Source organism: Camelus dromedarius, chromosome 14 (genome assembly GCF_036321535.1).
Source record: "Camelus dromedarius isolate mCamDro1 chromosome 14, mCamDro1.pat, whole genome shotgun sequence".
NCBI lineage: Eukaryota > Metazoa > Chordata > Mammalia > Artiodactyla > Camelidae > Camelus > Camelus dromedarius.
The window spans coordinates 30,192,892-30,264,823 of NC_087449.1; the positions used below are offsets into that span (position 1 = coordinate 30,192,892).

The window sequence follows — 71,932 nt, forward strand, 5'->3', positions numbered from 1 at the left end:
TCAGATAGTGCCTGGAGAGAATAAACAGCCTCCACCGAGAAACCCTTACTGTGGCCGTCACCCAGTCCACAGCAGGCAAGGCCCTCTGTTTAGGAGGGTGGGAGAGGCACACCATTTTCTGTTGGGACCTCAGGCCTGCGAGGCTCCAGCCATGCACGTGGCTTCCTGTGGCAGTGGGGAAATGACTTTATGCCCAACTCTGTCTGTTGGGGACTCTACAAGGGAGGGTGACTCCCAGGAAGAAAACCCCGGGGTGGTGGACGGACGGCGTCAAAGAGTAAGACTTGGAGGTCTCCTGCCAGAAAGAGGGGAGGGCGGGAGAAAAGAGGGAAAGAGGAGGTGGTCGGGGTGGGGGCAGGCCGATTTGAGTTCAAGTCCTAGCTGTACCTCGTTTTTGCTGCAGGAGCCTTAAACGAGTCTCTGGGTTCATATGAACTTCACATGGCTCTTCTCTACGATGAAAGCAAATCCGGGCAATGTGGGAATGAAACAGCACAGTGAGAACACCTGGCACGGCGGCAGTGCCACCAGGGATGCCCAGCAAGAGGCAGGGAGGGTTCTGCTTGTGATGGCACCAGGGCTGGTGGAGAGGCGGGGTGTGTGAGGGTGCACGTGTCCGTGTGGGTGTCCCACAGTGGAGCTGGGGGAGGAGGGTCAGGAAAGGTCTGCCCCTTCCTGAGGTTTGGGAAGGCCTTACCTAACAACCTGTTGAAATCTCTTTATCCTAAACACCCCTGCTGTGGTTCTGCCCTTACCTCTCCCATCGGACATCAGCCGCAGCCTCTTAACTGGCCTCCCTGCCTCCGGTCTCACACGTGTGCAGCTTGTTTTCCTTCACCTTGTGATCAGAGCCATCCTTCTAAAAGGGAGATCTAGTGTCACTGCCTGGCTCCTCGCAGTGCTCAGCATAAATAACAAAGCCCGGGATGAGGATGTCTTCTGATTGCCCCCTGCAGGGCCCTCATCCTCCCTTGTCTGCCCAGCTCTGGGCCTCAAGACCCTGACCCATGCTGAGAGTGCCGGCCGGCCCCCCACGTTTATGCTTCCAGCTGGGGTCAGCCAGTGAAGCCCCAGGAGTTGGGAGGGGAGGAAGCGTGGCTCAGAGCACTGTCCTCTGTCTTCCTTCTGCTGGCCCCAGGGAGGGTCATGCCCCCTGCCACTGGTCTTCCCTGGACCCCGTCCTCTCTGGCCCCTGTAGACTTCAGGGCGGTTCTGGCTACTAGCCCGGGAGCACTGCAGTGTCCCTTAGCACTTTCCTGCCCCCTGACTGCACTCCGTGTAAAGCTTCTTACACTTTCCTTAAATCACTCAGGTGAGCGTGTCACCTCTTTCCTGCTGGAACCCACACCCTTCAAGGCCTTGTACAATGGGCCCTGGCTGGTCTCGCCCTGTGACCTACATGACCACTTCTCCCCCTTATCCACACCCACCAGCGTCTGTCTCACCCCAGTGTTTTCCCACACCTGGGGCTTCTGCCAGGATCACTTTGTTACTCTGTACCACTTCCTCCAAGAAGCCCTCCTTGATGCCCCCAGGCTCAGTTGGATCCTCTAGTCCCAGAGGTCCCTTTGTACTCCCCCTTCACAGCATGTATCCTGACGGTGCCATTGTCCACTTATTTGTCTTTCTTTCCCACCAGACTGTGAACCCCTGGAAGCCAGGAGCCAGATCTTGCCCGGGGAGAGTGAGATTGTACAGCAGAGCGGTTAAGGGCACAGACTCTGCAGCCGTCCTGCCTGGGTTCATTTCCAGCTCTCCACTTCACAGCTGAGCCTTAAGTACACCCCTTACCCTTGGAACGGTTACCTCCAAGTGGGGATACAGAAATATCTCCCTTTAGAGTTGTTGTGAGGATTACGTCAGTTAATATATGTAAAACTAAGTATTTTTATAATTTTATATATTAACTAAGTATATATAAAACTAAGTGTTAATATTAACTAATATTTGTAATACTTAGTTTTATATTTATTAAGTTGGTTCACATACAGAAATTAATATATGGGATTATTAACTAGTTTGGTTAATAATTGGTACCCAGAAAATGTTAAGTGTTAGGATCACTTGGTGACACAAAGTGCATGCTCCCTAGAGAACGAATGGATTCCGTGGGACAGGTGTATCATTGCACAATTCGGTACTTTCCTGATTAATTTTTACAACAGGCTTGGGAGGAAGAGAGGCTAGAAATTCTATCTCCACTTTACAGATAAGGACACTGAACTCGAAGGGACTTGCCCAGGGATCCTCAACTGACACAGATCTGAGGGGCAGTGCAGCCTGGAAGCTGAGGCCCCCGGCTGGGCTGCTGCAGAGAGCGGGAAGTTCTGTGTGCTTCGCACCATCGGCTCTGCTCTGGGAGAAGGGCAGCTGCCGAGCGGGTAGAATCCAGGGGCTGTAGAGGCCTCAAGTTTGGTCACTTTCCCTGAAAATCTCTGAGTCACCTTTGGGATTTTCCAGGCTATCACCTACCTCCTACCTCCTGGAGGGTTTAAAAAAAAAAAAGCCCAATGTGTCGCAAGTTCTGAAGCCAGCTGCAAGCACAAGTCCTGTTGGCCCAGGCATCCATCCCTCCAGGAATATGGGGTGGAAAAGGAGAAGCCCTGGCAGTGAGACTCACAGGGAAATGGGCCTTCGGTGCTCCAGTGACTAGCGACGATAATTCACCTACGTTTCAGGAGAACCATCCACCCGTTGCATCTGGGAGGCGAACGGCTCTATAACAATGCTCCGCCTGCTGCCTTCGGCTTGGCTGCGCCTGTGTCTTTTGTCCTTGTCAGTGGGTGTTCTCATTCAGCTCCCGAACCCCAGACCCCAGCTCAGGGCCTGGCACACCACAGGAGCCCCAGAAGTGGCTGTGGGTTGACTGACTGAACGAAGGAGTGGATCTGGTCTTCTTGGCCTTCGTGACTCCATTTTATGGATAAGGGAACTGAGGTTCAGAGGCGATAAATGCTTCGACCAAGGTGACACGGTTAATAAAGGAAAAGACTGGCAAGTTGAGGCAGTTCCTCCAGGAGGTGTGATGGACAGCAGCCTAAGCACTCAGGACCAGCGTACCAGGGTTCATGTTCCCAGTCTGCCAGCTACCTGCTGCGTGATTTTGTTTAAGTTAACCAACCTCCTTGAGCCCCAGGGGGCTGTGTTGGTGAAAGGGGCACAGTAACAGTAACTTTTTTATTGAGTTTTGCGGGGATTAACAACGTGTGCAAAGGGACCAGCACGTTGGCGCAGAGAAAGAGCCCTGCAGGTGTCGATCACTGTCATTGTTCTTCTCTCCTTATTCTCCTTTTCATTGCTATTATTTCTTACTATTATGTAAAAAAAATACTACACCATTAGTTACTTTGATCATTGACTATATGCCTGGTATACAGCTGAACTGCCACAAATTCGTTTCTTTCCTTTCTAGGGGTGAGTCTGTGGTAGCCTCTACTATCACTGGCAGCCCCAGGACTGAATGTCTGCACGGGGTTCATGAAGCTGGAGTCTGGCACGTGTCAGGGGCCTGGACGAGGATGAAGAGAGCGGGGGTGATGACCTGGAAGTCCACTTGCTATAGGCAGGTAGGCAGAAAATACCACCCTCCTTCTAAGCAAGTGCAGAATCACTTCGCACCAGCCCCAGCTCCTAGACACTTTTCTGGCTCTGCTTGCATGAGCTCTTGCAGGGGCTTTCCAAGGTTTCTGGAAGCTTCTGGCTTCTCCCAAACACTCCCACACTCCAGCCCCCCTCCCAGCCCCTCCCTAGTGACTGACACAAGCTCTTTCGGTGCCTTCTGAGATATTTTCCCTCTGCCAAGACAGCTCAAGGACCAGCTACTTAAACAATACTTATTTATAATCCAACCAGGAGTCAGGTCATCTCTCCAACACGTTGAGACTGTTCTCAGGGGCCTCTGTTGTCTCATATTTATAAACCTGGGAGGCACTCATGGCGTATCCACAATGCAGAAGGGGAAGCTGAGGTTGAGAGAGGAAAGTGGGTTTGCCCCAAATCACTCGCTGGTTAGTGGCAGGGTTAGGGAGAGACCTGGACTTGGGGGCTCACTGTCGCCGAGGGCAAGAGGGATGGGAAACCAGCCTGGACTATCGCCTGCTACTGCCCTTTATCACCGGTGTCCTTAGCCAACACTCTGATGCCCAGCACCTCTGTTTTCTTACCTGTGAAATGGGCTTTTATTCCCCATTTTTTAATTGAAGTATAGTTGATCTATAATGTTTCAGGTGTACAGCAAAGTGATTCGGTTATATATCTATCTATATCTATCTATCTATATATCTATTATTTATCAGATTCTTTTCCATTTTAGGTTATTACAATATACTGAATATAGTTCCCTGTACTATACAGTAGGACCTTGTTGTTTATCTATTTTATATTCAGTAATGTGCATCTGTTAATCCTAAACCCCTAATTTATCTCTCCCTGCCACCTTTCTCCTTTGGTAACAATAAGTTTATTTTCTATGTCTGTGAGACTATTTCTGTTTTGTAAATAAGTTCATTTGTATCATTTAAAAAAATTTTCATATGTAAGTGATATCATATGATATCTGTCTTCCTCTGTCTGCCTGATAGGCATAATTATACCTTCCTCACAGGACTAGAGAAGATTCTGAAGGGGAAGGCCCCTAGCACAGCGCTTGAAGTACCCTGTCCCTCCAGCCCCCTCTTCCTTCCTGACATGAACAGGTGCTTTGGAATCAGACCATCTTGGGTTCAAATCCTGTGTGGACTTAGGGAAAGTATTAACTTTGGGGGTCTTGGGTTTGCTTATTTATAAAGTGGCAGCAAGGATGACCACATGGCGGGGTCTTTGAGGAATTCAAAGAGATGTTTGATGTAACATAGGAGGCCCTTCTAGACAACGCTTCTCTTTTTCCTTCCACTTTCCTCCTGGACTCCCTCCACAACCCCACGGGTTAGGGTCCCCGGCCCCAGGCTGCAGTGGCAGGAGGGTGTGTGTGGATTTCTGCATCCTCCTCCTCGGGGCGCGGGATTCTGGGGACAGCAGTGCTCACGCCCTACCAGCCCTCAGGCCACTTCAGGACAAGGGCCCCTTGGGTGGGAAGCGTCAAACCCAAAGAAGGTCACTGCAGCAGCAGCTTCCAAACGGGATATCAGAGCCCAGGACGTGTAAATAACCCTGAGGGGACAGCCCTTTGGCACCTCTTCCTGGTCAGGAGTAAACATGACGTTACTCAGGGAGACACTTAGGTTTCAAACCACTTCATATTTAATCAGCAATCATGTTCCCTTCCAAAAGCCATTCCAGGAAAAACATCAGTTGAATTCTTGACATGAAACAAAGCCTTCTGAAAACTTGCACACACAGCCCAGGCCTCCAGGGACCAACCCACGGCCCCATTTTGGGCCAGAGGTGGCGCTGGCCTAGGACACGGCGGCCCAAGCAGTGCGCATCTGTCTAGGAAATCCGTCCTGAGCAGCGGAGGTGGAAAGTTCAGGAACACAGAGGCGTATGTGGGCTGTGGGGACCCACACACCTGCGTTCAAATCCCCCGCCTCCCTTCCACTGCCTGTGTGAGCTTCACCCAGACACATAACCCCGGGAGCCTTGTGTTCTTAAATGTAAACCAGGAGGAGTTATGCCGACCTGAGAGGTTGTGTGGTGAGGTTTAAATCAAATACACCAATGGTTGCACCATATGAAACCGCCACCTTTGAAGGCCAAAAATGGTTGAATATTGGCAATTTCCTATGCTTCAAGCTACCATATAAAGTGCCTGGCCCATGTGAACGGCCCCTGAATTGGGTTAAACATTTGCACAGCGAGTCTTAAAATTTAGAAAGCATAAGAAGGGGGGCAGGAGCATAAGGAGTGCAGAAGATCGTGTGGAGCCCAGGAATCTGCATTCAGCAGGCTGGCCATCCTCACTCCGGGTGATGTGGACAAGTGCTTAGTGCTCAGCTGAACTAAGCTTCGAACAAAGAACCTGGAGAGAAGAGAGAGGATAGGATAGAAAAAAATGGCAATTTCTTCTCTCAACCTCTTGTCTTCTTCATTTTTTTTTTTTCTGGGTAGGTAGCAGGATTATCTTGGGTGTGTGTGTATGTGTGTGAAAGAGAGTGGGAGAGAGAGAGAGCTTGAGAATCCCTTCTTTTTTAATTTTTTTTAGTATTTAAAAAGTTTTTATTGAAGTGTAGTTGGTTTATAATTTTCTGTTTCAGGTGTCGGCAAAGTGATTCAGTTATACATATACATATGTGTAGATTCTTTTCCATAACAGGTTATTACAAGATATTGAATATGGTTCCCAGTGCTAAACAGTAGGTCCTTTTTAAAAAATTCATTTTATATGTAGTAGTTTGTACCTGCTAATCCCAAATTCCTAATTTATCCCTTACCCCCTTTCCCCTGTGGAAATCATACCTTTTTTTTTTCCCCCTATGTCTGAGTCCATTTCTGTTTTGTAAATAAGATCATTTGTATCATTTTCTTAGATTCCACAAATTAGTGGTATCATATGATATTTGTCTTTCTCTGTCTGACTTATTCACTTAGTATGATAATCTTTAGGTTCATCCATGTGGCTGCAAATGGCATTATTTCATTCTTTTTTTATGGCTGAGAATATCCCATTGTATATATGTATCACATCTTCTTTATCCAATCATCTGTTGATGGTTGCTTCCATGTCTCAGCTGTTGTAAGTAGTGCTGCTATGAACACTGTATTGCATGTATTTTTTCAAATTAGAGTTTTCTCCAGGAGTGAGTGTTGCAGAAAAAATGTTTTACAGCTCAGTGTTAAAGCTCAGTGTTACAGCTCAGTTGTGACAGCAACCTGGATCCAGGCGAGAGACCAAGCAACACTAGGAGAGCTGGAGAACTCAGGTTTATTACGCCAGCGGGCCCAGAGGAGTTAACACTCCAAGCTCTGGACCCCCATCTATAGGTTTACACAGGCTTTTATAGGCTGCCAGTTTTATACTTTGTGACATCATATGCAAATAAGGTATAACAAAAGTTGACTAATTAGGAACAAACTTTGTAGAAATGGACCAATCAGGAGTGAGAGAAATAACCAATCAGGAGTGAGCTCAGGGAACCAATAGAATTTTAGGAGTAAGTTCCACTTTACTAGGAGTAAGCTGTTTCAGAGGCGAAAAGTGAGGTAGAGCCTCTGGGAATGGGATGGTGCTGGCAGGAGAGTCGTGGCCCTGCCTGGGGGTCCTGCAGGTCTTTTTTCTGGGGCTTCCCACCTCATGGGATTACTGGATCATATGGTAAGTCTATTTTAGTGTTTAAAGGAAACTTCATACTGCTCTCCTTAGTGGCTGCATCAATTTACATTCCTGCCAACAATGTAGGAGAGTTCTCTTGAGAATCCCTTCTGATTACATTAAAACCCTAACTCTAATATTTGGGGCCTGTGTCCCCTTTTGAGTTAATCACTTATATCCTAAATCTTTGCACTATTTTGAGGTGAGTGGTTGGTCAACATGAGTTGTACCCTCAGTAACGACTTCTAATGTTCTAAAATTTTGGACACCGTTTCAGCTATTTTCAAAATGTCCCTAAAAGTTGGAGCAAGAGGAGTTAGCCACTTGAGAAATGCTAGCATCTGACTTGGAAGCCTGTTGTGAGTTCTGATCTCACCTCCTCCCATGCGGGTGAGGAAGACGGCACCTTCCAAGGCCGTGCGTTGTGAGTCGGGGGCAGAGGTGGGACTTGAGCTCAAGTCCTGGGGGGTTAAACGTTTGCTCTCCTGCGAATTCGTAACTGACTGTACCTTAGTCTCCTTATTGCTGTTGTGATTTCACAAACCCAGGCCAGCAGATTCTGGGTTGCATCGGTATGAACCTATGTGACTTGTCCTAAATGTTCCTTCCTGGTTCACTTGACACCACACACACCACGCTGCCAGGGAAAGCTGTCCTATTCATCCATCTGTTCATTCAGAACACATAAATCAGCCACACCGAGGATGCAGTGATGAGCACATTAGACACACGCCTTGTCCTCATAAATGCCTCAGCCTCGGTGTCCCCACTGTGCATGTTTGTAATAGCCGTTGGGCACATGCAGTGCAACTTTGAGGATGTGTAACAGAGAGGCCAGCTCCAGGTGAGGCTGGTAGGAGTTGCCTGCTCCTTGCTCTCTGATGGGAACCTGGTGGAGTCCAGGCTCTAAAAAAATCTATGCAGATTTTTATGAATTCCATACTGGTTCCAGACTGCATGCTGGTCTCTATGGCTTTAGCTACAGATCTGGAAGGAAGGATGGGGAGGGCAGGAAGAGTACCAATGCTCGAGGTGAAGTGACATTGGCAAGAGCCAGTGCCTCACAGTGTTTGGGAGAGTCCTCCTACTTCCCGTGGGGAGGCATTCCTTGGGTCCCCGTTTTCCTCACATGGAGGGGAGCTCAGAGACCCTCCCTGTGTTGCCTGGTCTTGAGCTGTGTCCACCCGACCTCTGCAAGACGGAGACAGCAGTCTCTGCCTCACAGGGGTCCCGAGAATTAACCAAAATGACATGAGCGGATGCCCAGCACCAGGTCTCATCTTGAAATGTGCAAGGAATGTTTCTTCCAGGAAATTTTCTCCACACAACTCAGGCGCTGCGAGGCACGGGCTGAGCTTCAGCTGGGGGTGTGGGACTCCTAGCTTGGAGCCCCCACCCCCACTACGCCCTGAGCGCTCCTCAGGGTCAGTGGTGGAAGATTCTGGAAGACCTCCATTTTATCAACTGCCCTCAAGACCTTGAATTTGAACTTCATTTGGGAGCTATTAGGGATGCACTCAAGCTCTTTGAGCTGGGAGTCACGTGACAAGGTTGCTCCGGGGTGATGAATGACCAGGGTAAACGTGGTGCTTGAGGATGTGATGAGAGCTGGAGGGCAAGAGTCTATTTTATTATGGTTACTCCGCAAATTCAGTTGCAGAGGGATGCTCCACTCCTGACCGGGGCAGGGAGAAGCGGGGAAGGACAGAGGGAGAGCGGTCATCTCCCCAACCAGAGCACGTGGTGCCTGCCTGTGTACTTTGAGCCTGGCTCTGATTTGGCCTCCGTGGCCCGTCTGCTGCCCCCACAGCATCTACCTCAGGATCTGCTTGCTGCAGGGCTGGCTGGTGATTACACCGCTCCACCCTTTGAAGAAGGCAAGGGCTTCAGCCGCCAAAGTTAAATTCAAAACCAAAGTGGCCGTCAAGCTGCCAGTCGTCCAGCAGGAATAAGGTCACAGTTGCTCTTCAGGCTAGAGACTCTCTGGCTATTAGCTCTAATTCTCCCAGCAACCTTGAAAAATAGGGACTATTATTCGTACTTTATAGAAAAGGAAGTTGCAGCTCTTAGGTTCCTTTAGACAACATACCAAGGAAACGCAGTTTACTAAGTGGAAGAAGCAGACTGAGCATGAAACCTAGTGCTTTCTTCCCAGCCACTTTTTACAGGTGATCCATTTTCCCAGATAGGGAAACTGAGGCTCAAAAGAGCTAGGTGAACTGACCAAGACTGTACAGCTAAGGAACAGCTAATTACAGAACGTTCACTGTGGCCCAGGCAGTGGACTGAGGGTCTAATATACACCATCTCATTTAATCTGTCTAACAGCTTGCCTTAGGTTGCAAACAAATGCCAGAACAGGTATTTATGATCAGGTCTACCTGCCGTCAGAGCTTTCAATTGCGCTTTAAGGAGACTGAAGGGGTGGAAAGAAATTCCAAGACTTCAGTGGAGGAAAGATAATGTTGGTTAAGAAGATACCTAATTAGAATTTATGGAATTGTACCAGGGAAGAACAAATCTGACTCCATATTAGATCTGTTCTTTTAGCTCTGACCCTGTGCTGTGTTTCCCGGGCTTAGTCACGCTGGTTCTGCACCTTTTGTAAAAGAATGTTGCCTAGAGCCTGAAACATACAAGACAGCCCATTCTCAAGGCTCTGATTTTTAAGAGTTTAACATTTTGCCATTCATATAGAGATAAAAAGTTGCAGAACAGAGAAGAACATTTGTCTTGTTGGAGGTTTACAGGAACATCATGACCTGACCTACATGGACAGCTGCTAGAACAAAGGATTCAGACACCAAGAAGTTTGCAATACCAACCACTCCCCCTCCCCTTTTTAGTATAAATGGAGCCTGAATGCTGATTTGGGGAAAATGGGTCTCCAGGACATCAGTCTGCCATCTTCTCGGTCTGCTGGCTTTCCGAGTACAGTCGTCATGCCTTGCCCCAACACCTTGTCTCCTGATTTATTGGCCTTTCGTGTGGCAAGCAGAACGAGTTTGGTCTCGGTAACAGGGTGAAGCTGCGATAAGCCACATCTTCCTCTGAATGCGATTCCTGGCTGTTCCTAAGCGATGGTTGCAAGCCTGGGCAAGGGGATCAGGAATGTTTGGCTTCACGTAATGGGCATTTGAGTGAAGGGCGCCAGTCACTCGCTGTGATCAATGAACATATGAAACCCCAAAGATACCCGGGATGGCTGAGATCAGATATATGAGTGCAGGCTGCCTCTCTGGGATCTTTCTTTACCAAGGAAATTGATGGAAGCTGTGCCAGGCCTAGCTCACAGCATTCCAGCCCAAAGGGTCAGCTGTCCAAACCCTGTAAGCGTCCCACATCCAGAGGTCAGGGGGCTGGGGAAGGGTTCTTATGACCTCTGACCTAGTCCTGGAGATGAGGTGCTATCTGCTCTGTAAATACCACAGACATTCCTGGGAGATGAAAGACAGTTCCACAGACAGCATCGTAAACCCCTCCAAGCTCCAGATATACACTGGTCATCCTCGCTAGCTCCCTCTTTAAACAACGTTGGAAAATACAGGTACTGCTGTGAAGAGTGGCGGGTGCTGGAAGGCAGCAGTTTTCTCAGAAGCACAGTTTATTTTCTCCATGGAACCCCGGGAGTGTCATTGCATTGTTGAGTTGGAATGATAATCATACAATTAATGAATTTTGGTGGAAATTTTTGGAGTTATATCGACTGCTTGCATGTCGACAGTCTCTTTTCTTTCTCCCAACAGCTCTGTGAGGAGTGCATTGTTCTTATCTCTGTTTTTACAAATGGGGTGACTGAGGCCCAGAGAAGGTAAGTTGTTTGTCCTCAGGCCTCAGCTGCTAAGTAATGGAGCAAAAAGTCTTGTGTCCAGGGCCCCTATCTCCAGCTCACATTTTTCTTACAATGTGACTTAGAGATCGCCTGGTTTAACCTCTGGCTGCCTCCACCACCCATGGGACAGGTGGATATCCCAACTTGGCTTGAACATCCAATGTGGCCCATTCCAGGATCGGACAGACATAATCTAGTGTTAAAAATAATAGTGGCCATTTATTGAGCCCCTACCATGCACCCAACTGTATACTAAATGCACATTACCTCTAATCCTCAGATCGACCTTACATGGTTTAAATCTGCGGGATCTGAATGTCACAGAACACAAGCAACTTGCCCAAGGTCACACAACCAGTAAATCGTGGAGCAAGGATTCAAACCGAAGTCCACCTTAGGTCAAACTCATGGCTCCACACTTTCTTCTTATACTGAATGGTGATCATCTCTAACGCCCATATAGATGTCTTAATTCTACCTTCTGTGGTTGCACAGGACAAGCTTGCTTGCTTTTTCACCCATTAGCCATCCTGACTGATGCTGGATGACATCTTTACTTTCTAAGTCTTGGCTCTTCCAGGTGTAGAATTCCCAGTTTCTCCAACTCTTCTTGATGGGATGTGGCTGTCAGGTGGTCCATGGCCCTGTCATCCACCTTGTCACATGAATCACAGGGTGACGGATCATCAGGCTAGAGGTGTACAGAAGTGGGCTCTGTTTCAGTTCCGAATTTGCTAGCTGTGTTTCATCACTTACCTCGTCTCTTCTTCACAAATACGACGTAATTCTCAGGATTGTTTTAAGAATACAGAATACGTAACTTGGGATGTGTGCTATTTCCTTAGAAAAAGGTAGATAAAGTTCTTGGATGTCCGAGGTAGTGTTATTTCTAACAGCCCAACAGCTAAAAGAAAACCCGTTCATAATAAAACAGAAACTAGTACTAACCTAGAGTCACAGCAAGGGAATGGGTAAGTAATAGTGGTACATTAGTTTCATGGAATGTCAGGCAGACGTTTAAATTTCTCTTGAAAAAAATGCCTATGATAAAATGCTAACTAAAACAAGCAAGATATGCCAATTACACATCAATAAAGCTGGAAAAAAAACCCAAACAAGATATAAAACCTTATCTCTAGTAAGATCCCAAGTCCGCAGGAAGACTGGAGTAAAATACATCCCAACACTAAGAATAATTGCGTCAACAATTGTCTTAAGACGATGGGCTTGTGGATTGCACGCGTGTGCGTGTGCGCATGCACTTCTTGATGTTTTTCTGTTTTCCATGTTTTCTGCAATGAGCATGGGTCACTTTGTAAATCAGCACAAAATACGGGGCTCAGAATGCAGCACGAAAACAACCCCTAACTAGGGCCTCACTGGACCTAAGACCAGTTAGTGCCTTTTCAAAACCCATTTGTTTTGTTTTGTTCTTTTTTTCCTGCTGTGCCAAAGTGCCATTTCAGCGTCTCTCCTCTGCTCACTCATCTCTTTTGGCGTCACTATCTTGATACGACTGACTCAAAGAGGAAGCCAATACAATAGACTAAAGCCAGCCTGTAGGAACCGCCCGGGCTCATGTTGCAAATAGGATGTGCTGAGATAGTCTTTCCAAAAAAAAAAAACAACAAAAAAACAAACCCAAACTAACACCCTCTTTAGCATCTCATGGAACAAATAGCATAGTGGGAAGGCTACTTCCAAGGTGGTCTTCTGGACTTGGCACCTGCTCCTGGAGGGTCAGCTGTCCTGGGCATGCTGGGCCAGACTGGGCAGGGCGAGTTGGCACATGAATGAGCCTGGTCTAAGATACCATCGGGTGACCTGGGCACAACTGAGTCTTATCGGGACAGCTCCGTAAGTTATGTCTTCTGGGCCTGATAATGTTATAACTGATGGCCTCTAAGAAAAGTGCTGCCTCCCACTTGCTGGGGAGGGCAGCAGGGGAAGGGTAAGGAAGAGGATGTTTTCTGGAGAGGCTTCAGTTGCCTGTTCAGAGTAGCAGCAGGATGCTGAGTCCTCTGTGAGCATTGGTGTGGCTGGTTCTGAAAATGGCAGAAGCGTCTCCTCTTTCCTCTCCTGCTGTTGGAGCAGCCAGCACTGGGGACTTCACTTTTCTCTGTTTATACAACGAAACTGCATGAGAAGGAATGGACGCAGACATTAGAGGGTGCATCCTCTTTGTTATTACCGCAGGGAAAGAGCCAAGGTCTTGCCAAGGTCGTCCAGGCAACAAGGCAGGATTAGAACCTCACAGTTCACTTTTGTCCATTAGAGCATATGAGGGAGAACTGGGAATTTACCCCACAATTCCTCCTCATGATACCCATGCTAATGATTTCTGCCATCTGGTCAGTGTCTGCTGTGTGCTGGGCATCAGGCAGTCATTTAGAAACATTCTATCTGTTATGGGCCGAATCGGGTTCTCCCCCATATTTATATTTTGATGTTCTGTACCCCAGTACCTCAGAAATGTGGCTGTATTTAGACATAGGGCCTTTCAAGAGATCATTCAATTAAATGGAGATCATGAGGGTGAACGTTAATCTCCCATGCCTGATGTCCTTATAAGAAGAGGAAATTAGCACACAGGGAAGACCATGTGAAGATGCAGGGAACAGGCCATCATCTGTAAATCAGGAGGAGAGGCCTCAGAGGAGACCAACTCTACTGGCACCTTAATCTTAAGCATCCAGCTTCCAGAACTGTGGGAAAATGAGTTTCTGTTGCTGAAGCCAGCCAGCCTGTGGCACTTTGTCATGGCAGCCCAAGATGACTAAAACTACACCATCCTAACCATGGCCCTGCCAGTAGGGAGCCTCAGTCCCAAGTGCCAGATGAGGACATTCAACCTCAGAGTAGAAAAAAAAATTGTCCAAGGCCACAGTTAATAAGAAAACTCGATTAGAACCCAGTCTCATTGAAACCTAGAGCTTGAGCATCTCTCTTAGAAGAAATGGGACCATTTCTGAGACAGTGTATTGCTAACTGTGCATGGTTGTTTAATGAACACAGCATCACGAGGCCTCATGATTACTTTGGCTGTGGTAAGTGGCAGTCCCTTATAGGAAATTCCAGGTGGAGTCTGGTCCTCCAGAAGGCCACTTCCTGGGGATGCTTTGCTCTTCAGTCCCAGGGGCCCACCTTTGGGCTGGAGCAGGGTCTCCCCGATCTGTCTCCCCATTGCAGGGCCTTGTGAGACAGCAGACTTGGAGCCAGGGCCCTGGGACTCCATTTCTCTCCATCTGCCAGTCTGGCGGGTGACCTTGGGCAAAGGACACCGTCTCTCTGGGCATTTGAGTCTGACCTTCACCCATTCTGATTGCTTTGACAAATTCTGCTACCAGCTTCTTGGTGGCATTTTAGGGTGTAAGCACTGATATTTTCCTATAGGCAACCTAATCCCATGGCCAATCACAGCCAGCTTTTATTAGACTTTCCACCTCCTGCTTTTTGCCTCCTGCTGCTGGCTCATACCTTAGATCTTGGCTCAGCTGTCACTTCCTCAGGGAAGCCTTCTCAGCCTGGACCAGCTTCCCTTGTTAGTAGCTAGGTTATCTCCGTAGTGGACACACAGTTTCCGGACGCATCCCTCCCAGAGCCAAAACCTCTGCCGGGCGTGTAGTGGACTCTTAACAGACACTGATGCACAAGTCCATATGCTCTTTTATTGCCCTGCCCTGGGCTTTCCCTTCATAGTATTGATCATAACTTTAAATGATATAGTTGATTGATGTCTGTCTCCCTGTCCCTGGCTCTAGGCTGAAACTCCATGAGGGCAAGATCTTTGCTTTGCTGGCCATTCCGTTCTCAGCCCCCAGCCATGCCTCAAATGGAGGAGGCACTGTAAGAATATTAGTCGCATAAAATTCAATGAAGGAGATTGAGAGGTCAGAGGGGTTTTGATTCATTCAAAAGACATGGTCCCCAAGTGACTTTTCAGGCTGTAGGAGAGCTCCCTCTACGCCATTCACTGCTTTAGTCCATTCAACAAACCTTTACCCATCCATCTCCTCTTGTGCTAGGCAATGCATTTACCAAAGCATTAAGAATTTTTCTCTTCTAGGGATTGCAATGAATCTGTAGATTGCCTTGAGTAGTATGGCCATTTTAACAATATTGACTCTTCCAATCCAAGAACACGGTATTTCTTTCCATCTGTTTGTGTTGTCTTCAGTTTCTTTCATCAGTGTCTTATAGTTTTCAGAGTAGAGGCTACTGGGTAGCACAGGAAACTGTAGTCAATTTCTTGTAATACCATATAATGGAAAAAATCTGAAAAGAAAATATTTGTGTATGTACACGTATAACTGAATTGCTTTGCTGTATGACTGAAACTAACATTGTAAATCAACTACACTTCCATAGAAAATAAAATTAACAACAACAGCAAAAGAGTGTCAGCCTCTGTGTGGTCCAGTCTGTTGGGGGGCAGGTGTTGACACTGGTCATAACCATTCAGTGTGACCAGTGCTGTCACTGGAGGCAGGAGCCAGGCTGGGGCAGGCACTCGGCCGGAGGTGACTGATCCAAGCCTCCAAGGGTCAAGGAGGGCAGAGAGGGGGCCGCTTAGGAGCCGAGGCCCTGAAGTCCGACTAAGCACACTTAAGGGGGGAGGAGAGGAAGGGCAAGTGAGGCAGAGGGAAAACTTGAGCGAAGACCTAGGGTGGAAAAGAAGGTGGCTGGCTGGGGGGAGAGCCAGCAGCGTGCATTCCTGGGGCTGTGCGGGGACGGGACGGGGAGGGGGGGGGCTGGGAGGGGAGGCAGGGCCGGGGCACGGGCCTCCACGGACCTGCTCGCATGCTCTCCCCAGACCTTTGCAAAAGGAGGAGGAGAGCAGGTTGTCATTCTTACCAAGCGAGGGCTCAGCTTTTGTCCCCAGTCCGGGGCCCAGCGCTCTTTGATCCCAGCCAGGCCATTGTTTCCCCAGCACTGGCCCCTCTGCTTCACAGGGGGAAAATGTGGTCTTTGTTCTCCTGAGACTTTTTCTCCAAGTCCTGGCCTGGTGGGGACAAGCCGGGAGGGGCTCCGGGTGAGGACACAGTCCCCACAGCTGAGGGACAAGGGCCGGCCCTGTCTCCTTTCCTCCGCCCTGCGTGGGTTGCTCTCAGCTCATGAAACCCTCTCGCTTGTACAAGTCACGCTGTGTTGGGGGTGGAGAGGGAATGCTGGGCACACAGTTCCAGCTTCTTTACTTGGAAAAATTGCCTTTGTGAACACGTTCAGCTGATCTTAATGTACATCCAGCGCCGCAAGTCATTTGGTGAAAACCTGGGTTTGAACCTTAGTTCAGCTATTTACAGGCTGTGTGAGGCATTTCCCTCAGAGTCTGCACCATCAGGAAAATGAAAATATATACTCTCCAGCATGGCCACGAGGGTTGTCTTTCGTTCACTGAATAGGTATCTGTTAAGCACCTGCTCCTCATCAGGCACCGTGGTCTGTGCGAAAGAAGCACTGGAAAACGAGGTAGACTTGACCACGCCGCTCTTGACGGTTACCAGAGAAGAAAGACACTCAACGGATGCATTTGTGAGTCCTGCAAGAAGAAAGGCAGACTGCCAGGGGAGCGTGCACTGGGATTTCCCTGATCCTTCGGTGGGGGGGGAGGTCAAGACAGGGGCCCTCGGAAAGGTGACGCTATTTGACGTGCATACAAGGAGTCTGGGACGCGGGAGGTGGTCACCAACGTTAGTTCCTGCCCCCTCTGCCTGGGGTCAAATCCCTTAGCAACACCTGCTGCGTTTGAGTGGGTTTGAGAAACTCCTCCTCCCCTCGAGGGAACTCAGCTGAAAAGACGTAGACTCTGGGAACTGCTTCCAGGGGCCTGGAAATTGATGAAGACGCCTACAAGGTAACGAGCACGAGAATTTTCTGCGTGCCTCCCTGAGGAGAGCTGGGGCTGTGGGCTCGGAGCTGAACTCTCGAACCAGCTCGCCTGGCTGGAGGGGACCGGGGAGAAGCTGGCAGACTGCAGTGCTTTGTGAGTGGAAAACAAATGGGTCTGTAACTTGATCGAGGCGGAGAGGGGAGGCTGGCAGAGCTGTGAGGATGAAGAATAGCTTCTCAGAGGAGTGTCAGGGGGAGGAGTGAGGGGATGTGCAGAGCGGAGCTGACTCTTGGAGTGGCCTCAAATCCGGGAGGGGAGGGAGAGGGTGGTGGTGTCACTTGGGGCATCCTTGGGCCGCAGGGCTCACCTGTCTGGGCACTTTCTGGAGGCCAGGGACATTTACGGAGAGTAAGAGGTAGTCCTTGCTGCAACCCCCCCTGGTGGGGAGTACTTCACCCCATTTTGCACATGAGAATGCTGGGGCTCAGAGAAGGGAGAACATGCCTGAGGCCCCACAGTGAGTAAGTGGTGAAGGCAGGGTTTGTAGCCAGTTCCGTAAGTGTTTCAGTCCTTACTTCTACTATATCACACTACCAGACAATTGTTTTGGACAATGTTTCCTTCTGAATTTTCAACGTGTAATAATGATAGTAAGAATTCCTTTCATGTAACATATTTTACAACGGACACACTTGCAAGGGCCACTTCCCAGGGTCATTATAGGGTCTCCCCTTTGAGGTGAAGTGTTATTATCCTCATACTTGAGATGAGGAAACAGAAGCTCAGCCAGGCGGGTGGGCCCTTTGATGCCACTCAGCCAGGCAGTCAGGGAGCCAGGGTAGATGCCAAATCCCGCGCCCTTTCCACCATTGTCTGGAGACCCAGGTGGGTTCCTCAGGTATCTGCTGATATCCGGACCGTCTCCTGATCCTTCAAGCGAAAAGCCCAAACACAGTTTGTTTTTCTAACAAGCTTCGAGCCTTCACTTTGTTTCTAACTGTTGATAAAGCCAGCAGCCCAAATCCCCTTTCCTGGGGTCCCTCCTCCTGAGAAAGGGATGCTTGGCCGTGTATATTTTTCACTGGGGTGCCCACAAAGAATGTTGCATGTAATATGAAACATGTGTCATTGCTGTTTGCTAGAGTGCCCCACCCTGTGCCCTTCCTGGCATGGTGGGAGCCCCTCGTGCAGCTGGGGGGTGTGGGGCACAGAGCTCTACACACAGAGAGAGGTTCCCCACGAGCTGGAGCTGCCCCTCCTGCAGACAGAGCCGGTACTGAGCTCTGTCAGCTCTCCTGTCTCACTTCCCCACTGGAGTCCTCGCCCCACCTTGTTTCCGTTCCTGGCGATGAGTGGTGGAGCCCAGATGCAAACTCAGATGTTCAAGCCGGAAACGTACATGGCATGTGCCCAATAGTATCTGTGCGGTAAATTACAGAGTGAATGGGGGATGAACCATTGTGTCTTCCGTCTCCACGCAGTCAGTGTGCTGTAATGTTGGAGGAAAGAATGAATGCTCTGATGTGTTTCTAAAGAACTCTGAAGCCAAAGGAGGAATATCACTCTCTCGTCCTTTCCCTTCTTTGAAGACAGGATTGTTGGGAGCACTGGTTCTTGAACTTGAGTGTGTGTTAGAGTCACCTGGAGGCCCGGGGAAGCCCAGCTTGCTAGCCCCACCCCTTGGGTGAATTGGCATTTTAACAAGTTCCCAGTTGACTGATGGTGCTAGTTCAGGCGAGTGCAAGTCCAGATGGTCCTTGTTCAAGCGGGGTGAGGACGAAGGGGGAGAGAAAAAACAAAAACAAAAACAGAAGAAAGAGAGTGACCATCTCACGGTGCAGTTGTCCAAAGACACGTTGAGGGCCTGGGATCAGTGTAGACTAGAGGCATCAGGACGGGCTCCTTGAACATATGGTTGTGAAGGATGGGCAGGATTTGAAAAGTAAAAGAAGGGCAGAGGCAGGCAGAGGCAGCACTGAGTGAAGAGCGTGGAGATGAGGAGGCCAGCCTGCAAAGGTATGGAAACAAAATCTACCTTCCGCATCAGGGTTGCCTGGAGCTTATACTCTACACACCCGCTGCTAACAGCCCAGGCACACAGCCCAAACAGCCTGGCGGGGCAGAGGTCCCCTCTCCATCTCCAGGGAGGAAACCAGCACAGGGGGTTATGGGAATTGCAAGAGGGAGGTCCCAGGGCCACAAGATATGGCCGTTTATTCCCTTACAAGGGGTAGACCTTTCCCCTGCTTTGAAAGCTCTTTGCTGCTGCTTTACCAGGGGTGAACAATGCAGTCTACTCCTTGGCAGGCATCGTGGTTTATCTCACCTGATTTTTTTCCTGTTCCAGTTTGCACTTAAAGATATCATCAACTCAGAAACCATTCTTGCCCTACTTAAGCCATTGAACAGTGGCTGTCTCCTCTTTCTGGTTCCTTGAAACCCATGAGGTTCACTCCAAAGCCCTGGGGAAGAAGAGGGAAGGAAGAACTACGGACTGAAAACTCACCATGTGTCAAGACCACTTCAGGCGCGTTTATATACGAGATCTCACTTAGTCCGTAGCACTGAGGGCTGAGGGCATGTACAGAGACTGACACTCACGCTGAGTGTGAAGCTCGGGTTCGAGATGAAGCCCCTAGCCTCAGCTCATGTTTTAGGTGGTGCAGCCAAGATCCGACCTCAGATCTGTTTGATTTCAAATGAGCTAAATAAACAATACTAGCTGGTTAAAAATAAAAGCTCAGAAACTGCAGCCTTACCTGAGGGTTAGTGTGCAGTGGGAAATTGTTTCTGAGACACCCTATACTCTTTCACAGTCTCATACTTATGCAGGTGCTGGCCTCCCTTCTGTAATTTCCAACCTCCTCTGTCCACAAGCTCCTCCGTTCATCTTTAAAAAAAAATTTTTTTTTAACTGAAGTAGAGGCAGTTTACAATGTTGTGTCAATTTCTGGTGTACAGAGGGTTTTAGTCATACATATACATACATATATTCCTTTTCATATTCTTTTTCATTATAGGTTACTGCAAGATATTGAATATAGTTCCCTGTGCTGTACAGTAAAAACTTGCTTATCTATTTTATATATAGTAGTTAAAATCTGCAAATCTTGAACTCCCAATTTATCCCTTCCACCCCTCCCCCTCTGGTAACCACAAGTTTGTTTTCTATGTCTGTGAGTCTGTTTCTATTTTGTAAATAAGTTCATTTGTGTCATTTTTTTCTTAAGATTCCAAATGTAAGTGATAACACATGGTATTTTTCTGTCTCTTTCTGGCTTATTTCACTTAGAATGATGATCTCCTAGTCCATCCATGTTGCTGCAAATGGCATTATTTTATTCTTTCTTATGTCTGAGTAGTATTACATCATATAAGTATACCACAGCTTCTTTATCCAGTCATCTGTCGATGGACATTTTGGTTATTTCCATGTCTTGGCTATTGTAAATAGTGCTGCTATAAGCATTGGGGTGCATGTATCTTTTTGAATTAGACTTTCCTCTGGATATATGCCCAGGGGTGGGATTGCTGGATCATATGGTAAGTCTATTTTTAGTTTTTTGAGGAATCTTCATACTGTTTTCCATAATGGCTGCTCCAAACTACATTCCCACCAACAATGTAGGAGGGTTCCCTTTTCTCTACACCCTTTCCAGCATTTATCGTTTGTGAACTCTTTAATGATGGCCATGCTGACTGGTGTGAGATGACACCTCATTGTAGTTTTGATTTGCATTTCTCTGATAATTAGTGATATTGAACATTTTTTCGTGTGCCCATTGGCCATTTGTATGTCTTCATTGGAGAATTGCTTGTTTAGGTCTTCTGCCCATTTTTGGATTGGGTTGTTTGTTTTGTTGTTATTAAGTTGTATGAGCTGTTTGTATATTCTAGAGATTAAGCCCTTGTCAGTTGTATCATTTGCAAATATTTTTTTCCCATTCCGTAGGTTGCCTTTTCATCTTGTTTATAGTTTCCTTTGCTGTGCAAAGGCTTGTAAGTTTAATTAGGTCCCATTTGTTTATTTTTGCTTTTATTTCTATTGCCTGGGTAGCCTACCTTAGGAGAACATTGCTACAATTTATGTCAGGGAATATTTTGCCTATGTTTTCTTCTAGGAGGTTTATAGTATCTTGTCTTACGTTTAAGCCTTTAAGCCATTTTGAGTTTATTTTTGTGTATGATGTGAGGGACTGTTCCAGCTTCATTGATTTATATGCTGCTGTCCAGCTTTCCCAACGCCACTTGCTAAAGAGATTGTCTTTTCACCATTGTATATTCCTGCCTCCTTTGTTGAAGATTAATTGACTGTAGGTGTGTGGGTTTATTTCTGGGCTCTCTATTCTGTTCCGTTGATCCATATGTCTGTTTTTATGCCAATACCACACTCTTTTGATTACTGTAGCTCTGTAGTATTATCTGAAGTCTAGGATGGTTATTCCTCCAGATTCATTCTTTTTCTTCAGTATTGCTTTGGCAATTCTGGGTCTTTTGTGGTTCCATATAAATTTTAGGATTATTTGTTCTTGTTCTGTGAAAAATGTCCTGGGTAATTTGATAGGGATGGCATTAACTCTGTAGGTTGCTTTGGTAGTATGTCCATTTTAACAATATTAATTCTTCCAATCTAAGAGCAGGGGATATCTTTCCATTTCTTTAAATCACCTTTAATTCTCTCAATCAATGTTTAGTAGTTCTCCATATATTAGTCTTTCAGTGCCTTTGTCAGGTTTATTCTTAAGTATTTTATTATTTTTTCATGCAATTTTAAAAAGGATGTTTTTCTTTCCTTTTCTGATATTTCATTGTTAGTGTAAAGAAATGCAACTAATCTGTATAAGTTAACCTTTTATCCTGCTACCTTGCTGAATTCTTTTATCAGTTCTAGTAGTTTTTATGTGGAGTCTTTGGGTTTCCTATATATGGTATCATGTCATCTGCATATAGTGACAATTTTACCTCTTCCCTTCCAATTTAGATCCCTTTTATTTCTTTTTTTTTTCTTTTGCCTGATTACTGTGGCTAGGGCCTCCAATACTATGTTAAATAGAAATGGTGAGAGTGTGCATCCTTGTCTTTTTTCCCATTTTAGTGGGAAGGCTTTCAGTTTTTCACCATTAAGTGTTGGCTGTGGGTTCTTCATAAACAATTTTTACCACATTGAGCTGTGTACCCTTTATATTCACTTTGGTGAGAGTTTTTATCATGAGTGGATGTTGAATTTTAACAAATGCTTTCTCTGCCTCTATTGAGATGATCATGTGATTTTTTTCCCTTTCTTTTATTAATGTGGTGAATCACACTGACTGATTTGCGTATGTTGAACCATCCTAGTGATCTGGGGATGAATCCAACTTAATGTATTCAACTTGGTGTATGATCCTTTTTATATGCTTTTGGATTTGGTTTTGTTGAGGATTTTTGCGTCTGTATTTTCAAAGATATCAACCTGTAATTTTCTTTTCTGGTAGTGTCTTTGTCTGATTTTGCTATCAGGGTGATGATGGCTTCATAGAATGACTTTGGGAGTATTGCCTCCTCTTCAGCCTTTGGAAGAGTTTGAGAAGGGTAGGTTTAAGTTTTTTGGTAGAATTCTCAAGGGAAGCTATTCAGTTCTGGACTTTTGTTTGTAGAGAGTTTTAAAATTATAGATTCTATTTCACTTCTAGTGACTGGTCTGTTCAAATTATCTATTTCTTCTGGACTCAGTTTTGGTGGGCTGTATGTTTCTAGAAACCTGTTCATTTCTTCTAGGTTGTCTGGTTTTGGCATGTAATAATTCGTAGTATTCTCTCTCTCTCTTTTTTGTATTTCTGTGGTATTGGTAATTATATCTCCTCTTTCATTTCTTATTTTGCTTATTTGAGTCCCTTCTCTTTCTTCTTGGTGAGCCTGGCCAGAGGTTTGTTGATTTTGTTTATCCTTTCAAAAAACCAGCTCTTGGTTTTACTGATTTTTTTCCTATTGTTTTTTGATCTCTATTTTATTTATTTCCTCTCTGATCTTTATTATTTCCTTCCTTCTGTTGACTTATGTTTTGTTTGTTCTTCTTTTTCTAATTCTTTCAGGTGGTAGTTTAGGTTGTTTATTTGAGATTTTTTTGGTTTTTGAGGAATGCCTGTATTGCTGTGAACTTCCCTCTTAGGACTGTTTTTGCTGCATCCGATAGAGTTTGTATGGTTCTGTTTTCATTGTCATTTTTCTTGAGGTATTTTCAAAATTTCCTCTTTGATTTCATCACTGATCTGTTGGTTTTTTAGTAGTATATTTTTCACTCTCTGTGTAATTGTTTTTTTCTCATTCTTTTTGTTTTTTCCTGTGGTTGTTTTCTAGTTTCATGTCATTGTGGTCAGAAAAGATGCTTGAAATAATTTCTATCCTTTTAAATTTGTTGAGGTTTGTTTTGTGTCCTACTATGTGGTATATTCTGGAGAATGTTCCACATGCCCCAGAAGCAAGGTTTTTTTTTTATGACTGTCTGTATTCTCAATGTCTAGCACAGCACTTGGCATACAGAAGACATGTCATGAGATTCTTGTTGAATAAATGAGTCAACAAATTAAAGAATGAATCCTGCCCTCAGATTCCCTTCACCACAGTTGATCTAGTAGTCTCACCTCCATCTTAGACCACAGGAGGTTCTGAGAGATGGAATGACATGACCAACATCCCATAGAGAGCCAGATGAAAGCCTAAAAAAACTAAACAAAACAACTACCACCCAAAGTTCCCTGTCCTTCAACTCTTTGCACTGATTAACTGCCCGGATCTTTTATTCAGAACTCATGTTGCTCTCTGATGATCAGCCCCGGAATTGTAGCTAAGATTGCTAGCTTCCTGCCCAATATCCATTATTTTCCTCTTACTTACTAATTTAAGTGAATTGATGGCTGTAAGATGTTCAATTAAAAAGGACATTTCCTAGCTTCTTTAGCAGCAAAGTTTGGTCCTGTGACCACGTTCTGGCTAATGAGATATAAGAAGTTTTGGGATGGGATATGGGGAAAATCTCCTTAAAAAGAAAAGGCGATATGGCAAATACAGTTTTTTTTTTAAATTTTCTTTTTTCCTTTTAGAATGTGACATGATGATAATAATAGAATTGCAGAAGCAATATTAGATCATGAAACAACTTTGAGGGTGGACGTATGCTTAGGATGGAGGAGCAGAAAGACAGAAGTCACTTGGATTCCTTTAAGCCAGAGAGCTCTGAGTTGCTTGCTTCTAGACCTCTTACATGAGAAAAAGATAGGCTTCTATTTTAAGTCACTCGTATCAGTTTCTGTTTATTTATGGGAAGGTGCAGGAAGGCAAATAAGGGTCATTAGTTCTGGGCCTGGTGGGCTAGGCTGTTTTCAGAAATAGAGTCTAGAAAGCCTCCAGAGGTGCCACCTGAACGGGTGGCCTGCAGCTCAGAGGGCAGTTTATGGCTGTGGGGTCCTGGTTCTCTCACCAGCTCCACCTCCCACGCAGCTCCACCCAGTAGGAAGAGGGTAGAACTTGGAGGCTGGGAACGGGGGTCTGAGTAACCTTGGGCTGATCTCAGCCTTGCACTTGGGGGCTTGAATGGACTCCAGAAATCCAGAGCCTATGTCAGAACTGAGGGTTGTGTGCCTAGCAGCCATTTCCACGCTGGTTCTTGTTGCACTGATTTTGTTGCTCGACATGGCAATTCCTTTTCCTTTCTCCTGACTTCTTTAGGTGAGAGGCATATGATCACCTTCCCGCCCCTCCCCTCATTATAAACTACAAGGGCATGTCTGGGAAACTTACCCATATTCTTATTTTAAAAAGAAGTCCAAGACAAACACTGATCTTCTCTTGCCTTTGGGCATTATTGAGTGAGGGTCTGAAGTTTGGAGCGGCAGGAGTCATCTTGACACCATTAAAAAATCACATGGAAACTGGTTTGTGGTCGTAACAGCTTCGAGACACTGTACTACTCAACCTGGGGTGCCCATATCTGGAGCTTTTGCTATAACCAATAATGTTATTGATTATCACTTTTTTCTTGCAGCCAAGAATAGGATATTTGCATTTCCTAACTTAAATAGAATCTGATGACTTTATTTGACAAATGTGGGGAATGAGGCTCAGAGAGGGAAAGCAACTTTCCCAAGGTCACACTATAGACACAACAGGGGCAACTTAGAATCCCGTGCTCCTATCTTCCTCTCTAATGATGGAAACAATTTTTTTCCATGCACCATACATGGGGCCACCTCAAGAGTAAAGTGAGATTCCACACTTGTTTGGAATACATGGAGACCATTTCCATGATTCTTTTCTTTCTTTCTAGATGGGGAGTAACAGACATGGGATCAAGTCCAATTCTACTACAATGAGTATAATCCCTCATGATGACAAAAAGATGAATTGTTTCTCCAATTTACAAAGCACTTGGTCATTTACATAGCATGTCAACATTTGCTGAAGTTTTTCACATCCGTAATGTCATCAGATTCTCATAGCACTGTGGGGTGGGCCAGACAGGGATTAATATTCCCATCTTACAGATGAGGACCCTGAGGGTCAGGGAGGCTTCCTGATCCACCTGCAGGAAACTAGGTCTTGAAAATGAGATGTGAGTAATGTCGGTGGTCTTTACTGTTGGCAGTGCCCTGGTTCCTTCTGTGGTCTAGGTTAAGACCCATAAGGACTCTCTGCAATGGAGGCCAAGTATTTATTCTCATTTTATAGATGAAGGAGTGGAGTCTTGGAGAGGTGGATGATGTGCTTAAGGTTATGGAGCCAGGTCATTTTGCCGACAAGCTATCATATGGCCATGATTCTGCAACCTTTTCTATTATGATTCCTAATACAAACATCTGACTTGTGATGAGTAAGGCAGATGTGGCCACCCTGTGTAAGTGGCATGTCACCTGGGCAAAGAGAAGCTGAGTGACTTGGCTGAGATGACTGTGCCTGTAGCAGAGACAGGAATCTGGGCTTCCTGACTCCTTGCCCACTGCTCCTCTCTCCCTTCCCAGCTCCACATCCTTACTAAAAAGGTGGTATCGGCTTATGTTACCTCTCTAAGGAATCGTATTTCCATTTGCCTCTCCTGGGAATACACCCGTCTTATCCACTGCTGTACCCTATTGCCTGGAACAGTGTCTGGCTCGATCAATATGTGTTGAATCAGCAAATGAATCTGTGAATTCCAAGCACATATTTATTGATGGTCAACCACCTGGTGGGCCTTGGGAGGAGCTGAGAGGGACAAGCTCAGCAGTCACAAAGCCCATGTTGGAGTCCGCCTTTTAGTTCTCATTGTCCCTGCTGCTTTGTATCCTCATGGGCCCAGTGTGACATCCCCGGCATGGTTAAGACCTGAGCCACTCTGGGCAGCCCAGTTTTAGCCCTAGTGGGGCTTAGAATAGGCACTGCTGTCAAGGTAGCCTAAAGGTCTATTCATTTACTTTATTTACTTATATGATCATTCATTCATTTCACCCATTCATTCACTCATGCAACCAACAGTCCTGGTCTTGAGTCCAGGGGATACTCAGACAGAGTTTCTGCCCATGAGTTGCTTAGTCTAGTAGGACCACAAGCAATGGGCAGATGTCAAAACCATGAGATAATTGGCAGCTATGGGGATAAACACAGGGCGCTCTAGAACTATAGAGGAGGGGCAGCTTATCCCCTGGGGTCCGTGGAATGTGTTGTGCACAGCTACAGCTGCTGTGCATTGAGAACTTTCTACACACCAAGTTCTGTGCTAAGCTCTTTTCATTCATTAACCCTGTGAACAATCCCGTGAAGAAGGTATTCTCACTCCCATTTTACAGAAGAGCAAACCGAGGCTCAGAGATGGGAGGTGACTTTCCCAAAGTCACACAGCTCATACGTGCTAGTGCTGTGGGGTTTGACTCAAATGCCTTGTCTCCTAACCACTCTTCCGCATGCCTGCTGTGTAGACCGCCTCCCTCCTTCTAGTGAGGTTACACTTGAGTTGGATTTGAAGGATGAGTATGAGTCAGCCAGGCAAATTGGCTCTGACAAGGCTGGTGGTTATTGGAATCACAGAGCGTGAGGTTGTGGTTTAGAGGATGGGCAAAGGCATTTCAGACAAAAAGGTACAGTGCAGCAAAGATACAGAGGTTGAAAGCAGCAGGTTGTGTCTAAGTGGAGAAAATGATTGGGAAGTGGACCAACACCCCCCCCCCCCCATCATTATGGAGAGTTTATACAGGCGATCTTCCTGCATATTGGAGCCAAGGATGGGTTACCCCATGGCCCCGACAATCCCACAGTAACTGTAACCTTTGGGTGACTGGTTGAGTCATTAAACATCATACAGGGAAGTCCTGCTGGAAAGAATTTTGTAGAGTTTTTCAGGGCGAAAAGCAGGAGTGTGGGCCTGCTCGGTGGCTGGAAGGGCTGGCTGCGCTGCTGTCGGGTGGGGGACCTATTTCTTTCTCTCCCTCCCCATTTTTCTTCTTGCTTTTTGCATGTCCTCGCTGAACATCTGCTGTGTGTCTAGCTAGGTGCCGTGGTAGGTACCTGCATGAGTCAGATCTGGTCGCTGCCCTTAGAGCATCTAGCCCGGGAGGGGAGACGGGACATACGGACAGACACACTAGCTAATGATCCCACAGGGGCATCTGTCACAGAGTGTTTTGAGTCTGATATACAGTCCTAGGAATCCGCATGTGGTCAGATGTGGGAAAGCAAAGATAGATACCACAGAACCTCCTTTTCCGAGAAGCCACCGTTAAGAGGAGTGAAACTCCAAAGACTGCATGTTCAGCTGGAAGCAGGTGCAAGGCACCACGAAACTCGGAGGGAGGGGGGAGAGCGAGGGGAACCACAGATGTGAGGTGACATCTGAGCCAGGCCTTCGCCCCAGCCTGGGGCAGTCACATTCACGTTTCCTGAGCATGCTCTTGGAGGAAATGAATGTATGATATTATCTCAGAATCCTTTCAGGCTCTGTGAAATCCATACCACAAGCTCTGTTTTTCTGTTGAGGGAACTGAGGCCCAGAGAGGTGAAGTAACTCACCCAAGGTCACACAGCTGGCAAGCGGCAGAGCTGGGGGGCGTGCCTGGATCTTTCAACTCATGTTATTTTTCAAGACACCCTGCTGCTTCTACAAATACCACGAGAGAGAGAGTGACAAGTGCCGTGTGCCCATGCGCCGTCCACTTCCAGCTCCTGACTGGACTCAGGCCCAGAAAGTGTCCCATTGTGTCACATCAGTTCTAGGCTGCGGCTGATCTGTGGGCTCGGCCTTAATCCAGGAGGAGGATTTAGTAACGCAGGTTGCCTGGCCTCTCAGTGGGAGAGCTGCTTAAGCCTCCAACGCCCCCTGTTCCAGCTCCATCCTTCCGTCACGCCGATTGGGGTATGGCGCAGAGCCTTGCTTGGAGTCTCTGAAATGTCAGGGGCAGCGGTCGCCCCAAAGCTTTCGCTGAAGATGCAGGGAGGTTCAGGGTGAGAAGGTGGGGAGCTGCCTTGTCCCAGGCAGTGAGGCCGGCAAAAGTGGGTGGGGGCTTGCTGAAGCCCTTGCAAGAAAAGGGAAGACAAGGCTGAGTTAGCACACTGGGCTGAACGTTTTGCATACACCTGCAAGGGAGCACTTGCTACCCAAAGGACGGAAAGTTTTCGCAGAAATCTCTGAAGGCCGGTCTCAATGATGCAGTCCCCTCCTTGTCAGTTTTCCTGCTAGGGAAGCAATCTCTTTCAAATGACGATGTTGGTGAAAGCATCCTGCTCAGCCCCACCAAGAGTCCCATTGCTCTCATTCTGCAGATGAGAGGAAAGTGGCCCAGAGAGGCCAAGCAGGCTCACAGCATTCGTCATTGGTGCGGCAGCGACGTTACTAGGTCTGGGACTCCAGGACAGCATCTGGGAAAAGGGGGACACTTCCAGGGAAGTGCAGGACCACTGAACCCTGAGGAGGAGGTTGGGGTTGGGGGTGCATGCTGGTACATGGTCCTGTTTGCTGAACGGATAAAATTCAGAAGAGCCAGGAGGGGAGCAGAGAGGCTTGTCTGCCCTGCGCTGGGCTCTGAAAGCAGGCTTGTCTCTGACGGACGGATGCCTGCCGCTCCCCTCTTTCCAGAGGAGTTAGTCAGATCCTAGCTCTGGAGGGCAAAGGCCATTCCTCTGAGAGAATGACCTCTTTCTCTCTCGAAGCTGCTTCTTTCACAACTGGGGCTCCCCCGGCCCCAGACTTTGAATGCTATTGCACCGAGAAATCAATGGTTCTCATGGCCAGAGAGAGACGCTTCTACACAGTTTAATTTGGCATAATTCTGTTTCCTCAATACGTTTCATTATGTGCATTGTTGTTGCTGCAAAAATTGGACACAAAAGTTTTTTATTACTGAAAAAAAAAGGTAATTTTTTTTTTCAAGTTCTTTATCATCTCTTGAGGCAGCTTCTCCCCCACATTCACACACTTTGGTGACAGGCAGAGCCTGGGGTTGCATTTCTCTTTCTCTGGTTTATGCTTTGGAGGGAGAGGGAAGCCTAAATTATATGGTATGATTCTAGATGCTGTGAAGGCCAGGCGGAGCCCAGGTCAGCGAGGAAAGGAGGACGGGTGCCGCTTGGACACGGAGATGCCCCCAGCCACCCTGAGCCAGGCTGTCTCTGGCCAAGGACCCTGGCACACAGGCTGTCCCCACCGGGCCCCCAGGAGCACTGGCCTCGGAGTTGGCTCATGTGGGACTCAGCTCCTGGCTCTGTCGCTTGCTGGCTGTGTGACATCAGACAAGGTGCTCCAGCTGCCCCTTCCTTTAGTCCAGTTTGCTTCCCAAACTGAAGTGGAAATATTCCTGGAAGGAGCGTCTCACTGTGCTGGGGGGAGGGGAGCAGCCACCCAGCCCAGAATTTCTTCATGAGGCACCAGTTTTATCAAAATGTTGGCCGTGTGTGTGTGTGTGTGTGTGTACAGCAACAATCATATAATAGTTAAATGAAAATAAATCCTGCTAGGTAGTAGGGGAGAGTCACATGCTCATGAATTTGAGGGCTGGACAGAGAACTTTGAAGATATTCAATGTTTGTCTTGACCAGCTTTTGTCTGCACATTGTCTCTTAGTTCTTACTCATTCTGTTTTTGGCCTGTTTAAAGAAAGACACTTCAGAGAAAAGTGTGACAGATGGCCATTCCTCCTACAGAAGAGACATCACGCACTTGGCCTAACAGCAGTGGTGTCACGATTACCTGAGAGCGTATGTAACGTCATTCGAAGTTTGGTGCTGAGTTTCCAGGTGCAATAGTCAAGGCATGGCCCAAGAAAGAAAAAGCTGGTCACTTGGACTTTATTAAAATTAAAAACTTCTACTCTGTGAAAGGCACTATTGAGATAGCCAGAAGATAGGTCACAGAATGGGAGAGAATATTTGCAAAACATACATGTGATACAAGACATATTCAAAATATACAGGAACACTTCAAACTCAACAGTAAGCAAGTGGGCAAAAGATCTAAATGGACTGCTCACCAGAGACGATCTCCAGAGGGTGAGTAATCACACGAAGTGATGCCGTGCGTCGTTTGTCGTTGGGAAAACGTGGATTCAAACAGCATGAGGTATCACTGCCCACCCAGAACGGCCCAGATTTGAAACACTGACAACACCAAATGCTGGTGAGGGTGTGTCACAACAAAACCTCCCCTTGATTGCTGGTGGGAATGTAAAAAGTAGCGCAGCCACTTTAGAAGAGAGTTTGACAGTTTGTTACAAAGCTAAATCTAGCCTCGCCATACAATTCAGCTACCGCATGGCTAGATATTTCTCCAGCTGATTTGAAAACTAATGTCCAAACAAAATCCTGCACACTAGGGTTTAGAGAAGCTTAATTCATAATTGCCAAAAATCAGGAAGCTCTGACACCACCCCCGACTGCCACATACCCAAGATGTCCCTTGATAGAAGGATAAACCGTGGTACATATAAGCCATGAACTATTATTCCTCAGTCAAAACAAATAAAGAGCTACTGAGCCATAGAAAGACATGGGTGAATCTTAAACGTTTATTGCTAAGTGAAGGAAAGCAGTCTGGAAAGGCTGCATACTCTATGGCTCCATTTCCATGCCATTCTAGAAAAGGGGGAACGATAGTGGAGGTAGTAGCCAGGGGCCTGGGGGAATGGTTGAGGTAAAGCATAGGGGATTTTTTAGCGTGGTGAAACTATTCTGTATGATGCTGTAACTGTGGATACATGGCATTATGCACTTACCAAAACACACAGAATTTGACAGCAGAGTGAACTTTAATATATGCAAATTAAACAAAAAAATCATTGAGGAGGTCAAGGGATCCCAGAATGGGACGCAGCATGTGACAAAATAATCTAATTGTGTTACAAACGTGTGAGGCAACTTTAGTGAAGGGAGTGGAGGAAAAAGTTGCTATGCTAAATAACTTTGGAAGTGAGTGGAGTCTGTAAATCTAAAGGGAAAACACACCGTATACAAGCACTGTGTTCTGGTTAAAAGTCACTTCCCACGGGAATATGAGTTAGCAGTTCTGACACTGCTATACAAGTATACTGGAATTGAACAGTTAAATAAATGGATGGTGGGGGACAGGGTATATCTCAGTGGTGGAGTGTGTGCTTAGCATGCACAAAGTTCTGGGTTCAATCCCCAGTACCTCCATTACAATAAAAAATAAAAAAATAAAGTAATGGGTGCTGATGGGAGCCAGCTTTCTTACTATTGAAGCGAGAGTGTGTAGCTGAGCAGGAGGAGAAAGCTAGAATGATCTGTGAGTTAACGGATCAGAGTTGGAGACATCAGTATGAACTATGTCTGGCTTAAGATAGATGGATATACCTGGAAATATTTATAGATCTGTATAAATGCATGGATTACTGGTTAGTATAGACACATCTATTTCCTTGCTCTGTCCGCTGAGAGAGCCGAGAAGCAATGACGCTCCAGTCACCATCAATACACCTAGTGTCCAGGTCTTGGTTTCCAATACTGTTCTTTAATAAAAGGAGCCGTTTCTCCTCAGAGAAGTGGCTGAATCTCAGACTGGGGCAGGAAATTTGTAAGATGAGCCTACAGCTCCTCATAGTACCAAAAAGTAAGGAAGTGCTCAAAGGGAAAACAAAACAAGGTAACACTATGATGGGGATATGTCAAAGGGGTGCAGGAACCCACTGAAAGGGCTCCCAAAGCTGGAACAATTTGAGCAAGAAAACAAACAAGCTAATATTCAACCATAGTGCAAAATATAAAACAAATATCCACGAGCCTATACTGATGTAAACCAATGACTGAATAAATCAATCAACAATGGAAAATACACAAGTCTCCCCTATAGCAGAATTCCAAATAATTTATGTAGCTAATCAGCCATCAGGGAGGCGAGGCCCACTTCCCCACTCAGGTGTGCACTGTACGTAGTGGTTTCCTCCCAAAGAGTGCAGTAAGGAAAGGGAGGAAAAAAGAGTAATTTTGCAGTGGAGAAATCTGACAAACGTCACCTCCGCCAGGTGATCAGGGTCCACACCAACAAGGCTAAGTCATGGTGGTGGTACGGGTCTTTGATATGATCTGATCAAAGAGGCACTTTACCTCTGTGGTCTCCCTTCCCAAACCTAGTCTGTCTGATCATATGGAAAACATCAGACAAAGCCTAACTGAGGGACAGTCTACAAAACACCTGACCAGTATTCCTCAAAACTGCTAAGATCATTCAAAACAAGGAACGTCTGAGAAACTGTCACAGCCCAGAGGAACCTAGGAGACAAGACAGTTGAGTATAATATGCTATCCTGGATAGGGTCCTGGGACAGAAAAAGGGCATTAGATAAAAATTAAAGGTATCCGAATAACTATGGACTTCAGTTATACTATTGGCACATTAACTGTAACACATGTACCATATTCAGGTGCAGTGTTGATAACTGTGGAATCTGAGGCCGAGATGTATGAGAGCCCTGTACTATCTTTACAATTTTCCTGTAAATCTAAACTATTCAAAAATGTGAAGTTTATTTTTAAAAATTGGATGATACCACAGAAGTCATTTGGTCAATGGCTGTTATTAAAGGGTAATAAATGATAATGAGATTGAGACATTTTTATCCACTCCGTGGCCTACAAGGAGAGCACTCAGAGGAATGCCCCACTGAGGCCTGCTCTTACAGAAAGTGGAATTCCAAGGGCATGGGGACTGGTGATGCCAAGATTTCAGAGAAGGGGTGCCATTATTCTGCGTGAGACAAGGAAGGTTTTTTTTTTTCCCCTTCTGAAAAGGAGGAGGAAGCAGAATAAAACAAAAATGGACATTTATTGAGTGCAGAACTTTATGCTAATTGCTTTATCTGTTCTAAGTGATTTATCTCATTGAATCTTTTTTTAACCTGATTTTTATTTATTTATTTATTTTTTAATTGAAATTTAGTCGATTTACAGTGTTGTGTTAATTTCTGGTGTATAGCACAGTGATACATTCATATATATTCCTTTTCCTATTCTTTTTCATTATAGGCTATTACAAGGTGTTGAATATAGTTTCCTGTGCTATACAACAGGCCCTTATTGTTTATTGATTTTATATATGCTAGTTAGTATCTGCAAATCCCCAATTCCCAATTTATCCCTCCCTACCCGCTTTCCCCTCTGGTAACCATAAATTTGTTTTCTATGCAGGGGAATCTGTCTCTGTTTTGTAAATAAGTTCATTTGTGTCCTTTTTTTTTTTTTTTTTTTTAGATTCCACATATAAGTGATATATGGTATTTTTCTTTCTCTTTCTGGCTTACTTCACTTAACTCCAGTTCCATCCATGTTGCTGCAAATGGCATTATTTTATTCTTTTTGTGGCTGAGTAATATTCTATTGTATATGGATATCACAACTTCTTTATCCAGTCATCTGTCGACGGACATTTAGGCTGTCTCCCTGTCTTGGCTATCGTAAACAGTGCTGCTGTGAACGTTGGGGTGCATGCATCTCTCCAAATTAGAGTTTCTTACAGATATATGCCCAGGAGTGGGATTGCTGGCTCACATGGTAACTCTATGTTTAGTTTTTAAAGGAATCTCCACACTGTTTTCCCTAAAGACTGCACGTAACTGCATTCCCACCGGCAGTGCAGGAGGGGTCCCCTTTCTCCACACCCTCTCCAGCATTTGTCATTTGTGGACTTTTGAATGATGGCCTTTCTGGCTGGTGTGAGGTGATATCTCACTGTAGTTTTGATTTGCATTTCCCTGATAATTAGTGATACTGAACATTTTCCCCATGTCCCCATTGGCCATTTTCATATCTCATTGAATCTTGATGAGGTAGGCGCTACTATTTTCCTAGACAGAGGGGGAAAAAGAGAGAAAACTGATACCCGGAGAACCTGACCTGCCCAGTAACGTACAGCAGCTAACAGGGGACAGGGAATATGAAGCAGGATTTGAACCCAGGGAGCTTGGCCCCAAAGGCTGCTTGCTGGGAAATATGATGGTGCCCTGTGCCCACTCAAATCCTCTGCATTGTTTCTAAGTCCCTGGAATGTGTGGTGTGAGCATATTTTCTGTAGAAACAAGGAAAGGACTGAATTTTCTGTCTTTGATGACTTTGGACTGTCAAAGGCCAGCAAGAGTTTAGGGCAAGTTTATTTAGCTCTCCGAGCATCAGGACGAGGTGGGGCGGTGGGGGCACTGTCCTTCGCTGACAGTGGATAACACTTAGTATTACCACTGCTCGTCCCTTCCTGCCCTTCTGCCTGCTCGCCCCTCGCTCCAGTACCCTGGGGGCTCCTTCAAGCAGGGCCACTTCCTCGGGGGAAACAGGATGTCTTCCAAAGGCTTGGACCAGGTCTCTGGGGTCTCGGGGTGGGAAGAGGCTGCCTAATTGGTTGACACGGAGCTAGGCACCAGAGAGGAAGTGATGTTTCCGGGAGCTGAGGAAACCGCCATTTCCTCCTCCAGCAGGAAGCAGCCTTGGCCTTTCTCAGAGGCCCCCCCGCCCCCTCAATGGCCGGGCTGTGTGGAGCAGTGCAAACCACAGACTGGCAGTGACTCAGATCTGCCTCCTGCAGTTTAACAATCTCCCAGTCAAAATAAACTGGCTCCTCAGGTCTCCAGGGCATGGTTAAGGTAATGATTGAGAGAGAGAGAGAAGTCAGAGGCCTGCTTGTAGCACAAAGGCGTGCAGAGGCTTTTAAAATACCAGGCTGCTATTGGCTGCTTGTACCTCATGGAAGCGGTTGCTCTGAAACGTTGTGAAGACAAGCAGACCCAGAGATTCAATTACGATTTCTCAAGCAGCCAGTGTCCACCTCCTGAGCATCTGGACTGATGGGGCTCGGGGAGATTGCTGAGCCTCTCAGTATATACGTGGAGAAGTTATCAACAGGAACGCGGCATGATTCGGTAGGAAGGAGGCTGGAAAATGAATCAGAGATAACTGGGTTCAGACTTGAACTTCACCACACACGCTCCTTCGAGATGGTCACAGCCTGGCTGGCCTGTGCTTCCCTCAGGCCACACAACCCACTCCGTTCACCTCACAAAGCTGCTCTGCAGTCAGCCTTGATGCCTTCTTTCCTTTATTTCCTCATGTCTACTGGTTCCTGAGCCCTGGAGATCCCCTCCTTCTCTCCCTTGTTCCTCCACTCCTGCTGTAATAGTTTACTGAGCACTTACTTAATGTCTGGAAGTGAGCTCGCCCTTTGGAGACTCAACAGGGAAAGACAGTTTACATTCATTAGAGAGAGTGGCTAACAAACAGGGAAACACATGAGATAACGGTATGCTGTGATCACGGCCACGGAGGACATCAGGATAGGCTTTGACAGAAAGCGGTTTGAGGGGAGGGGTTACTCTACATGAGGGGGCGGGGCCTCTGAGGGGAGGAGGTGGGGCTACTGTTCGCTGATTTAATGTGTGTTTGTTCGGGATTCTTGATAGCAGAGATGTGGTGGTGAGCCAGACAGTCAAGGTCTCTGCTCTCATGGAGCTGATATTTTGGAGGTGGGAACAGAGGAAAATAAACCAACAAAGAAAATCAGTTATTGATAAACACTCTGCAGAGAATGAAGTCAAAGCTGGGTCACAGAGTGCAGTAGCTGGGTGATCAGGCCGAGGAAACCACAGGGCAGAGGGCCTATGGCCAGAAGGGGCCTGCTGGTTAGACAAAGAAAGGAATGAAGTGTCCCTGGGACCCATACCTGGATGTTCCCCATGCCTCGCTGGTCATATTCATTGCTGCGTAGATCACAGTGGCTCTGAGTCCCTTCTCTGTTTACTTGTGAGAATTCCAGCCGGTTCCAGAGTGTCTCCTTCTAGGGGAGTGCTTAAATAGTCTGCAGCCTGGGCATGGCTCACTGCTGCGCCGGGAGCTGCCAAGCCCTCCCTGGAGGTGGTCTCCTGGGGGACACTGATGAGGGAGCTGGATGTCTAACAAAACTAATGTCTAGCTAAATGCAGCTGACTTGCAGAGATGTGGGTCCGGCCTGTGATGCAGCGGGACCCCCTGGGGACTCCCCGCCTCTGGGAAGCATACAATGTACTAGAGAGAGATCTAAGTTTACTGGCAAGAAAGAAAGAAAGAAAGAAAGAAAGAAAGAAAGAAAGAAAGAAAGAAAGAAAGAAAGAAAGAAAGAAAGGAAGAAAGAAGGAAAGAAGGAAAGAAAGAAAGAAATTAGAGTGCCTGCTTTGTGCTAGATTGGTGTGAGGGGCTGGTCATAATAGGGTGAATGAAAGTCCAGCTCTTGCCTTCATCACTCACTGATCTTGGAGGTGAGTAGGCCTTGAACACCGAGGTAGGGTGTGTTTGGACACAATTCAAAGTACACCGGGAGGTGTCTGAATCACCCAGGAGACTTTCTGTGGCAGTGTCTAACCCACACTGGCATGGCAAGAGGGTTTATTGGTTCCCCATAAATGAAAGGCTGAGAGGTAGATAGGCTTCAGATGTGGTCCACTCAGGGCTCCAGCTCCGTGTCTCTGTGATTCCCCTGCCTCGGTCCTCCTCCCATAGGTGTCCCTCCAGGTCACAAAGGCTCAGGGACTGTGCTTTTAAATTCATATTCTGGAAGGACAGAGTGAGAGAAAGGCCAAGAGCAGATTATTACTCCCCATCACCTCAAACAATATTCAATACTGAGCTTCTAACTAATGGCATCTCCTCATACTCCACTCAGTCTCTGCAGCCCGATCTCTGTGCCCAAGAGAATGCCATGAGGATTACGAAATCCTGAAGCAGGGCCAATGGGACCCCCCAGGATCGGCCAAACCCCGGGAAGACGGGCGGGCAGGACGGATGCTGGGAAATAGCCATAATGCCTACCACCAGGGGCTGATTTCAAGCTGCAGGTTGGTATAACCTGATTTACATTTGGAAAGATCACTCTGCACTGGAGCAGGGAAAACGAGGAAGCAGGGAGACCCACTCGGAGCTCTTCCAGTGGGAGCTGGTGGTGGCTGGGCCCAGGGCGGGAGGCAGGGGAGACAGAGCCAAAAGAACAGGTTTGCCTCCTGTCTCTGTTCCTTAGCAGTTGAGTGGCAGTGGTCCATACCTTCACTTCACTCCATCATTTTCCAAATTCATAACATGGCTGTATAAATTTTCAGCTTTTGGGATTTGAGAGATACATTAGAACAGCCTGCCACAGGGATGGTCCTCAGAAGGAGCATGATTAGTATTAATGTCCAAACTCTAGGCTGACATCCAAGTCCCTTCATGTTTCTGGACTCAAATCACTCCAGGTAGGGGAAGGCGTAGGGGAAGGCGCAGGGGAAGGTGCAGGGGAAGGCGCAGGGGAAGGCGTAGGGGAAGGCGTAGGGGAGTCTCCGGGGTTTGACCAATGCAATTACTCCCATCACATGGTGGAACCTTCCAGAATGGGGAAAAGCTACCTGTGGCCACTCATGAAACTTCTGTTTTGTTCCCAGGGGATTTTATCTCCAGTCCTACCAGTGAGTGTCCACATCTTGACCAGCACAGAGGGCAGTTTGTCATGTTGTTGGCCTGCGGACATTGCCAGAAGAATGCGGGTTGGCTCAGTACACTTTAATGAGTAAGAAACAAACCAGCTTGCTCAAATTTCCAGGAATTTTTCTCCTGAACTGAGTTGCAATGTGGTTTTTGCCAGTCCCCAAAGCCAGTGTCCTGAGCCCAGGAAAGCCCCCTGCTTTTCACTGTCACTCCAAAATGTTTTCACCAAAAATCAGTAGGTTGCATGTTTTCCTTGAGAATAACAATTCTGCAGAGTAAAATAGTGGCTCAGTCTGCAAGGGGGGTTTGAATTCCTGGCGGGAAATGAGTCCGCACTCATCTGGAGTTGGGGGGGCAGCACTATTTGTTTTTAGTTTGGTTTCAACTAGGGTGGTGGGAACCCACGAGTTTGAGGAGTAGACTGACCTGGGCTTGAGTCTCATCCCTGCCACTCATTAGTTGTGAGATTGTTCATTCAGTTAAATTAGGCCAGATACTGCGGATAAAAACTACAAAACCCACTCCTAAGAAATGACTCTCTAACACGAGATACAGAGGAGTAGATTATAATCGAGTATAGATGAGAAAAAAATGGAAGCAGGGGGTTATAAGAGTGCAGGGAGGGGGCACTAAATCCAGTCTTGCTGTGGGGGAAGTCACGGAGGGCTTCCTGAAAGAAGCCTAGAGGCATAAAGCCTCGTTAAGGAAAAGGGATTAGCCAGGAGAAGGAGAAGGGTAGGGGCAGCAGGGACGGTGCTCCTGGCAGAAGAAAGTGCACCCAAAAGTCTGGAGGCAAAAGTGAGGTGGAGTATGATGGGGTGGTGGGGGCAGCCCGTGGAGAGATGAGCAGGGGCTGAGTAATGAGAGCCCGGAGAGCCATTTTTGTTTCAGCTCTATCTGAGGACAGGGGGTGGGATCGGAGGGTTTGAAGCAGGGCAAAGGCATGGGCACATGTGCATTTTACAGCACTTTCAGCTGCTGTGTGAAGAAGAGACTGAAGGAGAATGCGGCAGGAAGCGGGGACCAGGGCACTGAGGATGAAATGATGGAGCCTGGATTAAGGCTGTGGGTTGGAGAGAGTGATAGCAGGAATCGAGGGATATTTGGGATGTGCTTACTTGATCTCAGAGAATGAATGGAATATTATGTGCCAGACACTCTAATTGCTTCATTCTATTTCTTGTAACGTCCTTGTGAGGAGGTATGGTTCCACGCGGTTAAACAACTTGTCCGCAATAGTGAAGACAAGGTGGGGGTCTAGCTCAGCGGTAGAGCATTTGACTGCACATTAGTGAGTACAGAGGGCAGAATTCAAGCCCAGCTCTGTATGCCCCCAAAGCCCTCATTTTTCACCACTAGATCATGCTGCTTCTGAAGTCAAATATAATAACGTATTGCTTATCATGTTTATGGCATGGAAGTTATGCCAGTTCTAAAGGATTTAAGCAGAGTGATACACGTGCAGACTGAAGAAAGTTGATGACCAGTATCTTTGTGAGTATCCCGGTGACCATCCCCATCTACCTCCGTCTGTCAAAGACCCTCTCCATCACCCTTGCCGGGAGTTCAGCTGGGTCAATTGCCATCTTCACTAGGATGGCTTCCGGGGTGGACCTCCTTCTCCAGCAGAACTAACAGCCCTCGTTACTCTCTTACCCTTGCATGTTTGCAAGTCTGTTTTGCCCACTTGGTCCAGAGGTTCCTTGAGGACACAGACAGTGTTCTCATCACTGCATTATTCCCAGTGCCCAGATAAGGAGAGTAGACTCACTGAAGATCGGATGCATGGATGACTGCAAGGAGATCACGGTCGTGATGATAGAATCTGTTCTGGTGGAATGTGGAATGTGTGGGTGAAGTCTCTGTTGGTGTCCGTTATGCCCGATGTCCTTCTTTCTGCCGCGTGTGGTTTCTTCTCTTGTCTTGTGAAATCATACTTTCTGTTTGTGTCCCCTCTGCCCCTTTGGAGCCGAGACTGCACTGCAGTCTTGAATTGTATTTAGTGCAGTTCTTCCTCTGCTGTTGTTCGCTTGGTCCTTTGGACAAATTACATGTTTCTCCTAGCCTGGCTTTAATCATCACAACCTTGAAGCCTCATCAAACTCTCTGCCCCATCTCAAACCAGTGCTTAAAGGCCACTCTTACCCTCAGAAGAAATGGTATAATTTTCATAAACATGGGTCACTGCCCCCTTGCATCAATGTAGATACGAAACCACCACTTAACAAGATGTACCAGGAACACAGAATGTCTGGACCAAGTCTCCGGACAACAGTACTCTTTCCCCTTTTTGTAGTTCTGTGAAATTGCTCTCCCAAAATATTCCTAATGTTTTATTTACTTCAGCTTTGGGTTTATTTTGGGAGAAACTTTCCTGAATCTGAGTCTTCGGATGTGATTCTTATCCTGGTCACATCCTGGGGAGTTATTTTGTGACCTGTTTGAATGGGCTCTGGCTCTTCCAGGGAAGCCCTGGCGCTGAGGAAGAGGCCAGAGGATGTCACCTCCCGAGGGCAGGACAAAGGTGACCAACCACCCCCCCGGGTGGAAGTGCTCCCCAAAGGAAGGCCTGTGTCCCGCACACTCCAGACGGCGGTGGGGGCGAGCCCAGCTCAGACTTTATCAATTATCTATTCCGGAGACGGCTGGCTGTGTCTCATAGTTTCCAGCATCTGAGTGATTTGTGAATATTAGGAATTCAGACATTGGAAGATGAAAACCGCCAGTGCTGGGAATTTTCTCATTTCAGGAAATTTTGGTGGTGAGGCATGCTGGAACCTCACCAGCAGGCGGACCAAAGGGGAGGAAGTCCAGACAGGGGCTGGGACTGGGACTGTGGGAACTGACCAGAAGGCAGTGCAAGGATGTGGCTTTCTCATCAGACAGATCTGTACAGGAATCCTGCTTCCCTGAGCCTCAGTTTCTTCACGGGCAAAACGGGGATGGTGATACCTGCCTCCTGGGAGTGTTGTGAGAAGTAAATTCGGTCCCGTCATGCCTGACACATAGTCAGGCTCGGGACATGTGAGTTCCACTCTGTACAGAAGTGAGGTGGACGGAGGTGTGGTCCAGGCTAAGCGGGTCTGGGTTGAGGACAGGTGGTAGTCACTGGCCCATCTAAGCCAGTACGTGGTGTTCAGGGGACTGGGTCTGACTCTTAGACGTGGGGGATGTGCTGGCCAAGGTCAAACAGGTTGTCAGAATCACCAGGTTCCAGGCAGGGCTTTAATTCAAACCGATCCCTGAGGAAGCTCCTGTGGCCCCACATCCATCCCAGAGGGTATCGTAGAGGGCGGCAGTTCTCCGAGTGTGGTCTGGGGACCCTGCAGGAAGCTGAGACACTGTCAGGCATCCATGGGATCGAGATTATTTTTAGATCACTACGAAGATTTTACTTGCCCTTTTCATTGAGTCAGTGTTTGAACAGTGTAGAAGCCACAGTGGGTAATAATGTGTAATCCTATTAACAGTGGGTAATTCACACACTTGATTTAGTGTGAATCAAGGCGATGGTACCAAACTGGAGTTGAAATCACTGACTCTTCACCACCACACAAGCACATGAAAAAAGAAAAAAAAAATAGCCAGTTTCACTTAAGAAATATCCTTGAAGAAACAGGAAAAATGGTCAAATTTCTTAAATTTCAACTCATAAGTACCCATCTTTAGAATGCTTTGTGTGATGAAATGGGACGCTGGCAGAAAACACTTTTGTTGCCTGCTAAAGCACAACAGAAGCTTCCAGGAAAAACTCTGGCAGTTTTTGGGTTGGGGGCTGAACCAGCCATTTTTCTCATGAAGCACCGTTGTCTTTTTAAAGAATGACTGGTACACACATGGCGGTGATTCAGACTTCGGTAGTTGGTAGATTTTTTTTTTTTTTAAATGATGGAGTCAGGGCTGTTACTTCAAGGAAAAGCAAAAGAAGTGATGGTATTTCCTGCCAGTGATAAAATCTGAGAGTTCAGATGAAGAAGGAGAATTCTGGAGAATTGGTGTTCTCCTCTGCGAGCTGTCAGATCCCACATCGCAGCAACACTTTAAGAAACTGCCACGTGTCAAGTCTGGGTGTAGTACCAGAGAAGGCTCTCCACAACTACCTGAACAGGCTGCCAAGACAGTCCTTCCTCCCTTTTGCAACTCTGTGTCTATGCAAGGCCAGATTTCTTCATGTATTTCAGCTATTAAGGTATTAAGCAAGGCGGCCATCAGACTGAGGTGGTTCTAATGCCTTCACAGTTTATGCAAGCAAACCAAAGCCTGAGCTGTAGTGACCCCAAATTTAAGAAATTGAAACCCAGGGACAACCAATCACAAACCGCCAATAGGCTTTCCCAAATGAGGCAACCACTTAAGCTGCAGCCAATCAGATCATTTCCTTGCTTCCCCGGCTGCTCTATAATCATCTTGCACCTGTCTGGGGAGCGCTGCTCACTGCTACTGCTTTGGCACTGCCCAGTTAGAACTGATCTTTGCTTAAATAAGCTCTTAAAGGTTTTAATATGCCTCAGGGTATCTTTGAACACAACCAAATAACACATCACAATAGACGATGCCAGAGGAGATACGAGAATCCGCTTACATGCTAATAACTTGAACATTAAAGAGATTTGCAAATGTTGAAATGGTTATTCTTCTTGCTAATTTTTATGTTGAGTTTTTTCATTTAAAATGTTATTTAGATGAACATGAAAGGGGTTTATTACTATTATTTTGAAGAATTAATAAATGAATGTTTTGAAAAGCTCTCAACTTTAATTTCTAATATAGTAAATATCACTAGATATGACCCACATAAATGAAATCTCTGTAGTATCTTCATTTTTAAGGGTTCAAATCTCGATTCTGACATTTACCCACTGTGCTATCCCAGGCAAGTTACTTAACTTCTCTGTGCCTCACTTTCTCCTCTCCCTCAAAATAGATATAATTTTAACCTACCCCATAAAGGTAGGTTGTGAGGATTAAAAGAGACATAATATAAAGTGATTAGAACATCCGGCATAGAACAAGCGCTAGATATAAAGATGATAATAATAGTCACTATAACACAGCATTGTAGTGTGATGGTTTGTGTTCCTGCCAGTTTTTCCCACCAGGCTGTGAGGCCCCCCCCCCCCCCCCCCCAGTGCAGGGTCTACCTCTCGTTTATTCCTAAATCCTAGCACAAAGCTTTTACCCCCTAGGTAGTCATGAAGTTTGGAGAGTGAATGAATGAGAAGATGGGAGAAGGCAGAGCAAATCCCAGCTGGGATTCCTGACAGACAACCAAATTCATAAACCAGGAGGCTCAAGTCTCAAAAGGTAGGAGGCAGACATGAACAGGACCTGGATTGAGGTGCGAGCAGGTAGGGATGAGAGAGGAGGGTCCCAGGTGTTTGCAGTCAGTTCTGGTGGGATAACTTTCATGAGCTGTGGTCTGGTGCTGGCCAGTGGGTGTAGCAGGCAATATAGAGACACAGGGTGGAGACTGGCCCCCCCTGCTGATGGGGCTGGGTAACACAGCCTGCCTGATTCCACCTGGATTGCAAGACAGACTTGCTAACAGTGGGGACTCTCTGGGTCCGCCCCTCCACGGGGTTGGGGAGATCAGAGCTAAAAGAATTAAGCCTGGAGCATGAAATCGACTCTCTCCCCAATTTTTCCAACCTACATCTTACATGACTAGGTGCGTGTTTGACCATCTTGTCTTTGTGAATTGTTATTCTGAGGTATTTTTGGATATCCGGGAAGGAAGGGAAAATTGTCATTCGGTGTGTACTGTGCCAGGAGCTTTATTTATGCTTCCTAATTTATTCCTCACAATTGCCTCATGAGGAAGGTGCATTTTGGATATGAGGACACTGAGGCTCAGGGAATGGAAGCAATGTCTCCGTGGTCACACTGCTCATCAGTGGGCTAAGCTGGGATTTGAACCCACGTCTGTGTAAATACCATGTCCATACCCTTAAAAAAACAAGTTCTATTGTGTTTATTATTACTTAAGTAATGCGCATTTATTGCTTCAAAGTGAGAGAATAGTAATAAGTGAAAAATAATAGTTACCCATAAATTCTACCATTCAAATATAGAAGTTATCACACTGATGCATCTTTTCAGACTCTTCCCCCACGTATGCATTTGTAACTCGCTTTTCTGTTTAACAATACATTGTGAATGGCTTTCGGTCTGTAAATGTGTTTTTCTATCATTTTAAAAGACCACATAGTATTTCATTATATGAATGTACCATTTATTTAACCAACCTTCTGGGGTTCAATATTAGCTTATATCTAGTTCTTTACTAGTATTAAAAATATGCTGCAGTAAACATCCTTGCAGCTTAATTTTTGTGTCTATCTTTAAGGATAAATTCCTAGAAATGGAATTGAGGATTTAAAGTGCATTTGGGTTTTAAAGGTAACTCAATATGCTATATTGCCAAATTGTCTCCCAGGAAAGCTATAAAAATTTGTATTCCCACCAGCAGTGGGTGAACATTCCTGCTCCCTCAAGAAGTGAGTATAAAAAGATCTTTGGCAAACACAAAATACCATATTCTTTCAATTCCACCTTTTTGCTTCTTGATCCAGTTTGAATAATGCTATATACTATAATATTTTAATTATGTTTGTGACCCAAGAAGATAATCTGTATTTCCGGTCTGAGCTGGGTGGGGTGGCAGCGGCCAGGGAGCCAAGTGGGAGGGGAGGTATGGGGCTGAGTTTGGTTAGGCAGTGGGACACGTTGGCTGAAGAGGAACTGGGTACCAGTAATTATTCTCACCCACGGGGTGGTGGCTGGTGGTTAGAATCTGGCCCAACTGCCCCGGGGAAGGGTGAGTCCTGCCAAGGTGTGCTTGCCCCCCAGGGATTGTGGTGGGCAGTCCAGACAGAGAGCAGGTGCCAAGAAGCCCACCAGGGCAAGTGAGGTCTGTGGGGAGAGGGGTGGGCTAGCACCTCAATAGGGGGCAGACAGTAGGGACTACAGACGTATACTCCTGTGGATGGCAGCTTCGGAGGAGCAGGAAGAAGTGGAATTTCAAGTATAGGAAAGAGCGTTCTTCTTGGCAGCTGCATGTCCTACCCAATGAGCCCAAAGGGCTTGGCTGCCAAAGGATCTCACAATTTGTCATCCACTGTTTTGGTGAATTCTCCGTAATCCTGAGGGCTCTTAGACTCAGACGTCTACTTTGTGAGGTCCTGGCAGTGTATCTGTGACTCAGCGGTAGCTTCTGCTCGTGAGATTGAAGGAGGTCCCGGAAGCAAAACTGTTTATTGTGTCACTTGCTTAATCAAGGTTACAGGGATGGAATGCTCCCACTGGCAACAGCCAGCTCATGATTTCCCAGAAGGCAGACCTACTGGGAAAACTCAGCCCTATACGCAAGGTTGTGTGGTAAGCATGAAATAGGAACTAGGAGAAACAGACGCATGAAACATTTAATGACATCTTGATAAGACTTCTCAATTATTTATCTCATAGTAGGGAAAGGTCCCGACAACGGAGCTTTAATGACCACAAATTGTTTGGCTCCAGCCACTCCATAAGTCATATCTCTTGGTTTGATTTTGTGACCTTCTCTTTTTTTCAATTAATATGGTTGGCCAGCTCCCCTGCAGTGTGACTCAGCTTTCTTTGGAAGTTATGGGGGTTTTCAGCCTCTCCTGCCTGCGAGCCCTTCTGGGTTCTTTAGGTGACTTTGCATATCTCTGTTCTTTTTAAAAAATTTTTTTATTGAAGTAGAGTTGATTTACAATATTGTGTTACTTTCTGATGTACAGCATCGTGACTCAGTTATACATATATATATTATTTTCCTTTATGGTTTATTATAGGATATTGAATATAGTTCCCTGTGCTATATACAGTAGGTCCTTGTTCTTTATTTATTTTAGATATAGTAGTATGTATCTGCTAATCCCAAACTCCCAATTTATCCCTCCCTAACACCCTCTCCCTTTTGGTAACCATAAGCTTGTTTTCTTTGTCTATGAGTCTATTTCTGTTTTTTAAATAAGTTCATTTGTATCACTTTTTTTAGACTCCACAAAAAATGATAACATCTAGTATTTGTCTTCCTCTGTCTGACCTACTTAATTTAGTATGATAATCTCTAGGTCCATCCATGTTGCTGCAAATGGCATCATTTCATTCTTTTTTACAGATGCATAGTATTCCATTGTGTGTGTGTGTGTGTGTGTGTGTGTGTGTGTGTGTGTTTATATACTTCATCCAGTCATCTGTGCATCTATCAATGGACACCTAGGTTGCTTCCATGTTTTGGCTATTGTAAATGGTGCTGCTATGGACACTGGGGTGCATGTATCTTTTTGAATTAGAGTTTTCTCCAGATATATGCACGGGAGTAGGATTGCTGGATCATATGATAACTCTCTTCTTAGTTTTTAAAGGAATTCCATACTGTTTTCCACAGCGGCTGCACAATTTACACTCCCAGAGTGACCATCCATAAAAAGTCTATGAATACTAAATACTGGAGAGGGGGTGGAGAAAAAGGACCCCTCCTACACTGCTGTCCTGCCCCACTGAGCCTGTCTCTCTGTGCTCCTGTCCTGCCCCCGCTGAAGGCCTGGGGGTCGACAATAGGACTCCAGGCTCAAGGATGGAGCCCAACAAGAGCAAAGGCCCAGTACTGGAGGAACTTGGGGACTGGGCAGGAAATCTCAGCAGATGGCAGGTACAGGGACAGATGGGGACCCTGCCCCTTGGTCAGGGCCCAGAGCCAGGCCTGCCAGGAGTACCTTCTCTGAAATTGGGGTCACCATCCTAGTGGGCTCAGTAGGCTGGCTACTTGTTCCCACAAACCCTGACTGCCCACATCAGAGCTCCTCAACACACCTTATTCAGTTACCTTGGTGAACCTGTAGGTAGGGTGGGAGAGGACAGGTGGTCCCACTGCAGGAATGAGAGAGCTTTAAAGGCAGGGGCCTCGCAAACTGTGAGGACTGAAAATAGCCTTTAGCCAAGCAGTGTCTAAACTTGGCCTTCTATACTAAGTAGGGGCGAGGTCGGGAACGGCCCGCATGCTATAAACTATTTGTTTACTCACCCTCCACCTTGCTATAGAACACATGGAGGCAGCTTACTTACCAAGACACACTCCATTTAACAAGATAAAGTACATTTCAAGCCAAAGAGTTCAGCAAAGAAAAGATCCAGGTGGGAAAGACGGAAGAAGCTATAGGCAGGTGAGGTGAGTGCACACACCACAGACGGGCCCAAGTCCTTTATATGTGTGACTTGGGAGCCACACGCTTGGGTCAGGCTGTCTAGTAGTCAGGGAGAAGGGGTGTGCAAACCCATTCTTTAAAGCCCAACCCACATGTCTCCCCTCCTCCAAGAAGTCTTTGCTGGATATATATGTGTATGACACTTTCTTTTTCTTTTTATTCTTATTTTTTTATTGAAGTGTAGTCCATTTACAATGTTAGTTTCAGGTGAAAGCAATTCAGTTATACATATATATGTGTGTGTGTCTATCTATCTATCTATCTATCTATCTATCTATCTATCTATCTATCTGAATCTGTTAATCCCAAACTCCTAATCTATCTCTCTCTACCCACTTTCCCTCCTGGTTAGGTGGGAAGCCCTATGAAAAAGACGGCAGGACCCCCAGGCAGGGCCACTACCCTCCTGCCAGCACCATTTAGTGCCCTGGCTCTGTGGCATTATCTTGCTTTTAAACTCTGAAATGGCTTACTTCTAGGAAAGTGGAATTTATCCCTAAGATTCTATTGGTTCCTTGAGCTAACTCCTGATTGGTCCATTTCCCTCTCTCCTGATAGGTCCATTTCCCTCACTCCTGATAAGTCCATATCCCTAACTCCTGATTGGTCCATTTCCCTCACTTCTGATTGGTCCATTTCTCTCACTCCTGGTTGGTCCATTTCTACAAAGTTTGTTCCTCATTAGTCACCTTTGTTATACTTTATTTGCATATGATGTTACAAAATGTTGCAAAGTCTAGACTGGTAGCCTATAAAAGCCTGTGTAAACCTATAGATGGGGGTCCAGAGCTTGGAGTGTTAACTCCTCTGGGCCCGCTGGCGTAATAAACCTGAGTTCTCCAGCTCTCCGAGTGTTGCTTGGTCTCTTGCCTGGATCCAGGTTGCTGTCACAACTGAGCTGTAACACTGAGCTATAACATACTTTGCTGCAACACTGGTAACCACAGTTTGTTTTCTGTGTCTGGAGGTCTATTTCTGGTTTGTAAATAAGATTTGTATCTGTTTTTTAGATTCCACATATAAGTGATGTCATATGATATTTGTCTTTGTCTGGCTTACTTCACTTAGTATGATAATCTCTAGGTCCATCCATGTGGCTGCAAATGGCATTATTTCATTCTTTTTTAATCACTGAGTAATATTCCATTGTATATGTATACTACATCTTTACCCATTCATCTAAGACACATTCTTTTACATGTCAAGATAACTTCTCTCAAAGACTTGAGTTGGCTTAAAGCAAAGACCACATATGTGTCTCATTGGACTTTGGAAGCATGAAACTTGGGAAATGTGATTTGGGAATCCAACAGAACTGGGTTCCATCTGGGTTCCAGACATTTGCTGTGTCACCTTGGCAAGGTGTAGAACCTCTCTGAGCTTCAGGAGTTTGCTAGGAAGATTCAAGGGGAAGTATTTTGGGTGGAAGGTATAGCTCAAGTGGCAGAGCACATGCTTAGCATGCATGAGGTCCTAGGTTCAATCCCTAGTACCTCCTCTAAGAATAAATAAATTAATAAACCTAATTACCTCCCCACCAAAAAAGATAAAAGATAAAAAAAAAGGGGGAAGTATTTTGGTCCTGGTTTTTATGGATGAAGAACACAGTCCTCAAAAGGCATTACTTTTCTGGTTCTCTGTTTGCTGTCCATGTGGTAGAGTCATGTCTGCCTGATTTCATAAACTTTTGGCAAAAGAGGCTCAGAAAATTTCAATCACCTGTCAGAAATCCCTCAGCCAGTTTACAAAGACCTAAACCTGGACCTTCTAACTTCATGGTCCTTGCTCCTACCACTATACACACTGCCTCTCCCCAGCATCTTAATTTCAGCTGCCTGCCAGAGAAGTTTCCTTTTACAAAGGGTCCCAAGTTAGCAGAAATGTCATCCGGTTGTCAAGTGCCTGCTTGCCCTTGAGATGGTTCTAACCTTTGCTTCATGCCTCCATTTCTGGGCTATTGTTTTAAAATGGAGGTCCTGGGGATTGAATCCAGGATCTCATGCATGCTAAGCACATGCTCTACCGCTGCACTGTACCCTCCCTAGATTTCTGGGCAATTTTGAGCCTTGGAAATGATAGGAGGGTCTACAGTGGGAAGCCCTGCTCCCAGGGCTTCAAACTGCCAAGATCTACTGAGAGAATTCTCTTGAATTGAAGCCTGCTGAGTACACAAAAGGATCCTGGTTTTGCTGGACAGCAGAGGGTCCCCTCCGTCTTAGGAGAAAACTTAGAAGTAGAAATTCTTTCCATGAGGCATTCTGGAATGAAGTCAAGTGGGAACGGTTGCTAGACTGGACCCTAGGAGACCTCATTTCTATGGAACGTGCAAGAGGAAGTGGGCGTCGGACCGCTGGGCCCTGGGGAGTGAGACAGGGTGGGTGGGCTTGGTGCTGGGGTGGCCTCGGTGGGCAGTCCCGTTCCTGTGTCAGTGGACGTTCACTTGCTCTCAGGGTCTCTCGGGGCTGTCTGGGTGTGTGGGTTCAGACTAGAAAAACATCTCCTTGGCCAAAACTCCCAGTTGCTATTAGCTGTTTTCCAACCAGGGCAGGCGTAGCGTGCAAGGACCTAAACGTTGCAGAAGTGACGGTGGACGGAGGCCAGCTGCATGATCCCTTGGGCCTGTGGGTGCTTTGGCAAGTCCAGGGCCACTGAGGTTCAGCACTTAAAGCACAGCGAAGGCACTTAATTTTTTCCTTCACAGAAAGATGAGAAGTTAACATAAACAGGATTAGATCCCGATGAGGAGCACTTTGTCCGTGATATTAATCAATCAACCAGTGGATACAACCACCGTTTCTGGAGTGTCCATTTTCCGTCGGGTGTGACTCTTGGTGACGGGGATCCAGCAGTGAAGACGCAGGCCCTGCCTCAGGGGAGTCTTGTGATGCAGACAGATTTCTGATCAGGGAAGCAGACAAGCTTGGTCCTGCAGGGCCTTGTATCCAGACTAAGGTCACGCTGTTCTCCGGTGGTGGTGCTGGGAAACTGCTGATGGCTTCCTGGCAGGCAAGGGGCAAGGTCTCTGGCCGCTTGCGAGGGTGACTTTGAGTGGAACAAGTGTGGAAGGAGGGAGCCCCTCGGATTTCAGAAATAGGAATTTCAGAAAGTATGCAGATACAGGCAGCACAATCTGGGAAGTATGAAGTGACAGCTTTAATGAGAACCTATATTGATTTCTCACTGGACAGCTTACGAAACATGTTTACAGCTCTTTGGAACCGCCTGGAGCTCCCTTTCGGCAACACCAGAGTCTCCCTGTTAGTCTACTAGCACAGGGCTCCGATGTTCTATTCCCAGGAGGTTCATGGTGTCATCTTCCCAGCTGGGATTCGGGGTGGTTCTCCCCTCACGAAGGAGGGGAGACTTGCTGCTCCTTCCAAATTTCCCTGAAATTTCCCCCTCCACTCTCCTTACTTTTTCCTGTTCCTGAGTTTGGGTATAAGTCAAGGGGGTGAGGCTGATGAGTGTGTGAGGCCTGCAGAGCACAGCCAAAATGGGAAGTATTTACCCCAAATGGCTTGGGCTGGGAGGAGAGAACCAGAATGTCGTTAGCTGGAAGGTGATCTCAATATCTGTAGCTGCAGGGAAGGTGTGGAGGGTCAAGTTCATCAGGCGAGGTGGGGGGAGGGTGTGGAGGGTCAAGTTCATCAGGTGAGGTGAAGATGTAAATGAGAAACGAGCAGTGAGGTCAGAATGTGGGAGCATCAGGAGCAAGGCGGAGTGAGGCTGGAGGAGGACACAAGGAGACCCTGTCCAGGACTCAGCAGACAAATAACGAATCGTTTTGGGTGCCTCCTTTTGTGGTTCAGGCGCTGTAGCTCAGTAGACGCACTCAGAGCATGAAGCCAAATATCAATTTGAAAAGGAATCTAGGTCTAAGAGTGCTTTAGACAAAGACAGAAGCAAAACAAGTCGTCAGAGAAAAACAGGAGTCTAAAATGAACTTATTTGCAAAACAGAAACAGACTCGCAGACATAGAAAACAAACTTGTGGTTATCAGAGTGGAAAGGGGGCGGGTGGAGGGCTAAACTGGGAGATTGGGATTTGCAGATACTAACTGCTGTATATAAAATAGATAAACAACAAGGTCTTACTGTACAGCACAGGGAACTACATTTAATATCTTGTAGTAACCTATAATGAAAAAGAATACATATATGTATAGCTGAATCACTGTGCTGTACACCAAAGACTAACACAACATTGTAAACCGACTGTACTTACATAAAAAAAAGTAAAAATAGGAGTCTAGAAAAAAGCAGGATCAATATCTTACAGTAACCAATAATTAAAAAGAATGTGAAAAAGAATATGTATGTATAGCTGAATCACTGTGCTGTACACCAGAAACTAACAAACACAACATTGTAAATCAACTCTACTTCAATTTAAAAAAAAAAAGAGGAGAAAAGGGACTGGGAGGGTTAACACCCACTTGTGTTAATGAGCTCGAGTGGCTGAGAGCACATGGCTTTTTTAGAAATTTAAACACCAAACCTGTGCTTAGATGATACAGATCTAGTAATGGAAGGAACTGTAAGTACAGGCCTAAGGCCGGAAAGGAGACGCTGGAGGGGGTTTGGTGAATATACATAAGTTCAAAGCAGCCAGCCTGCAGCTTCTAAAACCTGCCGGTTTCCTTGGTGGTGCAGGAGTTTCCAGCTCCGTGAGTGCATTCATGACTCTTCTATCTTCCTCCATCAGTGCGAGGGTGTTTCTGGATGGGGAGAGATCATCCTGGCTAGTTTTTAAGCCTGGATAAGGATGCTCGTGGGGCTGGCTCTCCTTGTCTCTTGTTATCACCAAGGCTGATGGAGACCGCCCTGCGTTCTCTGTAACTGCGCAGATTTACCTTGTTCTTTAAGGGGACACCACCATCCAGGGGCCACTGTGAAGGTGGTGAGGTGTTTCCTGTGCAAGGATGCCTGGCAGAGCGGGCAAAATGCAGCCCATGCTCAGCTTGCTTGCTAAGCCATGTGCTCCAATGTGGAGGAAGGGGGGCCTTTTTCTAACTTACATGAAAACATCATACGTGTCAGTGGTGGCTTTGTCTTGACCTCGTGTATGATGTCTCAGCCCAGCACATTTGCAATTTTTAGCAACCTAGAGAATCAGAAGGTCACTGATGATTATGGTCCCCAGTATCAGTTGAGGAGAAGGAAGGGCAGAGAGTTTAGCTGGCTTCCTTGGGCTCGCCTCTTAGTTTGTTAGAGTCAGAAGTTGCACCAGCTGATGCCTTATCATAAATCCGATGCTCTTTCCACTGTGCCTCCTGCCATCACCTTTCCCTCTGCAGAGTCCCGTCACTGGAATTCCCAGCAAGCCAATCTGGGACTCAGAGGGGCTCCTGGGACAGGGACCCTGGCTTGCAGGCAGGCAGCCTGGTGGGAGGGAATGTGTCCTCGGACACGCAGTCCCAAGCCTGTGCTAGAGCCAGAGGCCGAAGGGAAGACCTCGCTGGGCATCTGACCTGATCTGCTTCCAATTCCGTCTCTACCCTTCTTTAGCAATGCTAGGCTTTTCCCTTGTAGGGTGAAGACAGGCAAGGGGTGTGGCAGGGTGGGGACTGGGTGGGTTTGCAAACCGTTAATGAATGTAATCTGTGCCTGTTTCCTGACCCAGCTTCACCAGCTGCACTGGTCTGAAATCCCACATCCCATTGTTTTCCTTCTAAGAAAACAGTACTGGTTCTATTTAGCCTGAGGAATTGTCTTTGTAGACGTGATTAAGAGAATTTGCAAACCAGATGGATTTACTGTTTACTGTGTCTCCTCTAGTCCAGAGGGGGAAAACTATTATTCTGAAAGCCATCAGCGACGTGTTCTGAAAGGTTCCCCAACTTGGCATTGTTTGCATCCTGGTCATGACACTGGCTGAATATGATTTTCTCGCTTCTCATCTATCTGGAAGGTAGGAAATGTGTGCAGATTTCTTGCACCCCAATTGAGTTTACTGCCCAATTCCTTTCTGGGCAAACAACCCTTCCCTGTCAATCTGCAGTCCACGGGTGCGGTGATGAAGCCCCGGGCGCCACTTTGTATGATGCCATCCACATCGTTGTCCTGCTCACATGAATGGATCAGGAATGTGTCCCCCACTCAAGCAAGTCTTGGGAATTTGGGTCTGGCACAGTGGGAGAGAGTCAGTCTTTCTTTGGGCTGCTGGTTCTTCGTGGCTTACAGAACCCTGGATGATGCCACCAGCCATGTGGTCCATCACTGGACAGGGGAGCAGATCCAGAAGCTACTAGAAGTAGAAGGAGACTAAAGCAAATTTCAAATAGAAGCAGAGATAAAAGCTGGAGGTTGAGGCCTGTCTCTGGTTCCAGACCTATTTGAGATCCAATTCTGTTCCTTTCTTTGGGTATCAGGACATGTACCTCTATCCGTGTGATAAAATGCTCCTTTTTGGTTCAAATTACCTCTAGTTGTTTTCTTTTAACTACAATGAAGAGTCCATTCTGATACTCTAGCCAAATGTTTCTCAAAGTGTAACCCCTGGACCAGCGTCTGCATCCTCACTGGGAGATGTGTTAGAAATGCAGATTCTCGGGCTCCACCCCAGACTGACTGAAATGCGGAGGTGGAGCCCAGCAATCTGGGTTTTAACAATCCCTCCAGGTACTCTCAAGTTCAAGAACCACTGACTTAGCCATCTGTGTCGTGGGTGGAAAAAGCATGGACTTAGATCCAAACTGGCCGGGATTTGAATTCTAAATCCATGAGCCAGTGATGTGATTCTGGGCTGGTCACCTCACCTCTTGGATACCCAACTTTCTTAGTGGTAAAATGTGGGATAGTGATGTTTGGGTTATATAGCAGCTGAAAGAAAAGCACACACCGCCAGGCACTTGAAAAGCATCAGTTCTTGTCTCTGTGGACCCTGTTTCCGACGTAAGGAGAGAAGTAGCCTTGAGCCAGGTCATTCACCATGAAGACACCACCTGAGCTTTTAGAAAACAACCCATCTCCTTAACAGACCAGGTTACTATTCAGAGCTCACATCCCATCTGTGCACCCGGATCTCACGCTGGGTCCAGCTCCCCCTAGGCCATCACTGGGTGGTTGGGAATTAAACTCAATCTATCTGAAACTCATTTTGGTTCTCTGGGCTTTACTGACCTGTTTTTCCATTGTGATGTGAAAAGCATGCAGTCTGGACCATCTCAAAATAAAACAAGGAAATCAGCTAGATTATCTGTAAGGAAGGGAAACAAAGGCTTCTGTCTGTTAATGTATTCATTTACTTATTCATTCACCAACTCATTCATTTATTTATCCACTCACTCACTATTTCATTCACTGAATCATTCATTCCTTCATTTACCTAACACTCAATGAGCTACTTCTAGACACCATGCTAGGTGCTAGGGGTTTATAGATAAGGCTTTTGTGTCTCCTTGCTCTCCTGCCAATTGTTGACAGATAACAGTATGAGCAAAGACACTGAGGCAGGAAACAGTCATGGCCTGTGGGGATTACAGTCAGAAGATACATCACGTGGAAGCAAAAAGCAGGGTGTTAAGAAGTACTGAGGCATGAAAGTTGATGCCAGTAATAGAATGAAAAATCTGGGAGTCAGCACCTGCTATGGTTTCAATGGCATTCTGTTGTGTAATTAACAGAGCGACGTTTTGCAAGGACCTCCTAATTCTTGGGGCCACATCTGAACCGATCCCTCATGGATGACCCAACAGTAGGTAGATTTATCTGCCAAATACTCTTCATGCTGTTCACACTCTACAAGGGGTGGGCCAGTTAGCTCTCATTAAAAAAGAATCCTCTTGTCTGCTGCTACTTGACAGCTGAATCAGTCCAACCCCAAGTGAACTCCTTCTGGTATCCAGAAAGTCTGGCTATTTTCTGGATGAATCTCCACCCAATTCTTGGCTTTCATATCACTGGAACTTCCAGCTATATGCAAGATGGGGCAAGAACATTGAACCTCTCCCCAGACAGCTCTTCAGGAAATACATACAATTGGATGCTTCCTCAGATGTATCTTTTAGGGCTGTCTGGGACCAGTATTTCAGAAGCAGAAGGGATGTGGAATGTCTGGGAGAGAAGACAGCTACTCAGTGACTGAGTGTTAAACCCCACCTCATATTTGACAAGTGGCTTTTCTGTTTGTGTTGGTTACAAAGTGGCTGAACGCGAGTCAAATTGTATCATTCTTATTTCCAGTCTTTATATTAAAAGAACAGAAATAATGACTAGCAAGTTTATGAGGTTGATAACATCCTTGGCCTCATTTGACCCTTGCCACCACCCCAGAGGAGGGTTGTTAGCCTTTTATTTCCATGTAACTGATGATGGGGTGCGGTTAATTTCTTTCCAGCGTCTGAGCTTGCACTAAATCCCACTTTCTTGACTGTAGATTTGATGCTCATTCTGCTCGACCAGGCTGTTCTCAGGGAAAACCGCTGTTGCCAGTACGTAGGATTATAAAGCACTTCCTGGGAGGACTCTGAAATATAGAAACAAGTTTATCCTCTGAGAGTTAAACTTTAAGAGAGGCACAGAGGATTAGTGAGGAGACAGGATGGCTCCCGGGACTGTGAGCGTCAGCTGATCTTAATCCGACCCTACATCTCAAATATATTTGAAGAAGGAAAAAGAGCAGAGTCACAGAGGGAAATTTTGGCACTCTGTCCAGGCTGTGTGCTAGGAATCACATGAGGCTATCTTAATTGGGTGCTATTAGACAGTTTGTTCATCTGATTTCTCTTGTGCTGATACCTAGCTGACCCGGCAACCTTCAGAGTGTGACAGGACATCCCCAGCAGTGTGGTCCCCCGGGAGAGAAGGGACTGGTTGTGCCGAGGTGTGGACTCCGCCTCTATGTGTTGGTACCTTCTTGCTCTCTCTGTACAATAACCTGAGAGCAACCCAGACCTTGATGTGCAGGAGAGAAGCATCAGCTCTTGAGGGCCAACAAAACCAGGTTTCAGAGCCAGTGGAACTGCAGGATAAATCCTAACCTTGGGTAAATTCAGTAAGGAAGTGAATAAAATATTTCCCTGGAAGGCCTCTTGGAAGACGGAACTGTCTGCTGCCTTCCCCTGGCAGTGTGTCTCAGGCCTGGGTCAGGGCCCACGCTGTGCTTGTAGCCTTGGCCTTGTTCTCACTAGAGGCCAGTGGTGCCGACACATCCAGGCCTTACGTCAATTCCTGCCCCAGATCATTGGCCGAACACCCCATCAATTCATGAGCCTCCTCTAGGAGCTTGGAGGAAGGCAGGATGAGGGAGACACCATCCCTCCAACTCAAATGCCTAATCTTATAGGAGAGACAGAGTTGTGCGCAAAGAACTTTAATCATTGTAATGGTTTTCTGTGTTCCTTGAATTCATCAGCCAATATACAAAACATATATATGTATGTGCCTCTATTTATTTTTCACAACCAACCCGTGAACAGATGCCAACACACAGTCTCAAGAAGCAAAGTGTCTGGCTGCATGTCACAGAGCTGGTACATGACCGAGCACAGATTTAACCCCCGAGACACAGGCTGCAGGAAAGGCTGTCCTTGGAGTTCCAAATGGATGGGAGTAGACAGCGTGGGGCGGTAACTATCCTCCTGTTAATTTCTGCTCACTTCCCCGGTTCTTCCTACTAAAACGAGGGCCCCCAAGCATCTTGAAGAACACCATTTTCTTCACAAGTCTGCAACGGATTTGGACAAGTGGATCCCAATCTGGAGTTCTGCTCTAAGACAAATTGATAAAGAGGGTCTAAGAGCCATTTCCAATATCAAAAATTATAATGGAAATGGTATCTTAATCTTGCATACTGCCGTACATGCTGTCTAAATTGTTTTGGCCGCAAGTTTTTCATCTCGGCCTGATTACACTGGGGATCTCATCACTCTGCATGAGCTCTGATTAACTGGTAAGGACCAGTCCATTGAACTTCAATAAACATACATTATTTAAAAAATTTCTTTGGGGGGTGGTAGTTAGGTTTACTTATTTATTTATTTATTTTAATGGAGGTCCTGGGGATTGAACCCAGGACCTCATGCATGCTAAGCAGACGCTCTACCACTTGAGCTATACCCTCCCCCCAATAAACACATCTTGACTTCTTACCTACTGTGTTGAGGGCACTGAACTGCGTTCTAGGGACATAGAGACAAGAAAGACATTCTTCCTACTTCAAAAAATGTTCCGTCTAGGGAGGAAAGCACATCTTAAAATGTTTTCTTCCAAATTACTATAGGAACATAGTCTCATTGTAATCAATTTGAACCGTAGAGAAGTATTTATTTTTTTATGTGCTGGAGAGCCATCGAAGGATTTTCTGCTAGGGCCTCCTGCACTAAGATTGGCGTTTGGAAAGCACCTCCAGCTACAGCGTGGAGGTTGGCCTAGAGCTGGGCCTGGCGGGAGGTAGGAGTCTGGAAGACCAGCGAGGAGGCCGTGGTGCGACTGCACCGAGGGATGGGGGGCCTGGCCCAGGGCGGAGGCTGCTGAGGTGGGTCTGAGAGATCACTGGGAGGAATAGCATGTGATGGGGGACTGAGGGACAGGGAAAACAGAGCCATTTTGACTTAAGAAATGGGCTTCGCTAGACAACCCTTTTCACGAGCCGGTCTCCTGGAAAGGGCCTGGAAGGCACAGCTAACCAAACAACCGTCCCTCCCGGGCCAGGGCTCCCCACCAGGTGAATGGTCTGCCATATTTCCGATTCTGGGAACTGGCTGGAATAACACTTATGCAATGGGAACACATGAGGCCCACCTCCCGGAGCCTGGCTGGTGGAGAACTTGGCAAGGTTGGGGTCCTCTGTGGAGTGGAAAGTCCTTCCGACCTGCTACAAGTGAACTTCCCTTGGACCACTGACTCGGGAGGTCAGAGCGGGCTGTGCGGACAGCTGCGTGGATGGCTGTGGGGCCTGGAGCCTCTGTAAGGAGGAGCTGGGGGCGTGCAGGGAGGGGTGGATCCCTCTTTGCGGCCACTTCTATGGTAGAACAAGCAGAAGACAGGGCTTAGGAACCAAAATTAGCCTGCTCTGTTACTTCAGCACCGTGTGACCCTGGGCAAGTCACTTACCCTCTCTGGTCCTTAGTGTTCTTGTCTGTGTCATGGGGATAAACAGAGCAGTCATCGCCGAGGGTTGTGGCAAGAATAAGAAAAAATGAGTAAAATCTGCCAAAACCATGTCCAGCACCCTGCAGAAAGTAAATAGATACTAGCAACTGTATGAAGGTTCATAACTCTAAATACCACTCCTAGGAGGTTGGGGTGGGCAGGTGTGGAGAGGCAAAAGGCCATCTGTCAAACAAAGGACAAATAAAGAATAAACTTATAATAATAAGGGCATTGTCTCTTTATGCATCTGGAGAAGTAGGCTCCTGAATATCTGTTTGTAACCTGAATGTATGAAAAGCAAATCGTTCTCCAAGCCTTAAGGAGGTTTCCTGTATAAAGCTATCCCAGTGCCAGTCTGTGAAATTGATGCCGCCGCCAATTGTGGTCGAATGCACCTGTATCGCCTGGCGCTCATAGAGGAAAGAGACAGTTCCTCTGTGTAACTTCGGCACCTCTGCGGTCCTCTTTCTTCTTTATTAAACCAAATTGTTGGTTGACTCTCATATTTCTGTGGTGTTCTTGGAGCAATCCTGAACTGCAGATTAAGGTGAGATTCAAGTCTCTGTTTCCTAGGTGAGGAAACTGAAGCTCAGAGGGATCACGTGGTTTCCCGAAATTCACTCAGCTGGAAAGGGGCGAATTTAGAATTCACACCCATGTCTTCTGAGTCTCAGGCCAGTGTTTATTCTTCTCTGCACACACATGTTAAAGGCATGACACGGAAGACCCGATGGTGGGGAGCGGGCAGGTGAGGGGTTTCACCCATGGAGCATGGATGTTTTGTCATTGAGTGCAAGTATGTAGGGTAAATACTCAGACGAGGAGACTCCCTTCCCTTGCTCCCCACCCTGACTGTGTGTGTGGGAGGGAATTCTAGGTCACCACCACCACCACCATTAGAACATTAATAATACGTTCTTCACGGTACAGCTGGAAAGTCCTCCCACAGAACTCATCACTCTGTTCCTGGTCTCAGACAAAGAGTTCTAGCAAGAATTAGCCAGAAAATGTCTCACAAGCCTCTCCCAGCCTGGATGCCTCTGTGTGAGGGGCCTACACTGTTGGAACATTCAGGAACATTCAGGGAACCTGACTCCTGCCTCTGCTCCATTCAGAAGCAAGACTCAGTTTTAAAAAGTTTTTTTTCTTCCAGTTTTATTGATACACAATTGACACATAAGTACTGTATGAGTTTAAGTTGCACCGCGTACTGATTTGACTGACCTACATCATGAAATGATATCATGGTTTAGTGACTGTCCATCATCTCATATAGGTACAGAATAAGAGAAAAAGAAACAGTTTTCTCAGCAAGACTCACTTTTACCCATCAAAGTGATGCCCCATGTTAATGGGCATCATAGACGAGTGGCTTTCAGGCTTGTGACAAGTGACTGGAAATTCACCCGTATTTTGACTACGAAGGACTAAAACGTAGTTTCCGCCCTGCCCCTCGGAAGCAGGATGCTCTAGCTTTGAATTCTGGTGCTCCTGCCTCAGGGCAGCGGGGCTCCTTGATTGAGAGTGAACAAGGAGGGCTCTTGGAGAAGGTGGCCTCTGAGCTGAGACCCGAGTGAGAAGGAACTGCTGTGTAAATAGATGCCAGAGCACATTCCAGAAGGAGGGAACAGCGGGTGGCTAGAAGGTGCCAAAGCCTTGAGGTAGGAATGGTTTTGGAGAGTTCAAGAAATGGAAAGAAGATTAGCGTAGCTGGAAGCAGGCAGGCCCCCACCTAGTGAGGCCGAGTATATCTAAAGAGGTGGGAGAGGCCAATGTTGGCCTCAAGACTTCTCACTTGCTAAGTGGAGATCACCTGTCTCCGCATTATGATGCTAGGCAGGCGAAAGAACTTTGCAAACTGAGATGCACTATTCTGTGTCATGTTCTCTCGGTCCTGTTTCTCCAAGGACTAGTGAGACGCCCAGATACAGGCTGACTGTGGGCTGCAGTACTTCCCTGATTTTCTTGTCTCCTGATAGGCAAGAAAGCAAGTAACAAGACCCAAAACTTCTGGTTTGGCACGTGTGCATTTCTTGTGGCCGTCTTATAATTAGTCTGTGGGGTTTGAGTGAGGATCACAGGACTGAGGACAGGAATGTCATCACTGCCATCTCCGGCACCATTACCCGAGAACTGAAAGAGACAGAGGAACGGGCTGAGAGCAGCCAACTGGACACAAGACCCTTTTCTGAGCGCCCCACCCCCATGCTGTCTTCAGATGGTCCTTCCTCACTCTATCAGCGTTTTGTGATGCATGCCCTCTGGCCAATGGGAAGCTCACTTGGCTCTGTTCAGTTTTTCAAAAACACATAGGACTCTTCTGACAATAGGTTCCAGGGAAGGTGGAGGGGAGGACCTCAGCCTTAGCTCCCTTGTAAGGCTGACAAGGGACCGAACATTCTCCGATGAAAAATACAGTGGAGTCAGGCCATCACCTCTGAGCTCTGGTTCACAGGCTAGTGTCCACGGTACACTTAATAATCAAAGGCACATTTCAGAAACCTGCCGAGTGTTTCCCCTGCAGTCCAAGCTCAGTCACGTCTCAAGTGCGACTCCAGGGAGAAACCCACTGGTTGCTTCCTCCTCACGGAAAGCTTCTGAGACGTGCCGGTGGGGCCCTTTCCATGCTCTTTTTCACACTACGTTTGGTTGACGCTGCTTTCACGTCCATTGCTTCTGCTTTGCTGCCTGGACTTGCCCTGACCTTTGACCCTGATAACCAGCTTTATTTGTTCTGCCACTGCTGGGGTTCCCCTTCAACCCTGAATTCTAGTCCCCTGTGGTTTGACTTGTGCCTGGAACCCACCAACCTTGGTATTCTCCCCCCTGGGCAATCCCTTGGGGCCCGTGGGGACCACAAGCTAGAACTCACATACAGAATTGCCCAGGGGCTGCCTGCCCTGCCCCCTGACCCAGTCAGTTCATGCTCCAGGGTGTGGTACCTTCCTCTAGTTCCAAGGGAATGCATTCACCTAACATTACACTTCCTTTCCAGCATTTACAGGGTATCCAGTGCTGTGCGGGGTTAGCATTATAAGGAAAGGGAAGTGGACTTTGGAATTCAAAAAATTCGTGTTCAAAATAAAGCTGTGTCAACTAGTCAAGTGAATTTGGGTAAATTGCTTGGCTCTTTGAGCCTCAATTGTCTCATCTGAGTAATGGAGATAATCACTCCCTTGTGTGGCGGCAGGTGGGTTGGAATATTCAGTGGGATTGAGTATTTAAAATACTTGGCATTCAGGAGCTGCTGAAGGAATGGCAGCTATGTACAAAGGCAGGCACGCTCACAGACACTTTGGCGTACTTTGAGAAGGAAAAAAGAAAGCATTGGCCTCAGGTCTTGAGAAATTACCTGATGTTTCTCACCCCCGCCCCGCAGTTCCATCTTCTCCCTTCGCCCTACCTACAGGCGAGCTTGTGACTGGCTGTGCTGATCAAATGAGGCAAGTTAACAATGGGCTTGTTAATTTCTTTAAACAAACTTCCTAAAATAGGGTTCCAGCGTGCCACCTTGTAAGAGTCACTACAAAAGAGCCCTGCGTGCCCCCGTGGGTGTGTGTGCCTGTCTGTGTGTGATAAACCTAAGCACAGCATGTGTGGGATGCTCTGCAGGGCCCTTTCATGTGTATTCTCCTATTTGCACTTATTTTTTAATTGTGGCAAAAGTACAAAATGTGAAATTGTACCATCTTAACCATGTCTAGGTGCACAGTTCATTAGGGTTCAACGTATTCACCTTACTGTGTCACCCATCCCCAGAGCTTTTTCACTTTGCAGAACTGAAACTCGAGAACACATTCAGCAGCTCCCCATTCTCCCCTCCTCCCAACCTCTGGCCACACCATCCTACTTTCTGTCTCAGCCGAGTTTGACGGCTCCAGGTACCTCACATAAGTGGAATCGTGCAGTATTTGTCTTTTTGACTGCTTATGGACTCCCTCTTTTAACTGTTGCAACCATCCTGTGCGATACGCCTCATTATTATTTCTACTTGATGGGTGAGGAAATAAAATCTCAAGGACGTGAAGAAATTTGTTCAGTGGCACACAGACAGTACATGATCCAGGCAGGATTCTTACTCAGGTCTCATGATTCCACATTGGACCCCACAGGCACATTTACATAAGAATGTACCAGAAAATAGTGCAGAAAAATAGAGCAGCATGCTTTTAGGCATACCTTTAAATCCCTCTATATATAGTCACGTATTTATAAATACGTGACTATATGTTATATTTATTTATTTTTAATTAATTATTTTAGTTCTCTTTTTTCCTTTTTTTATTTTGTGGGGGAGATAATTAGGTTTATTTGTTTATTTAATGGAGGTCCTGCTTGCTAAGCATGTGCTCTACCACTTGAGCTGTACCCTCCCCCCTATATTTATTTATTTTGCTTGCAGTGTAGTTGATTTATAATGTTGTGTGAGTTTCAGGTGTACAGCAAAATGATCCGGTTACGCATATGCATATATAAATTCTTTTCCATTACAGGTTGTTAAAAGATATTGACTACAGTTCCCTGTGCTATACAGTAGGTCCTTGCTGTTTATCTATTTTATACATAGCAGTGTGTATATATTAATCCCAAACTCCTAATTTATCTCTCACCTCCACGATGTGGCGTTATCTTAAAGAGGAAGGGAATGTTTGGCTCCAAATCTGTCTTGTATGGTTCTTGTGAGACTTAGAAATAGGAATAAAAAATTGTCTCTGATGACTGCCATATATTGAAACCTGTGTAGTTAATGGAAAGAGCTCAGGCTTGGGAGTCCGGAGAATGGGCTTCAACGTTTACCAGCTGGAGAGCTCAGGTTGGTCAGTCTGCTTTCAGATAATACTTACCCAACAGGGTGGACCAGAGGAAGGCATCTGTGAGGGTCCAGCTCTGGCTCTGCTCCCTCCCCACCTCCTTTCTGCCTCATCTCCGAGTCCTGGGTTCTAACAAAGGCTTGATTTTCTCCTCCTTCCTTCCCTCTCTCCCTCTGTCCCTCCCTCCCTCCTTCCTTCTATCCCCTCTCTCCCTCCCTCCTTCCCTCTAGAGGCTGGTACCCACGGAGGAATTCATGAAGAAACTAAACCCCACATCCAGGCTGACTGCAGAACTCCCACTGCTGTCAGGGAGATTTCTGGGCCTTTAATGAGAGGAGAATTTGATCCTAAGACTCCTTGTTAAGATAAAGACCTGGCTGGTTTATTAACTCTATCCAGCTGGGGTACAGACTCACAGAGAAATAATTAAACACTCCCTGCCTAAGCATGGTCAGAGTCTCACAGAAAACCTGGCCTGGATCTTGCAAGAAAAGGGAGCAGGGTGATTGTGCACCCCTGGCAGAAAGCATTTCTCCCTGAGAGCCTAAAGCTGGTCTCAGAACTCTCTTCCTTGCCCTTCCACATAGCTGGGCCGTATCTTAAAGCGCATCTTAGAGTGTCAGAGTTTATTTATTCATTCAACAAATATTTACTGACTATCCATGCCAGACATGATGCTGAATCTGGGGTGAGGATGGGGGCCTTTAGAAGACATCCAGCTCATGAATACCATTATATATATAAAAAAATTGAAGCCCAGAGAGAAGTAACTTACCTGGGGTAACAGATTCAGTCGGGACCTGGTCCCATTCTCACTGACATCTTTCTCACACCAAGCAGCCCTGACCCCCTCACTGCCTCCTCCTCCGGCCTCCCTGGTCTCGCCTAGGAATTTGACCCTCCTTGGAGGTGGCACCTCAGAGCTTCAGTTGCTAGACTGTAAGCACTTAGCAGGTGGAACCACGCTTCCCATCCCTTGGCTGGGCCTCTAGCTTGTTTCTCAGCACTCAGTTTATTGCAGGTGAACTGTCTGTTAAAACAGATGGAATTCAGGGTTGTTGGGTGAGGGCATGGCTCAGTGGTAGAGGGCATGCTTAGCATGCATGAAGCCCCGGGTTCGATCCTCAGTGCCTCCATTAAAAAATATGATTGGAATTTAATGAATAAGGCAGGATAAGGGAAGACTTTATGTGAGAGGAAGGATTTAAACTGTTTTGGAAGGAGGAATAGTGTTCAGGAGAGAGATTAGGATTAGATAGGGGCACATGTCTGTGTGTGTGTGCACGCTCACATGTGTGGGACAAGGCTGTGTGTAGGCATATAGGCCATTCCAGACGCAATGACCTAAGTGATTCCTGCATGAAACAAGGTGTGTGTCTGCAGAATGGTAACTTTGAAGGCCTGCCCTGGAGGGTGTACAAGTGAGGCCGGCAGGTGAGGAGGCAGGCAGTTGAGGAGGAAGGCAGGAGACAGGCCCTGGGGTTGGGGTGTGTGTGTGTGTGTGTGTGTGTGTGTGTGTGTGTGTGTGTGTGTGTGTGTGTGTGTGTCGGGGAGGTGGGGAGGGACAGTGTGAATTTCAAATCTCCATCCTATGACTTACCAGCTGTGTGTGACTTTGGGCAAGTCCCTGATCTCAGCTGGTTCCCTCTTCTGTGCCATGATCAGAACACTACCGGCTGCAGGAGGTGGTGAGCACTACGTGTCAGCGGGCGCGTCAACAGCACATGCATGGCCCAGGCCTGGTTTGCTAGGTGTGCGGGATCAAACAGTGCCGTCTCTCAGCGGCGGAAAGGGCTGTGTGCGGGTGATGCCAGGTCTAGAAGGAAGCTTAAGGTCGGTCATGAAGCATAAAATGATAGACTGAAGAGTTAGAACAGCGTCCCTGAGCCGGGAGAGGGTGAGGGTCTGTGAGAAGTGATGTGTGATGTGGACAAATCAGCCTGGTGTTTACTTTGGTCTGTTTGTTTGTTTTTAGAAAATTGTGCTCAGAGTAGGTGACATAGGAATCCGGAGGCAGATCCTGTAGGGAGTTGCTTAAAGGGCTTGAGTGAGAAGAGGAATTCCCTGGAATAATGTGGTAGCAGAGCAGTGGAAAGGCAAAGTAGGGACAAACTATAAAAGAACGGCAATAATAACTAACATGCACTGAATACTTGTTACGGACCAGGCACTGCTCCAAGCACATTAAAGAGTTATCTTACTGAAGATGTCAAATGTATTCACGTGTCCAGTGTCCACAATACCTGAGGTGAAAACTCTTCTCAACACTATTCGGAGGTAAGGAAACTGAGGTGTGGAGAAGGCAAGGTGCAAAGGAGGCATGTCTCCACCCCCATTTCATTTAGGATGGATTAAACAAAACTCTTAAAGAGGCATGCTGACATTCTAGAACGTTCAAAAGAGTTTCATTTTCTGCCCCTCTTTTGCATCCAGCGTGAGTGTGTCGGTATGTTTCCCCTGAGAATGTTTTGGCCTGTTTCCTCCGCGACTTACTTGGAACCTTAGCAGCGCTTTTGGTTTATGGATACCACAAGCTCGTTGCCCCTGTCTTCATGACGGTCATTTTAAATGGTGGTTTCATATTTTATTGAGTGGATATACCAGGGCTATTTTTTTTCTGTTACTATGAACATCTTGGGGCATAAATCTTTGACAGCACCTTTTATTATGTTTTAAAGATACATTTCCTGATGTTGAATTACTGAATGGAATAGAGCGACGAATTTCATGAATCTTAATTCATACTGCCAATTTGCTTTTCCCACAGGGCTGAACATATTCACAATGTCCTCTATAATGTAGGAGGCTATCAACTTCACCGCACCCTTGCCAGCACTGGGTATCATTATTATTACTATTGGTAAAGTTATCAGGAGAAATATGGTCAATCACTTTAATTTTTTAAATATGAAAATGCAATTGTATTGAGATATAATTCACATACCATACAATCCATCAGCTTACAATGCTCAATTCATGGTTTTTAGTTTATTCACAGAGTTGCGTCGTCAATCTTAGAACATTTTCATCACCTCATGAAGAAACCCCATCACCCCTACTCCCTGATCCCCACCCCATCCCCTTTCTTTGCAGCCATGAATCTGCCTTCTGTCTCCATGGATTTGCCTGTTCTGGGCATTTCCTACAGGTGGAATCACACAACATGTGGTCTACTGTGTCCCGCTTCTCTTGCTGAGCATCTTGTTGTTAAGGTCCATCCACGTTGTAACCTGTCAGTCACGTTCATTATGATTTACATCTCTTTCCCTGTGACTGAGGTTGATCATGTCCCCTCTTGTGAGACTGATACTTGCAGTTTCTTCTTATTTATTATTGTTATTTTTGTAAAGGCCGTTTTTTCAAAGCAAAAATTTGCATGTTAGGATGAGTGAAGTATACAATAGGGTGAGGAGAGGGGTAAAGTTGGGGAACCAGGAGCTTTTGAGCCCGACATAGGAGAGGTCGGACTCGCTGACAGAATGCTTGGAACCAGTGTCCATGCTGTCTGGGACATGGAGAGGCTTGCTGTCTTCTGGCTAATAAGTTCTTTTCCCTCTTATTACATACATAGAATATGTTCATTGCAAAAAAAATAAGGATAAGGATAAAAGAGCTAAGAAATCACACATATATTCCCACTATTCAGAGATAAGTCCCTTAACATTTTATTATCTGTGCTTTCAGAGTCTCCCTCTCTTAATATGCAAAACATTACACGACTTGTGTGTGTTACGCACACTCCCGCATCTCTGTATGTTACTATCTGGAGTTTTTTTTCCTCCCAACAATGCGCTTCTAGCTCTTTCTACCGTCCCTTCCTCTTTTGCTCTCATCATTTCAATGCTTTAATCTTACAGTTGTCTGCTCCTCCTGATTCAGAATTGCTTAAGAGGCCTGAGACCTGGGGTCACACCTTCAAGGTGCTTGGGGAACCTTGTATCTGTGAGTCTGAATGGAGTGACACAGTTGGCTGCAGTTATTTCTGGTCTTTGTGTGTGTGTGTGACCTGATTCTATGTGTGGCCATGTTCTTTCAATGGATGGAGGACAACTTGGCGAGATCTGGAAGTAGAAACACGGGGTAGATCTTCTGTGCATGCTCATGTACGCAGTCCCTTCGGTGCATCTCTGGTAGATTTTCTCCGAAGAAGCGTTGGCGAGATCCCTGTCTGGCTGACCTAATTGCCTCTCTGATGAAAGAATTAAAGTTTTAAGGCAGATTTCTTCATAAGGCCAGTTTCTGAAAGAGGACCCCACTCTGTCTTACAGTTCCTCCTTGTCTTCTTGGCCTTTTAGAACCCAGTCTATGGAGACAGCTGGGTTCTACTGAGGTCCCGGAGGCCAGCAGGTCTGAACTTCCCCGTCAGAGGCAGAACTTCGGATGGAAAAGTCATCGTACTTGTGTTACATACCTAGTACATGACAAGCTTTTTTATACACGTGTAATCTAAATGTTCTAACCTCTCCATACCTCAGTTCCTGCAGCTGCAAAATTTGGAATCATAAAAATATCTACATTGCAGATTTGCTGAAATGATATGAAGAAGGGAAAAGCTTGATACAAGAACTGGAGGAAGTTAAAGTTCACTATTATTGTACAAAGGGGCCGAAATGGTGCTTTTACCCTGTCACTTCTCATGACCTGGGAGAAGGATCAATAGCTCCAAACAATATGCAGGACTACTGACACACCCCAACCCGTCCACCCCTCCATCATCCTGGTAGGTGAAATGTTACCTCCGTTTTATGCACTTACTCATCCAATAGATGTTTCTAAGGCATCTTCTATGTGCCAAGCACTATGCTAGATATTGGGGGCACAGTGGTGACCAGAGTAAAGTCCTTGCTCTCAGACAGCTAACAGTTGAATGGATATTTCAGGTGACAGTAAGATTATGCGAGAGAATGAAGCAGGGTACGGAGGATAATGGTGCAGGAAAGGAGGAAGTTGCTGTTATACAGGAGGAAAAGGAAAGGCTTTTCTTTGATGGTGTGACATTTGAGCAGAACCCTGGAAAACGAGAGTGAGTCATGTGGACACCGGGGGAAGCACATTCCAGGTGGAGGGAACAGCACCTGCGAGAGCTCTGAGGCAGGAATGTGCTTGCTGGAGGATAGCAAGGGGGTGGGGTGGGATGAGGTGGGATGGCTTGAATGACAGGGAGTGTGGGGGGAGAACAGGTGGAGAAGAAGTACAGGCTGTGGGAGAGGAGGAAATATTTTGCAGAGCCCTGTAGGACACTGTAAGGACTTTAGCTTCTACTGAGTGAGGTGGGAGGTCGTGGAAGGATTTAAGAGATGACAGGTGATCCGATTTTATGAAGTATCACTGGATGCTGAGGGGGAAAAGTCTAGAAGGGGCAAGGCTGGAAGCCGCGAAAGCAGCTCCTGCAGTAATCCAAACAAGGACAAATGGGAACTTGGATCTCGGTGGTAATGGGCCGGGTGGTGAGGAGAGGTGGGACTGCGGAAGGCAGAGCAGCCCAGCGTTGCCGCCGGACCAGAAGTGAGGTGTGAAAGTCCAACATGACGTGAAGCTCTTATACCCAAGTAACCCGTAGAATGGAGTTGCCACTTACTAAAAATAAGGAAGACAGGGTGGAGCAGGAATCACAAGCTTGGTTTGGGGCATATTAAATTAAAAAAAATTTTTTTTATTGAAGTGTAGTTGATTTACAGTGGTAGTTGCAGGTGTACAGCAAAGTGATTCAGTTATACATATACATTCATATATATTTTCTTTTCAGATTCTTTTCCATTATATGTTATTACAGGAAACTGAATATAGTTCCCTGTGCTATATATTAGGTCCTTGTTGTTTATCTATTTTATATATAGTAATGTGTGTCTGCTAATCCCCAACCTCTAATTTATCCCTCCCCACCCTTTCACTTTTGGTAACCATAAGTTTATTTTCTATGTCTATGAGTCTATTTTTGGTTTGTAAATAGAATTTGTATCATTTTTTTAAGATTCTGCATGTAAGTGATATATGATATTTATATTTCTCTGACTTTTTTCGCTCAATATGATAATCTCTAGTTTCACCCATGTTGCTGCAAATGGAATTATTTCATTTTTTGGGCTGAGTAATATTCCATTCTCTCTATATACCACATCTCATATTAAGTTTGAGATGTCCATGACATGGTCAAGCTGAGATGTTGGGTAAGTGGTTAAATATCTGAGTCTGGGGTTTTGATGAGAAGTCTGGGATAGATAAACATTTGAGAGTCTTTGGCAGATACACAGTATTTAAGATCATCACGGACATGAGTATAGACAGACAAGAGAGGCAGCAGAGGACAGAGCCCTCCAGCATCTCAAAGTGGCATAGGTGGGGGGGCCCACTGCACATGAGAAAATCAAACCTTGGGGAATCAAGCAATTGGTTTCACAGTGGTGGCAGAGATGGGAATCCAAGCTCATGAGTCTGACTCTGCAGTCTGTGTTATTAACCCCTTAGCAATACTCCCAAGGCTGGAGCAAAGAAGACTTTTCCTGGAGACATGGATCATAGGTCTTGCCTCTACCTGTGCTGGGATAGCCAGCTGGGCCCTCAGCTTTGAGCAAATGAGACACCCCGCTTTTGTTGGTAGAACTAAATGACACATCCATCAACTCCACCTGGCGTAGTACTCAAAGATCTCAAGGGAGCAAGAAAGGGCTGGTAATTAAGAAAGATTCCTTTCCTGAGCTGCAGTGGGTCACACTGACTGTCAGGGTTAAAAGACTGATGGCTTAATAAAGACCACCTGAAAAGGCAATTGACCAGCAAGGGAAAAAAATCATTGCCACCCACCCACTACCATAGTGTCTCCATTCAGAGACCTGCCTGCAAAGCGATAAGATGCGATCCTTTGTACTCAGGATTTCAGAGTATCATGGAGGCCGTGACTGCATTCAAGACTCTGAATGAGCCCTGTATTCCATTCCACAATACTGCATTTCCAGAGTGGTTTGGAGAATTAGAGGCCAGCATGTAGTAAATGCTCAGTAAATTATTCCCAGAAGTATGTGTGAAATCACAGAGAAAGGGCTCAGAGTTGAGAATTACGACCAACCTCGCTGCTATGCCTTTGCTAAAAAAAACCAGTTTCATGGCTTCAGATAAAGTCACTCTTCTCTGCATCTTAGTTTGCTTGTCTGTCAAATAGGAGTTTCGATTAAATTATCCTTGGAGATCTTTTAGATCTAAGACTAGGATTTGTTGAAAGGCCTGAAAAGCCCCAGTAAAACTCCCTAAAATGCTGCCAAATGCCACGATGTGTCTTTCGCAGGACAGGCGTTCTAGAGGGTTTAAGGAAAGGAAGCAGCTGCATGCCTCCTGTGTGCAATTAACCCTTCTCTTCATGGAGCCACCCCCTTCCCAGGTATTCCTCCAATACCAATTTCTCAGGAGTTCAGCCCGATGGGAGGCTTGGCTGGGCAAGCTGCCGTAGGGCAGCCAAACAGCGGCAAGGTGAATAATGTGTGAGTTCCCTTTGCCTTTTTCAGTGACTGCCAGCATCAGCGCACGTGTTGGCCAGGGATATGGCCCCTGGAGCACTTCCCCAGGCCTTGAGCCAAATGATCCCCAACCCAGAATTCAGGCAGATGGAAGGCACGTTGCAAAGAGGAGAGGGACTCTTTTCAATCAATACATCCTGAAAGATCACTTGCTGTATATTCACTTCAAGTAGAGGAAGTTGCTGTTCGGGGGCTCCTAGTATAGAGTTTCCCTAAGGTGGACCTTCTCTGAGGCAGCTCTCTCCATCCTTGTTGCCATCACATTAGTTCTGGCCTCGCTTTTTTTCCTCAACAGGACAATTTCTGAGCCTCTAGTGAGGATCTGTCTCCAGTCTCCTTCCAATCCATTTTTTGTTTTAAACTAAGGAACTACAGTCATCTACTTGGAAAAAACAAAATAAAAGGGAAAAGAAAATAGTCCAACCAAACTAGGTCATGCCGTCCTCCTATTCAAGAGACTCCCCGAAGGCTCGTCTGCACTCAGCATCAAGACAAACACCCACCATGGCCTGCAGGGCCGAGGCAGTGTGGCGGTCTACCCTTCCAATCCCTTCTTGTCAAACAGTGCCACTGACCTTTCACTCATTGACTCCATCCACTTTTGGTTTCTTGAATCGGGAGTTCCTTCCCGCCTTGGGAGTTTTGCCTCATCGTCTTTCTCAGCTTGGGGTCCTCTCCCCTTCCTTTCCTCCTCCTGGGATCAAGTTCATCTCTTCAGAGAGCCTTTCCTTGTCCATTTTACCCAAAGTTAAGCTCTCTTTTTCTGACTCAGCTACTTGTACAGGACAATGTGAGGAGACTTTTTTTTTCATTTGTTCGTTTGTGTTTCCTCCACGACTCCTACTGAGCTGTGAACTGGAAACTCCAGGGGACCCACAGCCATTTTTGTGTTGCTCACGGCTGTCTGCACCTCCAGTGCCTGCCTCAGTGCCGAGCCGGGGCTCCATCAATGTTTGCTCAATGACCGATCTGGTTCTGCTCAACTGCCTGACACTACCCTCCACCCCAGCCCACTTCCCCGCCGTATCAGAGGACGTGCTGTCCTCCGAGGGCAGTGTCCTTCCTGCCCTCCGCTCCTGTGCCTTCATTGTGTCTTCTGCCTGGAATACCCCTCTTTCCTATTTGCCTCCTGAAAAACTAACTCAGCCTTCAAGACTCAGCTCAACTATCATCTCCTCTCTGGTGCTTATCCCCATCCCTCGTGGAAAAATGGAAAGCATCTGTTCCATGGTTTGTGCACATCTGAATCACAGCCTGCACCACTCTGCGTTGTCTGGACGCATTTCTTTGTCCATTTTCCCCACCAGACAGACCTCTTGGCGGCAAGAATGAGCTCTTACTCATCTTACATTTTCACTTCAAAATATCTGTGACATAGTAAGGGTTCGATAAATGCTGGTGGAGGGAATGCAAATTTTAATAAATAAAGGGACTTCCTTGGTAAAATTTCCCTGCATGG

The 71,932-nt window shown here is 46.4% G+C and overlaps 2 long non-coding RNA genes across 2 annotated transcripts; both read left to right on the plus strand.

Annotated features, from left to right (window-relative positions):
• The first annotated feature begins 3,408 nt into the window (after window positions 1–3,408).
• Window positions 3,409–15,407, plus strand: LOC135322873 (uncharacterized). The gene is made up of 3 exons (XR_010383819.1): window positions 3,409–3,566; window positions 10,993–11,057; window positions 11,359–15,407. It is a non-coding gene; the product is annotated as an uncharacterized LOC135322873 (long non-coding RNA).
• An 825-nt stretch (window positions 15,408–16,232) lies between these two features.
• On the plus strand, window positions 16,233–37,983 carry LOC135322874 (uncharacterized). The gene is made up of 3 exons (XR_010383820.1): window positions 16,233–17,061; window positions 37,034–37,205; window positions 37,785–37,983. It is a non-coding gene; the product is annotated as an uncharacterized LOC135322874 (long non-coding RNA).
• Window positions 37,984–71,932: the final 33,949 nt, after the last annotated feature.